At 39.4% G+C, this 72,089-nt stretch overlaps 1 protein-coding gene and 1 non-coding gene across 2 annotated transcripts; one reads left to right on the top strand and one right to left on the bottom strand.

Moving 5' to 3' along the window:
* Positions 1-11,600: 11,600 nt before the first annotated feature.
* Gcc2 (GRIP and coiled-coil domain containing 2) lies at positions 11,601-52,937 on the bottom strand. Its single transcript, XM_042695369.1, has 23 exons — positions 52,863-52,937; positions 52,353-52,409; positions 50,855-50,939; positions 49,459-49,526; positions 44,895-44,999; positions 40,714-43,179; positions 38,964-39,033; positions 36,622-36,722; positions 36,421-36,519; positions 34,094-34,213; positions 32,667-32,831; positions 32,291-32,395; positions 30,665-30,827; positions 28,942-29,042; positions 28,774-28,851; positions 27,910-28,047; positions 25,291-25,409; positions 23,663-23,839; positions 20,873-21,090; positions 18,446-18,640; positions 16,679-16,818; positions 14,918-15,119; positions 11,601-13,283 (listed from the first exon to the last, which is right to left on the bottom strand). Exons 1-23 carry the CDS (start codon positions 52,866-52,868, stop codon positions 13,213-13,215), a joined length of 5,049 nt encoding a protein of 1,682 aa, XP_042551303.1. The 5' UTR covers positions 52,869-52,937; the 3' UTR covers positions 11,601-13,212.
* Positions 52,938-56,896: 3,959 nt separating this feature from the next.
* Positions 56,897-57,003, top strand: LOC122121389. The gene has a single exon (XR_006149933.1). It is a non-coding gene; the product is annotated as a U6 spliceosomal RNA (small nuclear RNA).
* Positions 57,004-72,089: the final 15,086 nt, after the last annotated feature.

The following is a 72,089-nucleotide window of genomic DNA, read 5'->3' as shown; positions in this document are numbered from 1 at the left end:
TAGACTGGACTTCATCTTCAACAGCTAGGACTGTTATTGCCAGCAAGGGGCAAAGACTTTCCCACAGGTATGGAGGTTGTGCGAGGAATTGGCTTTGGGGTCAGGTTTATATAGGTCTTAACAAGAAAGCAGAAAATTAAAAAAAAATAGGCGATGATCTTTTGGGGGCCGAGGGCTGTGTCCTTGGCTAGGCCCAGAATGGAATGCTCCACCTAGGTTAGGGGCTTTCAACTAAGTCAAGGATGGAGTGATCTGCTTGTGGACAAGCATGTGAGTGCACACCTGGTGTTTTGCTTGATCTGGGGGAACAAGGCAGGAATCATAACTTCTCCAGAACCCCTCCAAGGATGCAAAGGCTGAGCTAATGGTCAACCAGAACATACCTATGACTTGAGATTAAGTATATGTATCATTTTCCTCCCTTGCCCTCAATTCTCCCTATTTAACCTGAAGCCAATATCTGTACTCTTGATGATGGGCTGAAGATGTACTAAAATGCTGTCTTCTTGTGATTGTCATGTAGTAAGTCTTTCTCTGCCCTTCACTATGTGGCTAGACCTACCCTGGGACTCCTGGATTTTGGGCCTAGGGCCTAAAGACACACGTTCAATAATAATGCTAATTTCCTCAGGTTCAGTTACTGCCAGAGAATGGCCCCCCCTACTGATAGGAATTGATGGGAAAAGCAGCCACTCTGGCTGACAAACCAAAACCTACCAAATGATGGGACAGGAGACTAAGAAAGAATGAGGAAGGACAAAAGAATGAAGAAATAGGGGTTGGGAAGGTGAGGCCCTGGGTTCGATTCCTCAGCACCACATAAGCAAAAAGAAAAAATCCGAAAGTGGTGCTGTGGCTCAAGTGGTAGAGCACTAGCCTTGAGCTGAAGAGCTGAGGGACAGTGCCCAGGCTCAGACCCACCCCCCCCAAAAAAAAGAATGAAGAAATAGGAGGGGTACCATAAATCCTTGACATCACAACCTTACAGGAAACATAAGGGAGACTCACCAATCAAAACTACATTCAAGGACTCTGATGGGTCCTTGGGCTAAAGTCTTGTCTTTCCTACGGCATGTCTATGCCACATGCTCTTTTTCTGCCACATTTCTGTCATAATAAACGTTCCTATCACATTTATTTATGTTCAAGTCTTGTATATGAATTCTTCTCTTGCCAGACTCAAGGTCTGATATTGCTTAGCTACTCTAAACTCTGTGGTAACATATTTGGTGCCATTGGCTGGGAAGTTAAGGATGAATGATGTCATTTCTGACTTGAACTCATCAAATGATTACAACTAGAGTAACATCATTTAGGCAGCTACACTTTCACTGGGTAATTGTTTGAAAGCAGAGGCTATTTTATAATTATCTTGAAATTCTGTGTGTGTGTGTGTGTGTGTGTGTGTGTGTGTGTGTGTGAATGCCCGTGCATACATGCCAATACTAGGACTTGAACACAGGGCTTGAGTGTTATCTCTTAGGTTTTTTGCTCAAAGCTGGCACTCCATCACTTGAGCCACTGCTGTATATCTGGCTTTTTGATGGTTAATTGGAGGTAAGTGTCTCATGGACTTTACTGCCCAGGCTGGCTTTGAACTGCAATCTGAAGATCTCAGCCTTTAAAAAAGCTAGAATTACAGGTGTAAACCAAATGCACTCAGGTTCTCTCAATTCTTAGGCAGTGCAATAGCACTCTCTGAATAGGGAGTCCTTATGCTAATGTCCTGCATTAGCATAAGATATGCCTTTGTTTTGTACTACAATAATGAGAGGCAAAGAGGCTAGACTCCTAGGTGGGGTGGGGAGAGTCTCTACCCTCTGCCACTTCAACCTCAGTTTCTTTCTTATTCTCCTCCCCTCTTAGAGATTCCAATTCTGTGCATCCCATTCTGATGCAAAGAACTGTATGGGGATAATAGCAACTAGCCACACAAGATACTTATTGGCTGATTTTCTCTTCCTTATAGTTAAGATGATTATGAAGTAAGTGCAAGACAGGAGCTGGTGGCTCTTACCACAGTTCGAAGCCAGCTGAGGCATAAAAGTCTCAGTAAGACTCTTATCTCCAATTAACCCTTCAAAAACCAGAACTGGAGCTATGGCTCAAAGTGGTAGAGTACTTGCCTTGAGCAAAAAGAGCTCAGGAACAGCATCCAGACCCTAAGTTCAAACACTATGACCAGAAAAAAAGTGAGTGTAGCAGACAATAATGCACAGGTACAAAGTTGAGGGACTTTTAGTTAATTCACAGAAATCAGTGAAAGCATCTTTTAGGTTGCTTCTTACAAAAGAGAGTCCAACTACTAATTTATAATATGAAGTCAGGGCCAACAATAGGCTGGAATTCATTGTTCTATACAGTAGGGAGACACCTAGAGCAGGGTCCAGCCTAATTTCCAGAGGGGAAAGGATTTATTTTGGCTCATGGTTTCACAGGTGTCAATACACCACAGCAAGAAGGTAAGGTAGAGCAGAGTAGTTTATGGTATCCAAGGAGCAGAGAAAGAGTGACAGGAAATGACCAGTGCTAATATACAACCAAGAACCCACCACAAGTGACCCACTTCCTGTAGCTAGGCCCCACCTCTCAATTTTTCCACAATCTCCCAGAACATGGCCATCAGCTGGTGACCAAGTGTTCAAAACATGAGCCTGTAGGGAACATTTCACACTCAAACCATAACAGCAATCTTGAAAAGGAAAAGCCAACTTAGAGGACTTATATTTCCAACTTAAAGTCTTACTGCATAGATGTATTCATTAAGAGAGTATTGAACTGGCAGACAGAAGATCAATAGAATAAAATCAGAGCACAGTGCAAACCCTTACACTTATGCCTAATTGATTTTCAACAAAGTTGCCATAATAATTCATCAGGGAAAGAACAGTGTTCTCAAGAAATGGTGCAGATGCAAATGAATGTTAGTGTGCCAGGAGTGAAGCGGACTCCTTCCAAAACCTCACCAAAAATAGATTAGAGACCTAAATGTAAGAGTTTAAAGGGATAAGACTTTCAGAAGAGAATATAGAATACATCTTGAGCTTGGATAAAGTAATGGAATCTTGAATGTGACACAAGCATAAAAGAGAAAGGAGAAAGCAAAAAGGACTCACTGAAGATAAAAATTTTTGCTGGGATCATACCTATAATTCTAGCTACTCAGGAGCCTGAGATCAGAGGATTAATATTATCTCCAATTAACCAACCAAAGGAAGAAGTGGGGTATGCCTAAAGTAGTAGAGTAACAGCCTTTTAAAAAGCTAAACAAGCCAGTGGCTGGTGGCTCAAGCCTGTAATCCTAGCTACTCAGGAGGCTGAGATCTGAGGATAGAGGTCCAAAGCCAGCCCAGACAGGAAAGCTTGTGAGACACTTATCTCCAATAAACCACCAGAAAAACCAGAAGTGGCACTGTGGCTCAAGTGGTAGAGTGTTAGCCTTGAGCTGAAGAACTGAGGGACAGTGCCCAGGCTCAGAGTTCATGCCCCATGACCAACCAAAAACAAAAAAGTGCTAAACAAGACTTCAAGGCCCAAAGTTCAAGGCCCAGTATCAGTGAGTGCCTGCATACACACAAATAGGATGGAAAGGGAGCATTTGATCAAGGTACATTGTACCTCTCTACGGAAATGTTGGAATGAAACAACTATTTTAATTTAATAAAAATGTGAAAAAATTAAAACTGGGCAAATATATGAAAATAAACATTTCTCTAAGAAGATATACAAAAGACATCAACAATGGTTAACATCATCAATCTTCAGTGAAAAGTAACTCAAATCCACAGATGGATGAGAGCTTCCCAGATCTATATGATCCACATTTGAAAAGCATCTCAGAGTACCTCATGAATAAAGGCTATTTTGTTGTTGCTTATGGCAGGCAGAACCCACACAACCTTTCCGGCTCAGCAGCTAGCAGAGACCACTAGGGTTGCATCCCTGTAGCAGGCAACGCCTGTTCAGCACTGCAGCTCAGTATCAGACAATGCCTGCCACAGTTGCAGCATCACTGCCAGGGCTGCTGAGCTTCCAGGGCTGAGTCTTCTCAGGTTCTTGCCTGAGGAATTTTGACAAATGAAGTTTGTGACAATGAAGGATAAGTGTGAAGAACTTTATTCAGCAGAACAGTATTTAGCCCGAAGTCTGCTCTGCTCTGCCTGCCCGACACCAAGTTTCATCCTCTTTCTTTATTCAGGTGTTCTCTCTGTACCTGTGTCTTTGTTTGTCAGTCTCTGACCAAGTAGCTCTGAGTTTAAGGGGTCTTAAACTCTAGGCTGTGCTCTGATTGGTTATTCCTGTTATAATTAGGAGTTTTGGATGGTAACACTTTATTGGTCAGGTCCTCAAACATCCTTCTGATAGGCTGTTAATTCCTAATCAGGTCCCATCTGCAATTCTTCTCTAGGATCATGGGAAGGCTATGGAGATAAGGAGATGCTAGAGAGGGGCAGAATCCAGATGTTCTGAAATATCTCTTTTGCATTTATTTCACTTTCTAGGCCAAAATGCTGTCAAGGGACCTGGATCCTAACTAATGTACTCTTTCATCACAAAAAGGTATACTTCATGAGATACAGGTTTTAGCAAGGATTTTAGCATAGCAGGGCAGAAATAGAGAGAAATAGAAACATTTCCTGTTCCTCATGCAGGAATATGGGAATTAAAGAATTACAGACTTTGGGCTGGGAAGTTGGCTCAGTGGTAGAGCGCTTGCCTTGCATGCCTGAGGCCCTGGGTTCGATTCCTCAGGACCACATAAGCAAAAAGAAAAAAGCCAGAAGTGGCGCTGTGGCTCAAGTGGTAGAGCACTAGCCTTGAGATGAAGAGCTGAGGGACAGCGCTCAGGCCCAGAGTTCAGGCCCCATGACTGGACCCCCCCCCCCCCTGCCCCTTAAAAAAAAAAAGAATTACAGACTTTTCAAAAGCTATGTACATATGAACATATAAGATGATGTTAAGTGAAATGAACCCCAAGATAGGGACACAAGTGTTTCTTTCTTGCTATTGTTTTTATTTATTTATTTATTTAGGGTCTGGTTGTGGGGCCTGAACTCTGGGCCTGGGCACTGTCCTTCAGCTCTTCAGCTCAAGGCTAGTGCTCTACCACTTGAGCCACAGCGCTACTTCCGGCTTTTTTCTTTTTGCTTATGTGGTGCTGAGGAATTGAACCCAGGGCCTCAGCTTGCAAGGCAAGCGCTCTACCACTGAGCCACCTTCCCAGCCCCTTGCTATTGTTTTTAACATATTTAAAACGTACTATGTGATTTTTTTGTTTCTCTTGTATGTTCTTCCCCCACAGTATAACCCTTGTTTTCATTGTATTTGATGTCAGTGCATACATTTTTCTGATTTGGGGAGGGGAAGGGAAATAACAAAATGCTGAAACAAGGGTACCGGTTGACCCACTGTAATAATGAAATATACAAGACACTATGTTGAAAATAAACCTTACAACTTGGGAGAGGGGAGGGAGGAGTTGAGGAAGTGGGAAGGGAAGGGATGGTAGAGGAAAAACAAAAGAGGAGGTAACAATGCTCGATAGGAAATGTACGGTATTTTTACAATTAAAAAAAATTAAAAAATAAAGAATTACAGACTCCTGCCTGTAGTCTATACTTTCTGATCTGGGTGTGATAATGAATAGGAAATCCCAAAACCCAGCTAACCTTCAAGACTATTTTTGTTGTTGTTGTTGGTTGTGGGTCTTGAACTCTGGGCTTGAGCGCTGTCCTTGGGCTCTTCAGCTCAAGGCAAGCGCTCTACTGCTTGAGCCACAGTGGTACTTCCTGTTTTCTAGTGGTCTATTGGAGATTAGAGTCTCAAGGAGTTTCCTGCATGGGCTGGCTTTGAACCTCAATCCTCAGATCTTAGCCTCCTTGAGTAGCTAGGATTATAGGCGTGAGCCACTGGTGCCCAGCTAGGCCTTTTTTTTGTTTTTTCTTTTGTTTTTTGTTTTTTCCAGTTACAGGGCTTGAACTCACAGCCTAAAGGCTGTCCCTGAGCTCTTTTTGCTGAAGACTAGCACTCTACTCCTTTGAGCCATAGCTAGCTCTACTTCTGGTTTTCTGACAGTTCATTTGAGATGACTCTCCTGGACTTTCCTGACCCAGCTAGTTTTGGACTTTGAGGCTCAGATTTCATCCTCCTGAGTAGCTAGGATTATAAGGATGAGCCACCAGAACCTGGACACTTTTTTTTTTAAGACATGCCTTTTATTCTTTCTGGCTTTACCAGATTTTTCCAGATTTTTTTTTTTTTTTTGGATCATTTCAAGGGAGAAGACAGATTAAGCCCTTCCTAAATCTCCTAATCTTGTAATTTAACATTGTAAAGGAAGAATGGGGGGAGACTAGTTTTAAACTGCTCTTTTGTTTTCTGTTTCTTCCTGGTTTTAACTTCTGAGTCTGGATCTGTTAATATTTGTTAAAAATAATTTAATTTCCCAGTCTCTGTTTTCCTGCCTTATCATCCATCACATTACATTTTTGCTAGGACCGCTATAAAAAAAGAAAAGTTTTGGTGAGGATATGACCATGACATCTCATTCCTTGATGATGGGATTAGTAGGCATAGCTGTCACCTTTGTGTGTATGCCTATTCAGGGACTTAAACCCTGCTCCCTTGCTGGGATGTTCTTGTACTACTTCCATCCCTCCCTCTTTCCCTCCCTCCCTCCCTCCCTCCCTCCCTCCCTTCTTTCCTCTACCCCTTTTCCTTCCTTCCTTCCTTCCTTCCTTCCTTCCTTCCTTCCTTCCTTCCTTCCTTCCTTCCTTCCTTCCTTCCTTCCTTCCTTCTTTCCTTCCTGTTACTTTCCTTTCTTCCTTCATTCCTTCCTTTCTTTCCTTTTCTTTCTTCTTGTGAGGTCTTGGGGCTTGAATTCAGGATCTGGGTGCTATCTTTTTCTCAAGGCTAGCACTCCATCCCTTGAGGTACAGCTCCACTTCTGGCTTTTTGGTGGTAAACTGGAGACAGGAGTCTCATGGATTTTTCTGCTTGAGGCTGGCTTTGAATCTAGATCTCAGCCTCCCAAGTAGCTAGGATTATAGGCATGAGCCATCAGTGTTGATTTTTTTCTTGCTTTAAAATTTTCTTTTAAATTTATTTTATTCTACCTTTTGAGAAAAATCTCTCAATAGGTTCCTAACATGTAGTGTAGGGAGTTTCCCCCCATTCTTAAGGAACTTATTGACTGTTTATAGAGCTACAGGTTATAAATCACTCTTGTTCAGAATTTTGAAGAATTTCTCCAATGTTTTCTGATAGTGTTGCTATTGAGAAATCACCTGCGATATTTTTTTGTTTGAGATTGCGTCTCACTATGCTGCCTAGTTTGGCCTTGAGCTTCTGGATTCAAGGAATTCTGCTGCTTCAGCCTCCTGAGGCACTGGAACTACAGATGCTCACCACTACACCAGCTTGATGTAACTTTTCTTTTATATGTGACTGGCTTTTGTTCTCTTGGAAAATATTTTGGGACCTTTATTTGTTCTGTAAATTTGTGATGTTACATTTCAAGTATGTTCTTTTTTTGTTCATTATACTAGTTTTCCTGACACTCTTTACTTTTCTTATTTCTTTAAAGATGTCTTTCTATTTTATTTTCAGAAACCCTTGTTAAGCAACCTAGATTGGAATCCCTATTTTCGTTATTTTGTACTTTCATTTTGTTTTTGTACCAGAACTGGGGCTTGAACGCAGGGACTCATGCTCTGGCTAAGTTTTTTCACTTGAGCCATGCCACCAATTCGACCTTTTTACTGATTAATTGGATATAAGAATTTGTCTGTCTTGGATTTGTCTGTCTTGTCTGGCTTGGAATTGAGATCCTCAGATATCAGCCTCCTGAGTAACTAGGATTATAGTCATGAGCCAATGGTGCCTGGTTTTGTTAGTCTATTTAATTTAATTTAATCTTTTTTAATTTTTTTTTTTTTTTGGGTCCGGTTGTGGGCCTGAACTCTGGGCCTGGGCACTGTCCCTCAGCTCTTTAGCTCAAGGCTAGCACTCTACCACTTGAGCCACAGCGCCACTTCCAGCTTTTTTTCATTTTTTCTTATGTGGTGCTGAGGAATCGAACCCAGGGCCTCATGCATGCAAGGCAAGCGCTCTACCACTGAGCCACCTTCCCAGCCCTGGAAACTTTTTGAATGTCCACATTTTCTAAGAGTCTCATGGGCTTTCCTGCCTTGACTAGCTTTGAACTGTCATCCTCAGATCTCAGTCTCCTGAGGAGCTAGGATTATAGTTGTGAGCCCACTGGCACCTGGCTCTATTTATTTTTTAATTAAGACTAGGGTTTGAACTCAGGACCTTGCTTCACTTAGTAAGCACGTGTTCCACCATTTGAATAACGCTAGGTATCTTTTTCATTCTAATTTTTCAGGTAGGTTTGGATGCTAATATTGCCCAGGCTAGCCTCAAATTGCGATCAGCACCACATTAGCAGAAAAAGCCAGAAATGGCACTGTGGCTCAAGTGGTAGAGCGCTAGCCTACAGCTGAAGAGCTGAGGGACAGCGTCCAGGCCCAGAGTTCAGGCCCCACGACAAAAAAAAAAAAAAAAAAAAAAAAAAGTTCTGATTTCTTCTGTACCATAGAATGACTAGATTGTGATCCTCTTATCTCCACCTCCCAAGTAACTGGAATTAGTGTGTTTTTGGTTTGTTTTGGTGGTAGTCACCACAACCACTGAGGTATTGAGGTACTGAGGTTAGAGATGGTAATAACCGTGTCTGTTCACAAGAGAATATTTTAATGTTGGAGATTTCCTGGTCAGAGCTACAGTTGGAGAGGATTCTGGAAAGAACAGAAACAAGCGAGGGCTTTAGGAAAAGAAAGCTGAGGTTGGTATTCAAGATGTACACCTTCCCTTAAGCCCTTTCTTCTAAATCCCCTTCATCTTTCTTATCTGGTATTCTTGTTGAGTTCAATATTTTAAAACAATGAATCTCTTCTAGTAATGCTGCTCTTATGAAACTAGATGTACCAAAATTTGGTGTTTATATTTTACAATGATCACATCCTCTAACTGGACTTTTCTTTTTATTAATATGCATTGTGTCTTATGACTAATTTTGGTTTGAATTCTTCTTATATGAGTATAGTGACTCCTGCTTGCTTTTGGACTCATATCCTTTAGAAAAACATTTTGCATTTTCTTTTTTGGGTCCGGTCGTGGGCCTGAACACTGTCCCTCAGCTCTTCAGCTCAAGGCTGACGCTCTACCACTTGAGCCACAGCGCCACTTCTGGCTTTTTTTCTTTTTGCTAATGTGGTGCTGAGGAATCGAACCCAGGGCCTCATGCATGCAAGGCAAGCATTCTACCACTGAGCCACCTTCCCACCCCCATTTTTTGAAATTTCTGAGCTCTCATTCACTTCACTATACTAATGTTCGCTTTACTAATGGTTACTGTTTTTCGTTACATTGCCTTTTCCTATTTTTTTTTTTGTGTGTGTGTTTGTGTGCGTGCATTGGGCTTTGTGCATCTGAGGCCGAGTCATTGGAGGTCTTAATTACTTGTAATCTTTCAGCTGAAATGTTCAGGAAAGTTAATACTGTGGCTGGGTTACAGTGCTTTTCCTTAACAGTGGACCAGAGGGATGATGCAGGAGTTAAGATTCCCCCAGCTAGGTGCCAGTGGCTCATACCTGTAATCCTACTCAGGTGGTTGAGATCTGAGGATTGAGGTCCAAAGCCAACCCGGCAGGAAAGTCTGTGACTTTTAGCTCCAATTAACCACCAGAAAATGGGAAGTGGTGCTGTGGCTCAAAGTTGTGGAGCACTAGCCTTGAGTGAAAAACCTTGAGTTCAAGTCCTATGACTGACAAACCAACGACTCTCCTTTGTGCTCAGGGTGGCAGCACAGCTTAGGTCAATGTAAACTAACTGGAGTCTCTTGAAGGGTTTATTGTCTGTATTTCACTACTAAAGCTTCCATTTTTTGTGTGTACTAGGACCTGTGGATGGCTATAGGAGGTTTTATAGCTTGTAGTCTGGACAGATTTCCACTTGCTCTACCAACCCCTAGGGGTAGCAAGCATCCAAGCACAGAGATAAAGCTCTGAACTCATCAGTGAACATGGGGAGCACACACAACACTGATTTCTGCACACTGTGCCTGCTAGTGTTAATGTTTATAGGGTCTAGCTGTTCACCCCTGTGGGCAGTAGGCAGCTGTGGAAGTCTCATGATTCAGAGGCTCTGATCTCAGGGCCTCAGACCCTCTAGATCCTCTTGGCAGCGCACGCACACGCACGCACGCACACACACACACACACACACACACACACACACACACACACACACACACACACTCTCCTCTCTCTCCTGGAGGTGGGCTCAGTGCTTTCAGATCATGTCTAGCAGCTTTTCAATCTAAGGGAGGAAGCTGTCAGTCTGTTTGGTGCCTTCTCCATTTGCCTGACTTACCTTGTGGTTGCAGCTTTTGTTCCAGACTTGCTATATCAGGAGAAGACTATGTTGGAGCTGAGGACTGTTTCCTTCCTGTCACCTAATTCTCTGTGCTTTTCAGCTGTCCAATCATTTTTTATTATGATTCTTGCTGCTCTTCCTTTCTTTAGAATATAGTTTCTTTCATTACTCTTACTCTTCTCATTGATAGGGTTACAAGGAGAAAGTATGTAATCTTGACATTTCAGTCCTTTTCTATTCCTTATCTTCCTTCCCATGTTCCTTTTTTTGTATAGTCAGGCCCCCAGATTCTCAGCCTACCTTTTTGTTCTAGATACTACTGGCACACAAACTGAATGGCAACTGTCTGAGCTATACTATGTATTTCTTGTTTCTTGTTACCAGGGCTTTTAAAAATGTTTATAATTTCAGTGTGACCCGTGGAGAGGATACAGCATTGAGTGATCCCATTGGACAGAGTCTAGAAATATGGATTCTTGCCCCAGCTCTGGATAGGTAGAAAGGTCTTAAAAACAAATAAACAGGATAACATAGGTAATGGTATTGCATTAGTAACTTAATCCCTTAGTCATGAACTGCTTCTTCTGGGTATGTCCACTCTTTTCTGTGTTGGCCTGTTTTCTTTTTCTTGTTCTTCATTTCCTACTTGAAATTCCCAGAAGTGGGTTGGGAAGGTGGCTCAGTGGTAGAGTGCTTGCCTAGCATGCATGAGGCCCTGGGTTCGATTCCTCAGCACCACATAAGCAGAAAAAGCAGGAAGTGGCGCTGTGGCTCAAGTGGTAAGAGCGCTAGCCTTGAGCTGAAGAGCTGAGGGACAGTGTCCAAGGCTCAGAGTTCAGGGCCACAATTGGAAAAAAAAAAAAAATTCCCAGGGGTTAATGACTTCTGCTCATACCTAAGCAAAGCACTCCATCTGAAGCCTCTAATAGGCTGAAACTTTTACCAGCATCTGCCTCTACTGGAATTGATGTATTATTTCACCCAAAGAAAGGTCAAGTGTTGCTTTTGGTTCCAATGAGAAGAGGGTATCAGATATTACAGGAAGCAAGGTCAAGTTGGCATATGCCAGAGTTGGGCTACATTGTTGTTGTTGTTGTTGTTTTTGAGATAGATGGATGTGAGTGAAGGAGATGCAGTTTCAATTCATAAGCCAATTTAAAACCTGAAGCTATACAACATTTAATAGAAAAAGAGTAGTCAAAATTGTACTATACAGTTAAACATATTTAATAGTAATACTAAAATAATCACTCCATTTCCTCATTGCTGAAGCCATGAAAGAATGTCTTTCGTAACTGGTTATCTTTTATCATGCAGAAATCTATTTTTGTTATTACCTTTGTTATAACATTTCTGTAGTACAGACAAAGTCTATTTAAATATTATTACAGTTACAGTGTATGCTGCAGGCATACTCATATTCACAGTTTACAAAGTAAAAACTCAACTGTTAAGGTTGGCTCTGAAATAGAAGCATTTTCATTAATACATTCACCAGTTAAGTCTGTTCTTCTAAGTCAGGAAAAAAGAAATATAGATTTTTTTTTTAAAAGAACAAACTCAACTTGTCAGCAGCAAATTTCAGTTAAGTTGGAAATTAATGTCTCTAGGAACTGACGCACAAAGTCGGATCTCCAGCTGAGATGAAAGTTACAGTATAAATTGCAGGCTTAAGAACTTCAGAGAGCATACTGTATAGTCATTTATTAACAAATAAATATTAAAAATAGAATTCTCAAATTTAAGAATACAATTTTTATCTAAATAAAATATATTAAGAGGCATCAATGGCAACATCACCATCTAGCTAGCATTACTCACCAGAACTATGAAAACATAGCCCTCATCTCTAGGTGTCTCTTTCAATCCCTCTGGAGGGCAAGCTGAAGAGATGGCACTACCTACCCAACACTGGAAGCACTGGTTTCATTTCAATGCCAACTAAGACCACCACTGTTCTGAGAAATACTTGAGGGGATGAGAGAATTCTCAAAACAGATTCATGGCTTGTAAGTAGGGCACCAAAATAATAGCCCTGAGAGACACACCAAAACTAGCTAGGGTAGAGAACCCATCAATTCAGCCAGTGTTGTATCAGCCAGTACCAGGGCTTATGACAAGTGAGTTTTGAGAATATAATATATTTTAGAGAAAAAAAGGACAGTTTATTTTCAAGCAAGTAACTAAATGCACTATAATTTAACTTAGCCTCATAATTAACTGCAGCATATTTACTTCATCAACTCCATAATAAAACTAAGTCAACTTTACCAATAAGCATTTTCCTTCAGATAATAATATCCAAGTTTTCTCAACAATTTATTAATAATATATCTGAAAATCTGACCTTGCAGTAAATAGTCGAGACATTATTTGAAAAGCTTAAATTCCAGTTGGGATGGTACCAAAATTTAGCTTCAAAATTCACAGTACTGCCAGGAAGTGGGTGGCTTCTGAGGTTGGAGAGAAGGGGAGTGGAGTTTTTCCTTGTTTTCTCTTCCAGGGATGAGCCCAGGACATCACAGACTGTGGCGCCTGTGCTGCTAAGTTAGAGAGCTATAGGGGCACTGGTACCAACACTTCAAACTGCTGTACTTTTTTACTTAAGCTGAGACTTTAAATATATCTGTTATACATATTTACAAATATAAGAGGATGTGAACAGATACACACTTTCTAACAGAACATGACCGCAATACATGTGAACAAACCATTTTCCCAGATGGATTCTATTTGGTTAACAAGAATTTTCTTTCCATTGAAAAATTTTTCTTTCTATCGAAGTCCAGACCAACTATGCAGATACGATGCCCACCCAGAGGAACGAGAAGCATTTTCTTCCTCACCTTTGGAAGGTTAGAAAAAAAAGTATTACATTTTCTCAATTTGAACTCTATATTGTAGAATCATGCTATAAACAAATAATGTCCTTTTCACTGATTACATGTCATTCAAAAGACATCTTAAAGGTTCTCCTTGGCAGGAGCCAGAAACTCATGCCAGTGATCTCAGTACTTAGAAGATTGGGATCCAGAGGATTGAGGTTTGGAACCAGCCCTGGCAGAAAAGTCTATGAGACTCAGTTTCCAAAATAACCAGCAAAAAGCACGAGTGGTACTGGATGCAAGTAGCTCACACCTGTAATCCTAGCTACTCAAGAGGCTGAGATCTGAGGATCACGGTTCAAAGCCAGCCAGGGTAGGAAAGTCTGTGAGACTCATATCTCCAATTAACCATCAGGAAGCTGGAAGTAGAGTGTGTCTCAAGTGGTAGTGCACCAGCTTTTAGCACAAAATCTCAGGGACAGTGCCCAGGCCTTGAGTTCAAGCCCCAGACTAGCATAAAAAGAAAAAAAGCAGAGGTAGAGGCATGGCCGAAGTGGTAGAGCAATAGTGAAACAAGCAAGCCAGATGATTTTTTTCCCCTTAAGAATACAGCATTAGAGGGCTGGGAAGGTGGCTCAGTGGTAGAGCGCTTGCTTTGCATACATGAGGCCCTGGGTTCGATTCCTCAGCATCACATAAGCAAAAAGAAAAAAGCTGGAATTGGCGCTGTGGCTCAAGTGGTAGAGCGCTACCCCTTGCGCTGAAGAGTTGAGGGACAGTGCCCAGGCCCAGAGTTCAGGCCCCACAACCAGACCCAAGAAAAAAAAAAAAGAAAAAAAAGAATACAGCATTAGATTCCCTCAGTTGGGACAATTTAATGCTTTTTGTTTTATATTGTAACTTTAAAAATGGTAAGACGCAAAATGAAGCAAATAAAATTAGGCAGAAATCATCTGCTACAAATAAGCAATACAATCATACCATTAGAGGTGACTTCATTATCTTCTCACTTCACACTCTGTTTTCTTTTTTTGGACTCAGGACCTTGCACTTGCTAGGATGTTACTATTTAAGCCACTCTGCTAGCCCTTTCACAAAGGTTATTTTCGAGATAGGGCCTTGCTTTTAACTGTGCCAGCTTTGACCACAGTCTTCCTACTTATGCTTCCCTGAATTGCTGGGGATGACAGACTTGTATCACTGCATCCAGTCATTGGTTGAGATGGAGTCTCTTGAACTTTTTGCTCAGGCCTCAAATTGTAATCCCTTGACATCTGCCTCCCAAGTAGGTAGTTATACCAGACTTATTTGACTGGTGCTTTGCCAGTTGAGCCCTGAGTTTTGCATGTTATTTTGAGGATGAAATCTCACAGACTTTTCTGCCTTGGCCAGCTTTGAACAGTTATCATTAGATCTTAGCCTCCTGAGAGTTAGCATTACAGGTGTGATTATAGTACTTAGCCTTTTTATTTTTATTTTTCTTGAGTCAGGGTTCTTTTGGAACTTGTGATTCTTTTGTATTACCTACCCCTCCTAGGTACTGGGATTACAGGTATATACTACCATGCCTGGTTTTCACCTATACAATTCTTAAGCACCATGGCAATAGTAAGAATTAGTTATAAAACAGAAATAGTGGTACTCCTATCACATACCTTGAGCAACTGTAGCAAGTTTTCCCTTTTCTTCAGGGCTGAGCTGCAACATCGTGTCTATAACAGGGAGAAGCCTTTCTCTCTCACTACCTGGTTTGAGGAAAATGAACTGCAGCAAGACATTCTTCAAGTATTCTAGGTTAGCTACAGACTTCTCTCGTTCTTGATTCCTTTCCAATCTTCTTATTTCACTTTTGAGGAGCTAGTGTTAAGAGAAATGAGTAAAGAAATGGATTTTAGGAGCTTCTGGTTAAACATAGCAGATTGAACATATGTCTTTTCCTTTAGTGTCCTCCCCACTCCTCCCCACGACAATAAAATGAGGGTTCAGGGGGAAGACTGAGAGACAGTAAGAGATTCCCAAAAGATAAGAAGCAGATGAAGAAGCAGAGGTAACTCAGTCCGGCTGCTTTCCAAGTACTACCGACAAGGAGTGAATGTATACCATGTCAATACTGAAAAGGTCCTAACTCAGAAGCACAAGATGTCATACCAAAAGTTGGCTGAAAGCTGATGGCAGAGGAAAATACTACTAAGCAAGCAACAGGATATCTCCTCCATCTTTACTGTCAACAGAAAATGAACAGAGGGAGCCAGTGAGTCTCAAAAGTAGGCCCTGAAGTAAAGGGCCACAGTGTCTCCTAAACCCCTGATCTAGTCCTGCTCCCAGAGAGCAGACAGCTGCCATATCCATGGTGAACAGCACTTTCCCAAAAGATGAATTCACTATTCACTGACTAATGAGAAGCACAAGGTATTATAAAACACTATCAGAAAAATGGAACAAAAGATGAAAAAAGCAGCTTGAAGTTAAAACTCTTTGAGGACATTTTCCAGGTTTAAACAAGGCTTTTGCTATTATTTTAGTTTATTATTTTAATAATAATTAACCAACTCTAATATCCAAATCTGTTCTAAAATCCAAGTTTGTATAAAAAGTAACAAAAGTTTACTAGGCTATTGATAGAAATAATGGTGTTTGACTAGTGGAAACAAAATTATTTTTTATCTTTAAAGAAAACTGATTATAAAGGTGATGTAGAGAGGGGTTACTATTGCATAAGTGAGGTAATAAGTCTATTTCTTTTTGGACAATGTCATCCCTTTCTTCATTCTCTCCCTGTAACAATGTTATGTTATAGACATGAATACTTAAATATTAAAATAGATATCTCCAATAAACCACTAGAAAACCAGAAGTGGTGCTGTGGTTCAAGTGGTAGAGCGCTCATCTTGAGCTGAAGAGCGCAGGGACAGCACCCAAGCCCAGAGTTCAAGCCCCACGGCCGACAAAACAAACCAAACGAAACAAACAAAAAAAAAAAAAACCACCCCAAATATTTCTTGTAATCAAGAATCTAATATAAAGAATTATGCCAGACATTGTTGGTTTACACCTGTAATCCTAGCTATAAATGAGGCTGAAATCTGAAGATTGTGATTTGAAGCCAGTCCAAGCAGACAAATCTGAGAAACTCTTACTTCTAATTAACCAGCAAAAAGCCAAGAGGAGCTGTGGCTCAAGTGGTAGAGTACCATCTTTGAGTAAAAAAGCCAAACAACAGTATGAGGCCCTAAGTTCAAGCCCTAGTGCGAGCATGCACATGAAAACAAACACACACACACACACACACACACACACACACACACACACACACTGAGATGTTTGGATGACAGATGAAAGGTTAAATTTTCAACTTGGGTATGTGTATACAAAGGATCAGAAAATCAAATCTAGTGACTAGATTTTTTTGAGCTCACCTTAATTTGCTCCATAAGGATGGCATTGGTTGCTTCTGTTTCCCGAAGCAGGCCATTTAAGTGATCTGCACTTTTGGTGGTGGTACTGAGCTTCTGAGCCAATTCTTCTTTGGTAAATTCAGCATGCCACAAAGGAGGCTCTGCAAGATGTTATTTTAAGAATTAATTTTCAAAATCAGATTATAGATTCCAAATAAAGAAAACCATTTAAGCATCTTATTTTGCAATAGTGTATGTCTGCTTTCTTTGCAACATACCTCAATAAAAAGTCTCAAGTTGACTTCAATACAAGACAGAATCTCTGGGGCTGGGAAGGTGGCTCAGTGGTAGAGCACTTGCCTTGCATGCTCGAGGCCTGGGTTCGATTCCTCAGCATCACATAAGCAAAAAGAAAAAAGCCGGAAGTGGCACTGTGGCTCAAGTGGTAGAGCACTAGCCTTGAGCTGAAGAGCTGAGGGACAGCGCCCAGGCCCAGAGTTCAGGCCCCACGACCGGACCACCCCCCCCCCCAAAAAAAAAGACAGAATCTCTGCTGTAATGCCTATTGTTTAATTGAATACAATCCTCTCGAAGTCCCAATGCTGAAAGTTGTTAAGCTTGTATTTTCACACTTTTTCCCCCTTCTTGTGGTGCTAGGGATTGAACTCAAAAACTCAAGCATGCTAGACAAGTTCTCTACCTCTGAGCTATATCTCCAACCCTAGAGCATTTTACTAGTTTCATTATATATCCTCTATTTATCTGTTTCATGAATAAGGTTATTTCTCTTATAAAGGAAACATTAACATTTACATAATACATTCACTTTTATAGACCCTCTTAAATCTTCCATAAATTGGGATAGCTATCATTATTTAGATTTAAGGTTAAAGCCAAGTAATTTTGGTAAAAAAAAAAAAAAATCAGAAACAAGTATGATTCTGGAATTTTCTGTCACTTTATCTCCATGCTGCTAAGTTATCACTATTCACTCTGCTTGTGGTGTCTGTCTCACACTGTCAGTGACTAATGTTATGGTCTGCATCTTAAATGTCTTCAGAAGGCACATATGTGAAGCCTATTGGTGCTGTTGGGAGGTATGGAATCTTTAGGAAGTTGGGTTACTGGGTGTGGTACTCTTGAGGAAGATATTAGGTCCTCTGTCCTTCCTGTCCTGTCTTTGCTTCTGAAAGCCATGAGGCAAGCAGTTTCTCCCACTATCAGCTCCCACTATGTGCTGCCTCCACACAGGCCAAAAGCAACAGGGTCAAGTGACAATGGATTGAAACCTCAGAAACTAAGTCCAAATAAATCTTTCTTCTTTAAGTTGATTTTTCCAGGTATCTTGTCATAGTAATGGAGAAGTAAGTAACAGAATCTTGGCTACGTATGGCGCTTAGTCCAGGTGGTTCTAAAAGTTCAGAAAAATGAGATCTCCCAAATTATGAGTAACATTATAACATTCATTACAGGTAAGAACAAAATATAACAAAACTGTACTACATTTATTACAGCAAGCTTGGCACCATTTCATCACAAGGAATAAAATAAAATGGTAAGTTTCTTGGAAGGCTGAAAAAATACTACTTTCTAATACCACTATAGGTCTTCAAACCATCCATTTCTGGCTCAAGCCTAGGGTAGGGTAGTACTCTTATTTTAAGAAGGATTTGCTTCATTTTTCATTTGAAAAGGTGGTATAATATTGAAATAAACTTTATGGAGCAGCTAAAAAATCCCCACAAAAATGCAGAGAAAGGAAGCTATTTATACAATGTTTATACATACCAAGTTTGGTCTCAGGAGAATTAAGCAGCTGCTCTAAAGACAGTGTGTGTGTGTTAGTGGAAGATACAGATTCGGTGTCAGTGGTCTCCATTCCTTCTCCTTCTTCTCGGGTAGCAGTGTGCACATCTAAAAGTGGGAGGTCTGTGTTTCTCCTTTCTCGAAGGTTCTTCCCAGGCTGATGGGAAGAAGCTGGGCCTGTTAAGTAAAGAATAAATGTAAGATTGTTTAAAAGTGAGGATTCAGTTTTAACAGATACTCAGTAAGTTTTAACAGATACTCAGTAAAATGAAAATGAAACTGGGAATGTCAAATGATAAGAAAATTAAATAGTCAGAAGACTATACAAGAAAACAATGAAAGAAAGAATTGCTAAACCGCTCAAAGCATTTAGTCATACAAATTTGTACCACTCCAGCCACCTCAGCAGAGGCTATCCTTACTAAGTTAACTAAGCTCAACAGCTGGATGACACAAAGCTCTAAACTGTACTACCTAGTTTTTAGTACTTCATAGTAGAGGCCTATATTGTTGTTAAATATTGGAAGAAATTCAAAAGCTGGATCTCAGCTGCTTTTTTTTGGTTAGGTTATTTCCTACCACTACATAACTTCTGATGTAATATACAGGCTGTAGTCTGCTCAGAATACTGTCTCTATCATTGCCTTAAATCTTCACCTTTGCTGCTTCCTGGTACTGCCCATTCACATCTACAGAGTTCAGACATCAAACAGAGAGTGCAATGCAGAAAACCAAATAATACAATTCCTAGGCAAGACTTTCCTTCTTTTTTTTGGTGCTGGTCCTGGGGATTGAACTCAGGGTGCTGTCCCTGAGCTTTGTTGCTTAAGGCTAGCACTACAACTACAGCCACAGTTCTACCTCCAGCATTTTGGTGGTTAACTGGAGATAAGAGACTCACAAACTTCCCTGCACAAGCTGGCTTCAAACCGCGATCCTCAGATCTTATCCTCCTGAATAGCTAAAATTACTGGTGTTAGCCACTGGTGCCCAGGAATGCTTTCCTCTTTGTTGATAACACACATGCACACACAATGATGAAGTTTATAAAATACTTTCCAAATATTTACTAACTTGATAAAAATCTAAAATTCAGAGAAATTTAATGATTTTGTCTAAGGTTTCTTCGTTAAGTTAGGGACCAGAATTCTAACTCAAATTTTTTTTTTTTCGGTTATTGTTGTTTGGTTTTTGGTGGTACTGGGTTTCGAACATCTCACTTGGCTTGCTTGCTTAGCTGGTACTTTTGAGCTATACCTTCTGTTCTTGGTTTTGCTCATTATTTTGGAGACAGTCTCATGGAATTTTCTGCCTGGGCTGGAAAATGATCCATGATCCACTGGATCTCAGCCTCCTGAGTAGCTAGGATTATAGGCATGAGCCACAGGTGTTAGGTTTAATCCAGATTTTTTTTTTTTTTGGTTGGTCTAGGGGCTTGAACTCTGGGCCTGAGCGCTGTCCCTCAGCTCTTCAGCTCAAGGCTAGCATTCTACCACTTAAGCTACAGTGCCACTTCCACTTTTCTGGTGGTTAAGTGGAGATAAGAGTCTCATGGACTTTTCTACCCAGACTAGCTTTGAACCTCAATACTTAGATCTCAGCCTCCTGAAAACTAGGATTACAGGTATGAGCCACTGGCACCCAGCTTAATCCAGATTTTAAACATTTAGAATTTAATTTATTTTCTCTTCCATAAGGTTTTTTCTCTTGTACTTTCAACTCTCAGCTCTTCAGCCCTTTCTGAAGCATTTTCCCAATTTCTTATATTTTGCCAACTACTATTCCAATACTGACTCCTAGATTACATTTTGTAAAATCCATTTATTTTGGCTGGTTGTTCTCTCTTCTGACCTCTTATATATGTTAAGTTTTCTTGAAGTTGTCTTCTGACCTCAACAACATTTTCCAGTGTCACTATGGCTGACACTTTCATATCTCTTCCTAGAATCACAATGGTATATAATAGTAGGTGTTGAAATAAAGCCTCAACTGAATTTGAAGCGAAGAAGCTGTATTGACCAAGCAATTATACAAGTTCAGTGCCACCACAGTGCCCCTTGCTCTATATCTAATTTGTCCAACTAAACGGTAGGTATATCCGGTGGCCAATAGTGAAGAACACCAAGTATAAAGTGGTGAATGCTAGTTAGAATTCATGTCACAAAACTGATGAGTATTAGAGAAAGAAATGATCCTTTACAAGGAGAGTAATAAATTCATGAAAATCAGTATCCTAATTAAATTATATTCAAGTAGTTCAAATATCTTCTTAGTAAATCCAAAATTCATTAATCACAGAACTGGCACTGGTAGCCACTTACATAAGTTGCTGACTCTCTTACAAGAATGTATTCAAGTGACAAAAGGTGAAAACACGAACAAGCAACACTTCCATGAGTACATACATACTTCTTGTGGTTGGTTCACTCTTGAGCTGGAAGAGCTGAGCTTCCACCTTGGAGAGCTGCTGCTGTAGTGTCTCGATTGTCTTTCTATGCTCTTCCTGCAGATGTCGCATTTGATCTCGGAAACTGTTCCGGAGGATCTCATTTTGGGATGTTAGCTGACTCACCGTATGGGCATGCTCAGACTTCATCATCATGTTCTCTGATTGTACTGAACACAACCTGGAGGAGACAAAAACTTAGTTCATATTTAGTTTCCATGTATTTTTCTGACTCAGCCTGTCTCAACTGGGTTCTGTAAGAGAAGCCCTATATCATCCACATGTCTAGACCAACCTCTCTCATCTGCATCTGCAATATATTGGTGGTGTCACAAGACTGATGACTGGTTGCCATCTAGTTTGAATTGTTTTCATGTGCTATACAGTTCAGATGAGGAACCTTGGGACCTTTCTTCATGGTGCAGCAGAGCATATTTAGAGCATAAAATAATTATACTTTTATTCTTTTCATTAGTCAATTTCTTCAGATCATCTTATATGGACAATTATTTTCTGTTACCTTAAAAACATGAAAAAGCCAGGTGCTATAGTCTCACACCTATAATCCTAGCATGAGGCTGAAATCTGAGGATCATGGTTCAAAGCTAGGCAGGGCAGTAAAGTCCATGAAACTCATCTCCAATTAAGCCGAAAGTAGAGTTGTAGCTCAAGGGGTAGAGCACTAGCCCTGAGCAAAAGGCTCCAGGACAGGGTCTAGGCCCTGAGTTCAAACCCTAGGACCAGCACAAAACAAAACAAAACAAAAAAAAAACCCACGAAAATAATACTTTTTCTATAGAAAGCCTTAAAAGTATTTATCTTTGAGTGACAACAGGAATACCTTAAACATAAAGGTTTAGTTTTCTATAGTGCTTTCAAATCTTATTGTACATCAGAACAGTGGGACACCTTGATAAAAAGATAGCCATCTAGTTTCCATACTACAACCTCTTTATCAGATTCTCCAACCTACTTTTTCTAGTTTCCTTTGGGAAACTGACACTAGGCAATATACCTGTAATTTGGGAATCAGTAGTTTTAATGGTGTAGTTTTCAGGTTTTATGTTTGGTTTTGGTTAAAAATGTATTTCCTTTTCACATGAGGAATTTACAGGTATTTTCTCAGACAAAGGCAAAGAATATATAGCCAAAAAGAGAACATACTAAAAGATGTCCTTCACTCACTCTCATGCCTAACAATATAAAACATACTTCCAAGGGGACATAAATACTGTTAATCATAGCCAGTGTAACTTCTGTTCATTGTATATGCACATACCACATGAAGTTTAAAATTAATTTCAGTGGCAGAAGAGAGATAAGCAATAAAAATTCTGACTTTTAGAAAAGGATGAACTTTTTTTTTCCTTTTTCTTTTTTTTTGGTGCCAGTCTTGGGGGCTTGAACTCAGGGCCTGGGTGCTGTTCTTGAGCTTCTTTCTGCACAAGGCTAGTACTCTACCACTTGAGCCACAGCTCCACTTCTGGTTTTGATAGTTTAGATAAGCGTCCCACAAACTTTTCTAGGTGGGCTGGCTTTGAACCTGATCCTTACATCGTAACCTCTTGAGTAGCTAGGATTACAGGGGTGAGCCCCTGGCACTGTGCTAGAAAGGATATCTTAATTGACAAGTTTATATCATCAGCCAGGAGAATGTCAGCATATAGTTTTCCACAACTAATTTTGTTCAAGCATTATCTATGGAGAAGGTGAAAGAAGAATCACAACCACAGGCAGTCACAGTGAGTTCATAAGGAAGACTGGGGATGCAGCTCACTGGCAAAGTACTTAAATAGTATGTGCAAGGCTCTGGGTTCCACCACTGGCATTGAGGAAAAACTTCCAGGATAAGGTGAGGCTAGGGTGAGGGTTTTGTAAGTCTGCTGTATAGTCCAGTTCTTTCGGGTGTATGCTTGTGTGTATGTGTGTGTAGAGGGGAGAAAGGGGATTAGCCAAGTCTCTTGGTAGTATAGATATGAACTCATGGGCCTAATAAACATATTCCTTTTTTTTTTTTGCCAGTCCTGGGGCTTGAACTCAGGGCATGGGCACTGACCCTAAGCCTTTTTGTGCTTAAGGCTAGCACTCTAGCACTTGAGCCACAGCACCACTTCTGGCCTTCTCTGAGTAGGTTATTGGAGATGAGAGTCTCATGGACTTTTCTGCCCAGGCTGGCTATGAATCATGACCCTCAGATCTCAGCCTCCTGAGTAGCTACGATTACAAGTGTTAGCCACTGATGACTGGCTAAGTACATTCCTTTGGAGTTATTTTCATAGTATTACACAGAAAATGTGTGAATATTTGAATATTATAGAAGATAGTAACTATAAAGAAAAGGCTACTTCTTAGAGGGGCACAGACAGTGGTATTTCTACTAGGTTTTACTTCTTATGAAGAAGTAAAAAAGGGCCCTAAAAGCTCAAAGTGCTGCAGTCTTGAACTCTTTTGAGTATCTACCTTTAACTGGGTACTGGGGGCTCACATTTGCAATCCTAGCTATCAAAGAGTCTGAGACCTGGAGGATCATGGTTCAAAGTCAGCCCAGGCAGGCCATATCCAATTAACTAGCAAAAAGTTGGGCTGGATGTGTGTCAAGCAGTAGAGCATCAGCTGTGAACAAGCAAGTTGAGAGTCTCCAAGCTCTGAGTTCAAACCCTGTTACTGACAAAACAAACAGAAATGGCTACTTATTTGTGAATCTGCATTTATCCCAAGAAGCATCTCAGTGTGAGTGCTGCTGGCAGCCTTACTTTTCCCGCAGCTCCGCCTCTTTGCTCACAGTTTCCTGCAGCATCCTGTTGTGCCTCTCCAGTAGAGTATCATGCTCAGACTGCAATGTCTGAAGTTCACAAACATTCATCTGTAAGCTATTCTGACTATCTTGTAGTTTGATTTTCAATTGGTCAATCAGCAAGTCCAGCTGTTCCCTAAAACAGAAATAAACAGTTGTAAAATAATCTTTGAAAATAAGTGATCCTCATTTGGGGGTTTATAATGTATTTTAATTGTTTACTTGTCATGCTCTTGCGATCTGGAATTATTCTAAAAGCAATATAAAAGTCGTAAGAATTCACAGTCAGATTTTAAATCTCAAGCTGATTTTTTTTTTGAAGAATGAATTTTAATATATCCTATTATAATGGAACAGAGCATTACATAGCATCAGAATAGCCTATTTGAGATTGGGCATTAGGTAAGAAAAACAAACAAAAGAACAAAAACAAACTTCATATAGGTCTAACTTAACTGTTAAAAGATTGAGGAATTAGACCAATGTGTAGTCAAAGACTGCAAAAAGAAAAGCAATAGGTATTAACTCAGAATACCATATGGATAGAAAATAGAGGCTGCAATTTGTACTTATTCAGTGTATTAATATTCAACCTCAGCTTTATGATGCTTCTCATCATGCTTCTTCAGTCTGTATTTTCACTAGATTCTTAAACAGGAAGGAATATAAACATAAATATACAAACACCCACAAGATCATCAGTCCTACCCAAAACTATATGACCAGGTATCAAGCAGATTAAAGAGCTCTGAATACCAAACTTCTGGTATAAAACAAAGCCAGTGAATGCCCTACCTATACCAGTATATTTCTGAGTAATTTAAAAACTTTTCTGTAAATCTGCTAGTTTCAAAGAAGCATTAAGCACTATTCAAATATAATTGATATGGCTATAAGTTTAAGAAAAATTAATTTACACCTTTTTTTTTTTTTTTGGTTGGTCATGGGGCTTGAACTCTGGGCTTGGGTGCTGTTCTTGCACTCTTCAGCTCAAGGCAAGTGCGCTATTGCTTGAGCCACAGTGCCACTTCCGGTTTTCTAGTGGCTTATTGGAGATAAGAGTCTCACGGACTTTCCTGCCTGGGCTGGCTTTGAACCGCGATCCTCAGATCTCAGCCTCTTGAGTAGCAAGGATTACAGGTGTGAGCCACTGGTGCCCGGCTTAATTTACAGCTTCTTAAAGTAAGTAAAATATTGGTAATCAACTTCTAGTTAACCTAATGGGTGATAAAATATATTGAGATAACAATCATTTTTTGCTTCTAAATTTTCAAAAACCATAATGTAATATTAATGTCCAAATTTTTACTATGAACAGAACCTATTAAGGCAAGATTGAACTTTTAGTGTATATCTCAGCAACCACATTCTGGCTTCACTGATTTCTTTAACAACTTCTGGAGTCTGCAACAGTGACTTCACAGTTTAGTTTCCCTGAGTGAAGCCAAGAACCTCTTTGCACACTCCTATAATGAAGCCTAAAATCTCACAGTCAAAAAGTCGAGAGGATTTTCAATCTACTTGATTAATTACCTGTATAAATAGTGAAAACCCTGAATATTTGGTATTTCTTTTACTTAACTTTACCTTTCTTGTTTAGCTTCCTCAGTTTCAGCCTGAGACACAGATTTATTTTTCTGTTTGAGAACGTTATGAACTCGGACTTTGTAGCTCTCAAATTCAGAAGTTATAGCAGCTTGTTCTGCCTATAACATTTAAGAAAAGAGAAAAAAATATTATTCTTATTTTCTTTTTAAATGTTTTTTTATTGTACAAATACTGTACAGAGGGGTTACAATTACATGAGTAAGGTAATGAATACATTTTTTTTTTTTTTTGCCAGTCATGGGGCCTGAACTCTGGGCCTGGGAGCTGTCCCTCAGCTCTTCAGCTCAAGGCTAGCGCTCTACCACTGAAGCCACAGAACCACTTCAAGCTTTTTCTGATTATGTGGTGCTGAGGAATTGAACCCAGGGCCTCATGCATGCGAGGCAAGCACTCTACCACTGAGCCACCTTCCCAGCCCAATGAATACATTTTTTATGGAGCATTGTTGCCTCCTTCTTTGTTTTTCCCCTACCATTCCTTCCTTCCCCACAACCCCACTCTCCCTAGCTGTAAAGTTCGTTTTGTGTCTTGTACATCTCATTGTTACAATGGGTCAACCTGTATCCCTATTTAAGCATTTTGTTTTTTCTTTCCCCTCTCCAGATTAAAAAATGTATATACAAGATGCAGGGTACCGGAATCAAATTTTTTTTTTTTTGGGTCCAGTCGTGGGGCCTGAACTCTGGGCCTGGGCGCTATCCCTCAGCTCTTCAGCTCAAGGCTAGCACTCTACCACTTGAGCCACAGTACCACTTCTGGCTTTTTTCTTTTTGCTTATGTGGTGCTGAGGAATTGAACCCAGGGCCTCAGGCGTGCAAGGCAAGCGCTTTACCACTGAGCCACCTTACCAGCCCCTGGAATCAAATACAGTGAAAACAGAGATTATACTGTGGGGGAGGAACATACCAAAGAAACAAAAAAAATCACATTCACATTATAAATACTTTAAAAACAATAGTAAGCAAGAAAAAAAAATATTTGTGACCCGATAGGGCTCATTTCCCTTAATATCATCTTATATGGTCATATGTATATAGCTTTTGACCTTTTCTGCTTGTCCTAAACTTATACTAGTTATTGCAAATAAAGGAAATGGTGGGACTTATGTTTCTTTGGACCTGGCTTACTTCACTTAATATAATTTTTTCCAAGTCTTTCCATTTCCTAACAAATGGGACAATGTCATTCTTTCTGATGGAGGCATAGAATTCCATTGTATAATATTCTTATTTTCTTTCAGAAGTTAAAGTGAAATATGATTTTGAAAATCAAGAAAATAGCTGATGTTCATTTGAGTGCTGGTTTAACTTCACTATGAAATACAGTTCTATTGGCTTACTTTTGTACAGCCTAAGTTTGTCTAATAAAATGTTCTGCTATCTTAGCAGAATAATTTGCTACTCATTAATTTTACAATGGTACCTTTTGCTTCTGAAACTGAACAAATATTTTTCACTTATGATCTACTATTAAAATTCAATGAAAATTTCAAAGACATTACCTTACTTGACTTTAGTTTCAAAACAGAGTAGTAATAGTTTAATTCTAGGCCTCCTACTTGCCTGAAGATATCTATAAACTCCATATCAATTTTGCCAAGATAGTACCTACCAAACCACTGTCCTATCCATTTTGCTTATTGGAGACAAGGAAGTAGGCGCCAATGGTCATTCTGTTAGAATGTTATTTTAAAATTTAGTCCTCAGAAAAAGCTATGTTGCCTTTCTATTTTTTTATTTGAATAACAACTGTTTAATTCACTCATTACATGGAAAAACTTGGTAGGATATTTGGGTAATGACCTTCAATTATATTATATAACTTTGTGCATATAAATGAATTTGGACCCAATACAATTTAAAACAGAAATTAAAAAACAATTAAGTCCGCTTCAGGAGTCTCCACAACATAAAAGCATTTCAAGACTATACCAATAAACATACAGACCTGTGCAGCAATTATTTATTTCTAAGATGCATACTGCTCAGAAAAGGAGTGGAGAACTTCAAAGCATCTTATTTTGTTTACTACAACAGTTCAGATAAATCATACTTTCAATTGGATGTGCAGTAGATAGCAATGCTTTAACAAGTCCCAAACTATACAGATTGTAAAAAACCTACATGTAGTTATTGTTGCAGTAAGCTGCCAACATGAGTAACATGGGCAAACTGATGATCACTTCTTTTAATTCTAAAGCTTTTAACAACTTTTAATCACCCTAATATAAAATTTTTCATACATGTATTACATATTTATGTATGAAATTTCACCTTTGCTGGATGACACAGGGTCATCAAAATAGACAATTACCAGAAGATGATATAATATACTACAGTTCTGTAGGTTAGGCTGCGTCCTTACACTACATGGTCTTGGAAACTGTGTGTCTTTGTAGTCTTTCAGTCTCCTTTTTTTAAATTAAGCTACACTTCTCCACTACTAGCAGGTTACAGAACAGGAAATCAAACCATCAAAAATTAAAACTTCAAAAAATAAAAACAATGCATAAGCTCTAACATATACTTTATGAGTATGAATGCCTACTATCTTGTAATAGAATGCCATGGTCAGAGCCTGCAGTGCTGAAGGACTCACCTTGGCAGCTCGACTTTCCTCTTGTAGTGCTGTCACCTTCTGCTGGTACACATTCAGTGTGCGCTGATGCTGCTCTGCTGAGGTCTTCAGATGCTCGTGGATTTTGTGTTTCTCAGATGTTATTTCAGCAAGTTGAATCTGGGGGCAAAAATCTTTAAGTTTAGTTCTAGAAATTAAATTTTTCACTAACTAAAACCATTTTAAAACAAAACAAAACATGAACTTGAGATTGTGAGGTATTATATTTAAATAAGTAGAGACAAACTGGGTGCCAGTGGCTCATGCCTCTAATCCTAGGTACTCAGGAGGCTGAGATCTGAGGATCTCGGTTCAAAGCCAGCCCAGGCAGGAACATCCGTGAGACTCTTTTCTCCAATAAACCACCAGAAAACAGGAAGTGGCACTGTGGCTCAAGTGGTAGAGTGCTAGCCTCGAGCTAAAGAGCTGAGGGACAGTGCTCGGGCCCAGAGTTTAAGCCCCATGACAAAAAAAAAAAAAAAGTTGAGACAATATAAGTAGACTATAAGAACTTGCTTATTCACTACAGGAAGTAGATTTGTGCTTTTTTTTCTTTTGTTTCCTTTTTTTGGGGCCAGTAAGGGGGCTTGAACTCAAGGCCTTACAATCTCACTTGGCTTATGTGGTGCTGGGGAATCGAACCCAGGGCCTCATGCATGCAAGGCAAGTGCTCTACCACTGAGCCACCTTCCCATCCCAGCTGAAGGAATCTTAAAAAAAAAAATTATCCACATTTTTATTGGCATCAATTACACAAAAATTTTGACATATCCAACTATTCATATAATGTATCACTCTCCCTCTTGTTCCCCCTTAAATCTTAGTAAATACAAATAAATATCTTACTTTATAGACTTCTACTTGCTGTTGGCTTGCCTCCAGCTCACCCTTTAATGATGCTTGAAGTATTAAATGATCAGTTTCCTACAGAAGGAAAATCTTGGTTAAATTAAAAAATAAAGTTGTTTATAAACTATGAATAAGCACTAAAATATGAAACAGAAATTAACATACTGCTTGCTTTGAATCCGCCAGTTCCTTTTTGGTTTTCACAAGCAGCTGTTTGATTTTGGTGTTTTTTTCTTCATATTGCTGCAGTGAGGAATGTAGGGAAGCTAGTACAAGAAGTAAGTTCAGCAGAAAGAGATGAAATAGTTTTTATGGGTGAAAATAATGCATGAATGACAAGGCTTCTCTTTGTATTAACTCAAGCTTTAAAAGAAACCTATTTTAGATTTCTATTATGAAATTATATTACCAACATATTTGCCAGTAGTGGTAACTATACAATGAATTCCACTATGTCCAGTCCCCAGGTTGGCAATTACTCATACACAGTCAATCTTACTATACTTAGACTAGGAGTCAGCAAAGTGGAGCACACAGGTTGTTTTTGTGAATAGTTTTAACAAACATGCTAGTTCATTAAATCATATGCATTCAATTGTGCCACAATAGTGACATGAGCAATCACAATACAGGCTGTATGGTCTATAAAACCTAAGATGTTTACTATTACATCTGTATGGAAAATCTTCATCAATCTCTTCCTTCTATCTCATCTACTCTGAGTTCCCACTGGATTATCTGGAAGCAAATCCATTCATCAATAAAGATACTAGCATATATACTTGAAATAAATACATGGCTGTTTAAAAGATAAGGACATTACTTTTAAAAGTCCCCCAAGTTAGGCAGCTGTGGCTCATGACTGTAATTCTGACTACTCAGAAAAGTCTTTTTTCTAAGTAACAAGTAAAAAGCTAGAAGGGTGAGATGTGGCTCAAGTGGTAGAGTGCCAGTATCAGAAAAAAAAAGATTTGTATTTATAACCACAGCATATCTGAGGCATATACCTGGTTATCTGTTTTTGCAACAGTAACTCATATATAAACTTTTTGTGGGAGTGATTTTCAGTGAAACAGAACTCAACAAGGAAAAAATGAAAATGTACTAAACAAAAACTCTTACCAACAAATATCAATATGGGTAAGTGGAACCATTGTTTAGGCTACACAGACACCTGCAACCAGCAGGCCAAATCTGCCAAAACTTGATATAAGAGTAGATGGCAAGACTAAAAACACCATCCCCAGCCTCTTCTGTTGAGATGGAGTCTCTCAGCCTTTTTTGTCGAACTTTTTTTTGGCAGACTTTTGTCTCAGCCTCCAATGTGGCTATTATGTCAAGTATACATCACCATGACCAGAAATTGGTTGAAAAGGGGTCTCTTGAACTTTTCTGCCTGGCTAAAAGGAATGGAAATCCTCTTGATCTCAGCCTGCTACATAACTGGAATGATAGGCATGTGCCAGCATGGTATGTGATTAGGTGAAAAGGCATCTCTCCAGTATGTCTGGGCTCACCTACCATTAGATCCTTTGGCTCTCAATCTCTCAAACAGCTACAGGTGTGTTGAGCGACTGGCACCTGGTTTAGAAACATCTTTAAATGCTTCACTTACATTTATATTTGCTAATCAGCAAACTGTGGAGAAAGACCTTGTCAAATTTGTTTTTGTCTTTGTATTAAACGTATAGCAAGTATTTAAGAAATGTTTAAGTGAGGAATCCCATCAGGCTAGCACCCACATGGCAAATGATTTTATATTCCTTCTGGTCCTTATGTTTAGCATTGTGTTAGAAACATATGGTAAGGGACTTGTGAGATAAATACTGCCCTCTCAACCTATTATGATGAAATAATTAGAAAGTAAAGTAGATTTGTTTTTACTTACTCATTTCTTCTTGTAAAGTTTCTTGTTTTTGTTTTTGAATTTTTATTTCTTGTTCCAAATCCTCTATTTGGCTGGTTTTGTTCGTTAACTTTTGATTTAGTTCTTTCATCAAACGTTCATAATCTGCTATTTCCATATTCATGAGTGTAGTTTGTTGAGCATCCTGCACATTTTATAGAAGATTACACATTACTAGGTTAGTGTCATTTGTAAAGTTGCTAAAATGGTGCTACAGAAAACAAGTAATTTCAGGTTCTCTATAACATACTAATATTGTAAACAGTAATGAAGAAAGGAGAAATACTTTCTAGTTTTTAATTTCATAAAGTTGTTTTCTAATAGTTCAACTCAACTTTCTTAGTGTCATTCTATTTGATTGTAACTTTCTTTAACTATAAGAGTTCTAGTTTTATGGGGATCTTAAAAAGACAGGTACTTGGACCCACCGGACCCGCTCCAGGGACGGTGCCGCCAAGGCCTCGGCCCAGAGTTGTGCCTGCTGCTCAGCACTTCTGATTCTCTTCTGCAAGTTTAGAACGGGATATCCGTGCCCAGACTTGAGTCAGCCATGTTCACGACCCCGCTACCCAGACCTTGGAGGCCACCCTTCCCCGCGAGCACCAGGGCGGGCTCCGCGCCCCGGTGCCGCCGGTGTGCAAGCAAGAGCACGTTGGCGTGGGGCTTTATTGACTACAGGTCCATGCAGCCTGCGGGAGCAGAGGCTTTTCAGCGAAATGGCTTCTCCTTGGGTCGGTAGATGCGGCTTGGTCGCACAGATCGGCTCACCGGGAATGCAGACCCAGAAGTGAGGAAATGCAGGGCCCAATCACCATGGAGACCAGAACCCGCAGGCGTTACCATTGAACGGAATCCCTGGGCTTCAGGAACTGGTGTTGGAGGAGATGCACAAAAGCCCCACCGGGGCCTCAGTCTCGGCGCTGGCCAGAGTTATTATGTATAGCCAGCTTGTTATTCATGCAGCATTTATACCACCGATTGAAGTTTGGAAACATTGTAAGGTAATTTTTAATGTGATTCTGTGTTTCAGAGCAAATCTAAGCTTTTGTGGTGGTGGTGGTGGTGCAATATAACTTCCTGGTAGATTTAAGTTTGGGATATATAGGAAATAAAAATTCAGGTTGCCTAGTGCCGGGTCAGATAGTACATTTTGTCATTCTTCATGCTCACAAATGGATTTGTTTGTGGACAGGCACATTAAAGGGTACAGGTTAAAATATGTATTTTTAATAAGTCTGCATGGATTATGTAGAACATCAAAGCTGTTTTTAAAAGAGATTCATGGATGTAAAAAAATAAAAAAAAAGATAGGTACTTAAGAGGAATAAGTTAAAATTTCAATTAATAAACTGAAAAGTGTATATTAGTATCACAAGAATATATCAAACTATTCCTTTTTTGTGTATTTAATAACATGAATAATGACTAAGTTTTGGCTCTTCAGCTCAAGGCTAGTGCTCTACCACTTGAGCCACAGTGCCACTTCCAGCTTTTTTCCTTTTGCTTATGTGGTGCTGAGGAATCGAACCCAGGGCATCAGGCATGCAAGGCAAGCACTCTACCAGCGAGCCACCTTCCCAGCCCCGTGGCTCTGGAGTCTTATATTACCTTTTTGACCAGCTCTAATTCTTGCATGGTTTTCTGAAGTTGTCTCTTTTCCTTTTGAAATTGTAGCTGAAGTTCTTCAAGTTCCTTTACAGTATTGGTATGTTCCTAAAATTAAAAATAAAACCAATTCAACCAACATTTTAAAAAAATGGCATTTGTTAAGGGCTTTAAATTTGACACAAAAAAACAAAAAGTCTGGTAATCTTTTAACATTTAAAAAAATATACACATTCAAAATCAGTCTGTATATATTAAGGAATGAATGAACTCTATTATACTCAGTGTTCATTCCTTTACTAGTATTTTCTTCATTCAGTAATATTTTGATAAAAATCTCCATATAATATATACGTAAATCAGTAAGTTTTTTTTTTACCTTAATCCTCTGCTCTTTGTGAAGTTTTTCAGTTTCCAATTCTTTATCTACCATTGCTTTAGTTCTCTGGAGTTCTAAAATCTGTACTTCTAATAACTTGGCATTAGACTGTAGTGTCTCAATACGGGCCTGGAGATCTTCATTATCTGAACTCAATTTTTCACACTGAAATGATAAATATGTGGAAAATATGCAAAGAAAGACTAAATGTTTACTGAGAATACTAGCATAGTATAAAAATTTTAAGATTTTAGCTGGGCACCAGTGGCTATACCTGTAAATCGTAGCTACTCAGAGGCTGGGATCTGAGGATTGTGGTTCAAAGACAACCTGGGCAGCAAAGTCCATGTGACTCTTATCTCCAATAAACTACTCAAAAAAAGCCAGAAGTGGTGCTATGGGGCTCAAAAGGTAGAATGCTAGTCTTGAGCAAAAGGAACTCAGTGACAATGCCCAGGCCCAGAATTCAAACCCCAGGACTGGTCAAAAATTTTTTTTAAGATTTCAAAATTAAAAAAAAAAAATGGGCAAAGAATCTGAACAGATACCTCACTGAAGATATACAGATGGCAAATAAGCATATGAAAATATGTTCAACATTATATATCAATATGAAACTGCAAATTAAAACAACAATAAGATGCCACTACACATATTTTTAAATGTACAAGGATTTGTTTTAATCAGATATGTTAGGATATGCAGACATCAAAATGACTATCATAAAAAAGTCATTTTTATTCTCACAGATCTCTAGAAACCACAGACACAAGGCTTGTTCCACAGAACAAAACTGGGGGGGGGCGGAGAGGGGGTGGCTGGCAGGGTCAATCAAGAGAAAGAGGAAGCAAAGTGACTATGTGCAAAACCTTTTTTGTAGCTTTCATACAACAAAGGGACAAGATGAGCAACATTAAAATTGGCTTGTTTGGATAGTAGGGGAAAAACAAAGGAAGGGGTAACAACGCTCAATAGGAAACATATTCATTTCCTTACTCAGGTAACTGTATCTCTTCTGTATGGTAACTTTACAATAAATATATATATTAAAATATATAAAAAAAAAGATTTCAAAATCAAGTCCATGTAATGACAATGTTAATGGGGGGGGGAAGTGGGGTGGGAGATGGGAAGGAATGGGAAGGGGAAACAAAGGAGGAGGCAACAATGCTTGATAAGAAATGTACTCATTATCTTGCCCATGTAATTGTAACCCCTCTATATGGCATTTTCACAATTAAAAAAAAAAAAGAATAAGTTTTACAAGCTACCACTGTTAACAAGATAGTTATTTAGCTATTTTGTCAATAGCCTTCTAATACAGGAGAAAAAAAGAAATTATCTGACTGCATTTAAATTATTTACACAAATATATACTGAGATTAAAATTTATCGCAATTTTCATGTCTGAATTGACTTAAAATTACCTGGAAAGTTGAATTTCTTAATTGTTTGGTAAGGTCTTCGATGTGATGCTCAAAATTGTTAGCACGTTCTTTTTCCATATCCAACTGCTCTGATTGCTTATCATATTCTAGTAAAAGATTCTTCAAAGAAAGACAAAAAATTTAACACTAGGTTATTATGCATTCAGTAGGTCAGACTGTATAATCAAGCTATCCTGATATAAGACTTACTGAATCCATTTGGGATGCTTAAAATATTTAACATGAAAATATAGCAATAAAAATATAAATGTAAATTTAAATATAAAAATATGAGAAAGGATTAATATTACTTTATTAAAAGTTTATAAATCTATTTTTAAAAACATTTGAATCAGATTACATCTGTAACATGAGCTTCTTTGCAGGCAGAGATCAGGAGGATTACAGTGTGAAGCTATCTTAGGCAAAAAAGTTCTTGAGACTGCATCTCAAAACCAAAAAAGCGAAGCACAGTGGCATGTGCTTGTTATTGGAAGTGTAAATAGGAAGGTCACAGTATAGGTTAATCTGGGTAAAAAGTGTAACTTCTCTCTCTCTCTTTTTTTTTAAGGAAAAAAACCCCAAAAAGCTGGGGGTATGACTCATATGATAGAGTGCCTACCTGGCAAGCACAAGGCCCTGAATTCAAATTCCAATACTGACAAAACACCACCAACAAAAATAGTTATTTAACATTTATATAGATGCTTATTCATGAATCAGTTTGCATGAGAAGCTGTATCTCCATGTCTTTTTTTTTTTTTTGTTGCCAGTATAAGCCACCAGTGCATGGCTAGTCTATATTACTGAAAAGATCCTATAATCTAACATAGTAGTTTCTTTTTTCTTGCCAATCTTGGGGCTTGAACTCAAGGGCCTGAGGACTGTCCCTGAACTTCTTTTACAAGTTAATCTACCACTCTACACTACCACTACCTCAGTACCAGTACCACTGGTACTGAGGAATTGAACCCAAGGCTTCATGCATGCTAGGCATGTAATCTACCACTAAGCTACATTCCCAGCCCTTAACGTGGTAGTTTCTTTCAAATATAGATCAGGTATACTAACTTTATATAGTTTAATCTTTCTCTTTGTAATTTCTTAAATTGCTTTGAAATTTCAGAAACGCCTTTTTGTAAAGAACTCAATAAGTGACCAATTATTATGAGACTTTTTAAAAATTTACAGAATATATGATTCCTTTTTATACCCAAACCCATGTAGATAAGCTCTTACTTATTCTACATTAACAATTTTTGTTGTTATTGTTGTTTGTCATGAGGCTTCAACTCTGGGCCTAGGTGCTGTCCCTGACCTCTTCAGCTCAAGGTGAGCGCTCTACCACTTGAACCAGTGTCACTTCCAGTTTTCTGGTGGTTAATTGGAGAGAAGACTCTCATGGACTTTCCTGCACTGGCTGGCTTTGAACTGTGATCCTCAGATCTCAGCCTCCTGAATAGCTAGGATTATAGGTGTGAGCCACTGGTGCCAGGCTTATATTAACATTTTTTTTTTTTCCCTGACGAAATCCCATCCAGATTTTAGTCTGTTCAGTGTCAAGATTTTTCTCATATAGTTTTTAATTCCTTTTCCAGTGACTTTTGTTTTTGATCCTCCTTGGGTAAGTATAGATTGTTGGCTAACTATCAATGTGCAACACTGGAAAAGTCCTAGCTCTGTTATATTACTGATCTTGAAGTCAATTAAGAATTTTTAAATAACCTTGAGTCAGATATCTCACTTGTAAACTGGTGATGCCAATTACTGTGATCCTCAGATCTTAGCCTCCAAAGAGGCCAGGATTACAGGTGTGAGCCACCAGCAGCCAGCCCCCTTTTTATTTCTGACTTTTATTAGTAAAGTTCTTAAATAGAATTTTACTTTTAAAAAATACTTTAAAGGTTACCTACTTTAAAATCTTGGAATCAGGATTCTAGAGCTACACTGTATAAAAACTAGGAAAAAAATGCCAGGTGTGAGAAGCCTCATTCCTGTAATCATAGCTACTTAGGAGGCTGAGATCTGAGGATCTTGGTTTGAAGCCAGCCTGAGGAGGAAAGTCCATGAGACTCTTATCTCCAATATTATCCATAGAAAACCCAGAAGTGGAGCTATGGCTCAAGTAGTAGCTTTGTGCAAAAAAGTTTAGGGACAGAGCCTAGGCCTTCTGGTTCAAGTCCCAGGACTGTGGTTAAAAACAAGGAAACAAATGAAAAACCTAGGGCAAAAAGATTCATGAACAAAACCAAAGTATTTGTTTTCTGAACAAGAATATACAATTCTCATTAGTTATGAATACAATTTGTAATACACCTAACATTTACCTTATAGCTTTCTGCCCCTTGAATGAGATCTCTCATGGAAGCAGACAACTGATCCTTCTCTGAACGTACAGATTCAATTTCTTCCTTTAGAGTCTGGGCCTGTTTTCAAAACACAGTAAAGTTAAGAGTTTTTCATGGACAGAAAATCTGGAATGTCTAAAATCTAAGATCCCTAACTCTTGTATTTTTAGGTCAGCTTACCTCTTTTCTGCTAGAATCAAGCTCTTTCTTTGCTTTCATAGCAACTAGTTTTAGCTTACTTATTTTCTCCTCTTTCTCTTTGGATTCTTTTTCCAGATTTCCTAAAAACAGAAATGAAAGGACTATATCTATGACATCAAAAAGAAAAATATTCAAGTTACGTATTTTTTTATGCTAGACCTTTTTATCCAAGGAACACAAAACTTACAGTATGAAATTAAGCTAAGTAGCAAAAACTATCTTTTTAAGTGAAGGCTTAATTACTTAGGATCTTATTGAGGTGTTTAATGTCAAACTTTGCCATTTTCTTAAGTCATTTAAACATGTCTAGAAATTGGAATTGTTCAGGCTTTTTAATGTGTTTTCCCAAAAATTCAGCTCTGCTAGGAACTTAGGTGGTGGTTTCTAAATCAGGATCAAGTACAGAAGATAGATACTGGATGCAGGTGAACAGTTATGTATTCTCTAGGTTGATGGACCTGATATTTACAACTGTAATATGTTTGAATGATCCAACCTTTATTTCTCCCATTAATCTCTTTGGTTATCTCTACTTAAACTCCAGGGTTGATGACTTAATTTTGTGTTATTTTCTGGAGTTATGATCTGAATTTCTGTTCCTATCTATAATGTGTATTTTCCGGGTGCCACAGTAAACTGTATAGCGAAGGCCACCTGCCTCACTTCTCCATTTTCCTGAATGCCTCCTCATCTACTCAAGCATCAGAGTAGCTACTTCCCCATTCTAATGGACTTTTCTCCAACTGTTTATCAACAAGAATAAATAACACCAAGAAATGAAGGCTAACTACAAACGGTGGAAGCAGCTGAAGGCCCAAAATGGAGAGATCACCATAGGATTGATCAGATACCCCAAACATGATCTTACTTTTCCATAAAAATAAGCCACACCATTCTTAAGTCCAAAACCCTTCAAAAAGGTATGTTACATGCGCTCAAGGTTCTTTTCCCTATATTTTTCTTTCCTAAAACCCATAATATTAGGGAATTGTCACCTATGTTTCCAAACCTGATAGAAAGGTCTCAGCACTTATCTTACTTATTGGAAACAATCAGTGGCACTTGCCTTGGCTAAATATTGTTCTACTTCTTTCACTTCAAATGTACTTGTGGAAACTTTCAAGGCATTTACTGTTCCAGGTTTCAGTATCTTGATGTCTGTTCCTTCTCAATCTCCCTTGTTTCTATCATTCAAAGACAAGGAACAACCTGTCTATGGTCCTCATTTTTTTCTGTACTGCCTTGATTTTCAATCATGTCATTTTTATTTTATTTTTTTATTGTTTAATCATGTCATTTTTAATGCAAGTTACACATTTTAATCTCTAGCCTAGGTATTTCATTAACTCCAGATTTATATAGCATTCTATATAACATCTCCATTTGAACTAGTATTTATACTTTTATAACACAGAGCATCCCTTTCTACCCTAATCACTCATTTTAAAAAACTGAGAATTATTCTAAACTCTTTCAACTGACCATTAGATTTAGGTACTACAGAACATTATACAAAATTTTTAAGTCTCTATTTCTTTAACTCCCTTCCCCACCCCCCATCTGTCATGGGGCTTGAACTTAGGGCCTAGGCACTGGTCCCTGAGCTCTTCTGCTTAAGACTAGTACTCTACCACTTGAAACACAGCTCCACTTCCAGTTTTCTGGTGTGTAACTGGAAATGAGTTGCATGGGCTTTCCTGTCCAGGCTAACTGTGATTATCAGATTTTAAGTCTTCTGAGTAGCTAGGATTATTGGCATGAGCCACCAGTGCCTAGACATTTCTTCAACTTTAACTGGGATAAATGCCTACTGCAAAGAATAAAGTGTGAAGTCTCAACTCTTCCTCATATCCTGAGAACTTCCTATTCTTGAGATTATAGATGTGAGACACCCACTGTTCCTTTCTTCTGTAACACATTCCTTATTTGAAACCCAACTGAAGAACTTGCTCTGTGATGGTCTTCTTCAAAGCAGGCAACTTCCTATGCTATCAGCACTATATGGAATCTACACTCCAGCTACTGCACTTTCAGCCTCTTAGCAGTGAGCTTCTCTATCTTGTTTACTTTTTTATTACCAGTGTGTAGAACAGTTGAACACTCAAATAATGTCTGTTAAATGGATGAAAGATCCAAAACGATCATGGAAGCATTTAAAAATGGAGTCATACACACTAGTGCTTAAGGGGAATAGGGATGAGAGGAGAATAAAACAGCAGTATTTTCTCTATCTTTAAAAATTAATTGGCTACTGTATTCCCAATTTATTCTACTATTAGCAAGCTTATTTAAGCTGATAATACCTGTAAAGCCATAATTACCTATTTTTTCTTCCAGCTCTTTTAATGAAGACAGTTGATCATTTTTTACGTGTGATTTCTCTAAGGAATCCTAGATTTTGAAGGGGAAAATAAACACAAAAACCAGAATTCATTATCAGTCCTTGCAATCAACTGGCCATCACTATAGGATGAGAAAATTATTGCCAATGAGAAATCATGTAAAAACTAGTTTCCTTGTCTTCCTTCGGTTGATAGAGGAGGTAGCAGTAACATCATCATGTGTATGGCATTTATTATTTAAAAAAACAGTACCAATGGGGCTGGGAAGGTGGCTCAGTGGTAGAGCGCTTGCCTTGCATGCCTGAGGCCCTGGGTTCGATTCCTCAGCACCATATAAGCAAAAAGAAAAAAGCCAGAAGTGGCGCTGTGGCTAAAGTGGTAGACCACTAGCCTTGAGCTGAAGAGCTGAGGGACAGTGCCCAGGCCCAGAGTTCAGGCCCCATAGCCGGACCCAAAAACAAAAACAAAAACAGTACCAAAGGGCAAGATGAGCAACATGATACACCTCAACGACATGTAGAATAAAGTGATAATAAAATGTCATACTTCTACATCACTTTAAAAAATACCTTAAAACTGTACCAAAATTGAAATAGCACTATAGTTTCTTATTCAACTGTTCCCTAAGATACAACAAAGCCAAACATGATGGCTTCCTACCAATAATCCCAGCTACTTGTTAAGTAGAGATAAGAAAAATCCATGGTTCACTGTCTCAATAATAAATTAACTTGCCATGGTAGTGTACACCATATGCACTATTATACCTGTAACTGCCAGCTATGCAGAAGACATAAGTTAGGAAGATGGCAGTCTGAGGCCAATATAATAAATACCCTATCAGAAAAATAATTATGCTAGGTACCATCCATTCATTCTTGCAGTCCTAGCTACTTCCAAAGCTGAGATATTGAGAATGACAGTTTGAAATCGTACCAGTAGAGTCCTTGAGACTGTCTCCAAAATAACAAGCAAAAGCCAGACTTAAGAGTCATGGCTCAAGAAGTAGAGTACGAGTCAAGCAAGCAAAAAGAGTGAGAGACCTTGAATTCAAGGCCTGGTACTGACAAAAAAATAACTGGAGGCATGGCTCAAATTATAGATCACTGCTTAGCAAGTGTGAAGCCCTGAGTTCAAATTCAGGCACTATATATCACAGAAAAATTAAACTCAGTTTTTCATTAGTTCAGTTTTTGGTAGATTAATTATAAAAGTTTGACCAAACCATTTAATTTCCCAATCATTTAATCTTATTTAAGTGCAAGATTTTAAAATAAATTATGTATGCTACAAAAAAGGCCAATGTGATTAATATAGTATACACAGCAAAAATTTTAACATATTTGTTAGAAATCTGCCACTAAGCAGAGCTCACGCCTGTAATCCTAGCTACTCAGAAAGCTGAGATCTGAGGATTGAGGTTTTAAGTCAGGCCATGCAGGAACCTCCATGAGACTCTTATCCCCAATTAACTACCAGAAAACCAGAAGTGGCACTGTGGCTCAGTGGTAGAGTGCTTGCCTTGAGCTGAAGAGCTCAGGGACAGCACCCAGACCCAGAGTTCAAGACCCATGACTAACAAGAAAAATAAAATTTTGCCACTAGAGCTTCACTGTTTAAAAAAAGCCAGTTATTTTGAAGTGCAAAATGTTAAGGAATATATTTCTAGAGTGTATAGCCAAAATATTTGAATCAAATTAAATCCAACTGAATTCCAAAATGATAGTACCTTTAATAATGCCAACTCTGCTCTCACATCTTGTAATTCAGATTCTTTTTGTTCTAGTAATGGCCTTAGGTCTTCATGTTCTGTTGTAAAAGATTTTTCATTACTGGTTTCATTTCTGCTATGTAACATTTGAGATACTTCTTCAACCTGAATTAAAAGATTCTGATTTTCAAGTCTTGTTTTTTCATTAGTGTTCTTCATTTCTAGAAGCTCAAGTTGTAGAGCTTCTTTCTCTGACACTGTTTCTTCTAACTTTTTACTCAAGAGAACTTTGTCCTGTTCATAGTCTCTTAGCAAAGACCTAAGTTCTTTACACTGAATTGCATTCTCTTCTTGAAGGCACTTAATTTTTTCTTCAAATTCTAATATCCTTTCATCACATTGAAAAATCAAGTGGTGTTTTTCTTCATTTATTTTTGTTAAGGATTTACCCAGAGCTTGTAGGACGTTTCCAACATCTTCATTTTCTTCTGAAACTGTTGACCCCAACTGTTTAAGAAACCCATATAATTGAGATTTGACAAATGACTTCTGAGCTTCTTCCTTTTCAAATAGGTTATTTAAATGATCTCGCTCTTCAATCATTAAGTGAAGTTTCTTTTCTAATTCAGAAATATGTTCTTTAAGTTTAAGATCTCCTTCTTTTTGAGACAGAAGAATTTCCAAATCTCTACTCAATTGGTTCTTTTCAGAATTTAGTCTATTATTTTCCTCATAGAGAGATTTTATTTCAGATGACAATGCTTCCCGGTCTTCAGAGTCAGTTTTCATGTGAACTGTAAGTTGTTCTAGTTTCTGGTCACTTTGACTCTTTTCTTTTAAAGTCTCATGTAGTCTTCCTGTTAATTCATTTACTCTCTGCTCTAGTTCACTCTGCTGCGTGGCAGATTGTTCCACTTTCTCCTGAAGTTCTATAGCCAAGCTATGTTCCCTTTCGCATTTTTTATGGAGATTATCTATCTCTTCGTGGGAATTTTTAATTTTACTTATGAAATCATCTTTTTCTGCACTAAGAGAGCTTACCTTTACTTCTAATTCTTTTAATGCAGCATCTCTTTGACTGAGAGTAATGATGTTCTCTTCATTCTTTTTCTGAAGGCTCTTTATGGTATTTTCAAGTTCTGGCACTAACTCTTGTTGAGATATTAACTTTTCATTTTCCCTCTGAAGATGATTCACAGTTTCAAGAAGAGCATCTTTTTCATTAAAAGCAGTTCTCAGCTTCTGCTGAAGTTCATGAACATCCGATGCTTGCTGCTGCTTCATTGATTCAAATTCTTGACTTATTTTTCCAGCTGATTCTCCCAGTTCTGTTTGTAAAATTTCCATAATCTCTCGCAAACTCTCATAATTTAAGATTGCTTCTTGCTTTTCTTGTTGTAGGTTTTCACACTGTTCCTTAAGACCCTGTATTTCAAACATTAATGTTAACTTTTCTTTTTCTGAGCCTGACAAAAGAGTCTCATTTAGTTCTGATATTTCTTTTTGATGATGTTCCTTAAGATCTTCTACTTCTCTATTATGTTGATCTGTGGCATGGCTGAACTGTTTATTTAAATCTTCTAGTTCATATTTTAATTTTTCTATTACACAGCCCTGTTCTTCTTTAGCTAGTAACAGTTCATTAATTTTAAACTCCAAGTCTTCTCGCTCATGAAAAAACTCATCCTTTATATGTTGGGCATCCATTTCAAGTTTTAATTTAAGATTATTCATGTAAGTAACTTCATCTTTTAAAATACTATGTTGAGATTCCAGTTCTTTTAAGGAATCTTCTAAATGTTTAACTTTCTCATTTGCTACTTGTTCTATCAAAGTATCTTCTTGTAAGAGCACAGAACAAATCTGACTTTCTTGGTTTACATTTGAGGTGCCTTTCCTTAAATTTTCTAATTCATACTCATACTTCTCCTGGATGTTCTTCTTACTTACCTCACACTGCTGTACTAAGTTCTCTGTTTGCTGGTTTAGCTTGTTTATTTCTGACTCATGTTCTTTAGCTGATGCTTCAATCTGGCACAGCAACTCTTTCACTTCTTCCTGATGTATAGCTTTCAACTGCAAAAGTTCTTCTTGTAAGCTAGTAATATCTTTTTGGTAATGCTGAGAGTTTGTCTTAATAATATTTTGAAGATGAGTAATCTCTTGTTTCTTTTCATCAGTGCTAGCTTCCAACTGCTTTTGTAGATACAAAATTTGCTCCTCAAAAGCTGGCCTAATTTTCTGAATCTCTTCTTGTAGTCTTTTAACATTATCTTCAGAGTCTCTGTGAAACTTAAGTTGTTCTAAAAGTTCTGATTGTTTATTCATTGCTTCTTCCAGTTCTTTTTGTAAGGTAGCTTCATCTTCACTATGCTTGGAGTGTATTGCTAACAATTCATTTTTCAAATTTTCAATTTCTTTCACATACTTTCTCTGTGATTGTTCAAACTCCTTGTGCATATCTTTCATCTTACTGATAGACTCCTGTAACAAAAATAAACAGGAAAATTATTTAAGTAAGACACAGAAACCTCTGTCCTCAAATGCACCTAGAGAAATACAATAGTGATATATTCTAAGAATTTTTGTTAGGATTATCCTATCTTAAGGTACTACATGCCAGAAATACTAAACCTGTTACTTAGTAGTAATTGACTAGAAAAATTTCTGCATTTAATTTTCATTGAAAGGGAATAAATTAGCCAGGCACCAGTTGCTCACACCTGTAACCCTAGCCACTTAGGTCAATATGAGGAGGATAGTGGTTCTAGGCCAGCCTGGGCAAAAAAGTTCAGGAGACAATTTCAGAGAAAGAACTGTGTATAGTGGTATGTGGCTGTCATCCTATGATGGGAAGCATAGAAACAGAAGGATAGTGGTCCATTGGATGCACATGGACAGGAAGTGAAACTGGATCACAAAAATAATCAGTATTAAAAAAGGGCTAGAGCTGTGGCTCAATAACAGAGCAATATTGAACAGTTCACAGAATAGCATGTCAGCTGAGCAAGCATATGGCTCTGAGTTTAATTCCCAGTGTCTTTCCAAAGAAAGTAATAAAGGGGGCCCAGGAATGTGGCAGAGTGCTTGCCTACCATGCACAAAGTCCTGGGTTTGGTTCCTCAGTACCACATAAACGCAAAAAACCAGAAGTGGTGCTGTGGCCCAAAGTGGCAGAGTACTAGCCTTGAGTGAAAGAACTCAGGGACAATACCCAGGCCCCAAATCCAAGCCCCATGACTGGCAGAAAAAAAAATAAACAACTAATAAAATTATTTAAGTTGTAAGTCATAAATCTTCAACTTACAGCTCTGGAATAAATTAATTGAAAACTTTTTAGAGAAAATTAGCTTAGACCTAACAGGCAAGAAAGCAGAAATATGCTACTAGAATTGAACTGAACAGGTAATAGTAGTTTGCATTATATTAAAATCAATTTACTTTTTAAAAAGAATGACATTACAGAGAAAAAATTAAACAATGTAATAAGTAAATATTAACTCTTGTTACTCTTGTTTCTGTGTAATTGGATGATGGTACTTAAAACAATCTTAATCTTTGCTTTTGTATTTCATAAAATGGTATAAAACTAGATTCGATGCTTTTCTTTTTTTCACAGTCCTGGGCTTTGAATGCAGGGCCTTGTGCTTGCTCAGGTGGCATTCTTAGCCTCCGGAGTTTCTAAAATTGCTAGATACTCAGGTATGGGCCATTGGCAGCTGGCATTTTATTTCTTCTCTTTCTTTTTCTTTCTTTCTTCCTTCTCTCTCTCTTTCTTTCTTCCTTTCTTTTTATTTTTATTTATTTATTTATTTTTTGGGTCCGGATGTGGGGCCTGAACTCTGGGCCTGGGCGCTGTCCCTCAGCTCTTCAGCTCAAGGCTAGTGCTCTACCACTTGAGCCACAGCGCCACTCCGGCTTTTTTCTTTTTTTGCTTATGGTGCTGAGGAATCGAACCCAGGGCCTCAGGCATGCAAGGCGAGCGCTCTACCACTGAGCCATCTTCCCAGCCCTCTTCCTTTCTTTCTTGACAAGTATATTGCTCTATAGCCCAGGTTGGTCTCAAACTCTTGATTGTCCTGCTTAAGTCTTCCAAGTATTGGTATTACATACATATGCCACCGTGTCAGCCCTGGGTTAGTTTGTTTGGAAGGTTTTACACTGTGTAAGCTAACAAAAAAAATTAAATGTTGTCTTACCTCGACTTCTTGCTTCATTTTAGTATTTTCCTTCTTTAGAGAAAGACATTGTTGCTCAGTCTCTGCTTTTTCCAGAAGTACAGCATCCAGACGTTCAGTCAATGCCTGTTTTAGAACAGGATGATGCGTTTGTGTGTGGTTAAAAAAAAATGGTTGACTAAATGCATAATTATCTCCTGTTTTCAAACCATGCTAAAGAGAATAAAATTGAAAAGGTATAAACCTAAGAACAAAGAGAAAAAGAGAAAAGACATGAGGACAGGAGAAATTTCAATGCATACTTCTGGAAAGCTGAAAGAGAAGAAGGATGAACTATATTAGAAAAAGAAAGGTATGGTACCAGGGATGCAGACATGAGAAGCTATCACTGTTCAGAAATGAGATGCCCAGAAACTGGTAAGAGCAGGGGCTAGAGGTATGGCTCAGTAGTAGAGAGCTTGCCTAGCATTTGTAATAAGGCCCTTGGTTTTATTCCCAGGATCAAAACTGAAACACAGAAACAAAACAAAAAAGCTAAACAAGTAAGTGATAAAACTCAACATATTAGTGATAACACGTACTGTAAAGGGAGATGTGTTAGGTTCAAAGCTGGGGATTGATCTCTGAACAGAGAATAGTCAAAAGAACAGGCAAGAAATAACCTATATTTCTCTTCTCCCACAAAAGGTCTGTTTTGTGTGGAAGAGATTTCCTCTTTGAATGGGAGCAGCTAGTAAAACAGAAAACACATCAATAACACAAGTCAGTTGTTTTAAAAGAAAAAGCTAAGATAACAGACTCTTCTAGTAAAGCTGATCAAGAGCATGGAAAGTTTAAGAGATTATGAGCACTTATCTCTCAATAATTCTGGGATTTCAAGTAAAATGACAAAAAAAATTAGAAGCATAATTCTAGCTACTTATAAGCTAGTAAGATCCCATATCAACAAATGGCATAGTTGTATACATCTATAATCCTAATGACCTGAGAAGTGCACACATGAAGATCACAGTTCCAGGGTGGCTCAGGCAAAAAGTAAGACTCTATCTGAAAAATAACTAAAGCAAAAAAGCGTTGAGGGTATGATTCAAGTAGCAAAACACCTGGTTAGCAAATGGTAGGTCTTGAGCTGAAACCCTAGAAGTGAAAAGAAAACAAGCAAAATGAAGAAAAAAAGAAAAATAAATAAAATGAATAGTTAAAAATTATCTTCTGCGGGCTGGGAAGGTGGCTCAGTAGTAGAGCGCTTGCCTTGCATGCATTAGACCCTGGGTTCGATTCCCTAGCACCACATAAGCAAAAAGAAAAAAAGCCGGAAGTGGCGCTGTGGCTCAAGTGGTAGAGCGCTACCCTTGAGCTGAAGAGCTGAGGGGCAGAGCCCAGGCCCAGAGTTCAGGCCCCACGACGGGACTACAAAAAAATAAAAAAATAAATAAATTATCTTCTGTGGGCTGGGAAGGTGGCTCAGTGGTAGAAAGCTTGCCTAGCAAGCATGAGGCCCTGGGTTCAATTCCTCAGCACCACATAAGCAGAAAAGGCCAGAAGTGGTGCTGTGGCTCAAGTGGTAGAGCACTAGTCTTGAGCTGAAGAGCTGAGGGACAGTGCCTAGGCCTACAGTTCAGGCCCCACATCCCACATACACACAAAAAAATTATCTGCTGTGGGGCATGGGTACCTCATGCCTGTAATCCTAGCTACTTAGGAGGCTGAGATATGAGGATTGCAGTTCAGAGCCAGCCTAGACAACAAAGTCCATGACTCCTCTCCAATTAAATACAAAAAAAAAAAAAGCTGAAAGTGGAGCTGTGGCTGAAATTGTAGAGCACTAGCCTTGAGCAAAAAAACTTAGGACAGCAAGCTCCAGGACTGGGACTAAAAGTATTTTTTTAAAAAAAAAAGCACAATGAGATTTGTAGAAATTATTTTAAGGAGTATAAAGGGGGAGGTCATAGAGGGTTGAGACTGCTCAGGATCTACTATATTCATGTGTGGAAATGTCACAATTAAATCTCTCCTGTATAACTAACATATGCTAATTAGAAAAAGGTTAAAGAGGGCAACAGGTATCACATCATATTAAGAAGAAATCAACTTCAGGTGGACTAAGACTTGTTACAAACATAGCTTTAAAGCTCTTAGAAAATATCTTCTAAACAGTAGACTAGAGAAAGAACCAACTGAGAATATTTCCATATAAAATAATCTGTAGAAAAAGTTCTACAAATCATTAAGAGACCAGACTCTCTGGCCCATAAGAAAATGGGTGTTGGTCACAGAGAAGACCATTGAATAGTATTATTATTTTAAAGCTGAACCTTCAGTAACTTTTGATGTGGCAATTCCACTCATTTAGCTACACAAATTTTTTGTACATGTATATAGGAATGCATACAATAAAGCTCCCAGCACTGTATTATACAAAACAAGGCAAAATCGTTGCCTAGCACAGCATAGTCCAGAAGTGAATTGACTTATAACAACACAATGGGATATTCTCTAGCATCCATGGTGATAAGCAGTGGGAAGCTTTAGGAGACCGCTAAGGGCAAAAGCCCTAAAACAATACAAACAACATGAAGTCAATAACTAAAATTGATTTTTAAATGCTACGTATTTTTGGTGCGTTACAACTTTATACAGGAAAGGGAAAGGGACAATAAATATGGGCCTTGTGAAATAGGGGGTTGAATAAGAATGGGCACAAATTTCACAGAAAGATGCACATTATTTTTAAGATCCTAGATTTCTCTTTGGCACGTAGGTCATTACACTAAGAATAATTAAATTAGAAGGAAACAGTGCAAAAGAAATGGAAGTAAACTTCAAGATAGCATAAATCTATTTTCTCAGAAAGAAAGTTGGATCTTTAAGACAAATGAAAAAGAATATTCAGATATCAAGGACTTCTTCAATATTAAACATTTCAAGCCTTAAAGAGAAATTTTAACACAATCATGGAAAATTTTTAAAAAATAGACATTTCTTAGATAAAATGGAAAATTGGACCCAAAACATAACATTCTACAAGGTTCTGTGGCATACTCTATATATAGACTGTCTCCTTTAATGGATAATCAACTATTTCCACTTCACTTGCCTCTTTTTCTTTTCCATTTCCTGGAATTAATTTCAATAAACACTATTTTATCTATTCAGAGGTACAGAGGCATGTTCCCTTTGTGTTCTTCCCCTAAGAGTAGTATCCTCCTTAGGTCTGTGTCACTTGCCTTTTCTATACATACTACAAAAACTAAAATTCCAGACCCCAGATCTCCCAAGGCAACAGGATAAAGACACAAGAACACAAAAATCAAGTGTGTCTCTGTGGTATCTACTGGGAAACCATGCCAGACCTAAGATCATCTATTTCTGAATTTCTCTGTTAAATAACTCCAATAGAAAAAAACTATTAAAAAAAAAAACGTGAAACAGATATAAAAAAAATTGTAGAATAAAGGCATTTTAAAATAAAGAACAAAAAATAAAAAAAAATAAAGAACAGCTAGGCGCTGGTGCTCACACCTATAATCCTAGCTACTCAAGAGGCTGAGATCTGAAAATTGTGGTTCAAAGCCAGGCCAGGCAGGAAAGGCCTTGAAACTCTTATCTCCAATAAACCACCAGAATACTGGAAGTGGCGCTGTGGCTCAAGTGATAGAGTGCTACTAGCACAGTGCTCAGACCCACAGTTCAAGCCCCATGACCGAAAAAATAAATAATAGCCTCAAAATTTATCTTCAATGTATTTATTCTCAAGAAGCTAATAAAGAATGTGCTCTATTAGAAAGTAGGCATGTGACCTAGACAAGTGACCTAGAGCAAACGGGTCTAACATAAGAAAGCAAAGCACAAGTTTAGTGTTTTGCAAAGGTGAGTTTCAGGAGAACTGCAATAGACCTTAGAATTGCACAGACCAAATGCACATAGGAACACAGGGAAAGGGTCATGCAAATGCAGACCAAAAGGCCCATTGGAGAGATATCCTGAAGCAATACTTGGGCTGTGCTGACTGATAAAGATGGAGGATAAAGGAAAGAGGGAGAGAAAACACCTCTAAAGTTAAAAGGCAAGAAAACCAGTGGTGCTGCTGACTCAACTTGAAAAGGGGGTTTGGTGAGGTTGAGTTTGAGATGACAAAATGTGTAAAAATTTTCCCTCAGGCAGCTCAAACTGTAACTATCAGATGGGGACCAGTGGTCATATCCAGGAATATAGATCTAGCTAAAATCATTGAAGTCCTGAACACAGCATTTTTTTGAAGGGGATAGGAAGGAAAAAGTAAGACAGAGACTGAGGCAATGACTATGATCACTAGGGACAATAATCCTTAGTCCTTAGGGACTATGAGGGAACAGAAAGAGAATATTCATTGCAGATAAAAAAAACCTTTGGAGTTATTAGCACCCCTTTGTTATTTTGTTTTCACTGTGAACCAGAGAGGTTGGGGTAGAACAAGGACAGAAAGCCTGCACTGTTATGACTTACGTGCCTCTGCCAGACTAATAACACCCCCCAAAATGCTATTTATCATAAGATATTTTCTCTAAGAAAATAGAAAAGCAGTATTCACAATGGTTTTTATTACCTTAGTAATATCATCAGTTCCTTTACCAACAGATTGTGACTTGAGTTCTTCAATTTCTTTGTCTAATTCTAAATAATCAAAAAAATTTCATTTCAAAATGAAGAAATTACCACTGAATTGTTAGGACCATTTAAAAAAAACCCACCAAACATCCAAATTAGAATATTTTTAAGCAAACACTGAAAAATATTAATTTCACCCATTTACTATTATTACATTTTTCCTTTTTATTAATGGAAAACTTAAAAAAAAAACCAGAAAAGTAGACAAAATAGTATAATCAATGTTCCCATTCCCATTTTAGCAATTACTATATGACCAATTTCATTTCATCTCAAATATACTCCCTTTCTCCTCTCTTCTGATCCTGTGTCTGACCATTGTAGTAATTTTCAAGCAAATCCTAGAAATCCTTTTATTTCAGATATAATACTTCTTACGGTATAATCTTAAAGCAGCACCTAATCTCATAGTAAACCTGTTAATCTAGATATTTCAACAACACGTGTCTAGTTCTGGAGCCTCCCTCCCCCACACGCCCCCTCAATTCAGCACTCTACCCCTTGAGCCATGCCTTTAGCAACATTTTTAAATACTTATACTAATAAAGAACATAAACATATATTTTTCTTCTAGAATAAAAAGAAAAGGAAACTGAATAGAGAATCAAACAATTTCAACATATATACAATTCAAATTTTTAAGAATGGAAATCTTTTATTATATTACATAAGAAATCATGTCTTTGAGCACATAAATTTGTGTTTACAACTTTTCAACTGATTCCTCTAGAACAAACTTAATCCACAAGAATTTACAATTTAGGGTCTGGGAAGGCAGCCCAGTGGTAGAGCGCTTGCCTCGCATGCATGAGGCCCTGGGTTCGATTCCTCAGCACCACATAAGCAGAAAAAGGCAGAAGTGGCGCTGTGGCTCAAGTGGTAGAGCGCTGCCTTGAGCTGAAGAGCTGAGGGACAGAGCCCAGGCCCAGAGTTCAAGCCCCATTACCAACAAAAAAAAAAAGAATTTACAATTTATGTGAGGTTAAAAAAATGCTAAACTTTGTAAGTTTTTTCAATAGTACTCATGAATTTATTTTTATTACTCAAAGGTAACTACAAGGGCTGAATGTAGTGGTGAACACCTGTACCCCAGCATTTAGGATGAGGAGACAGGAAGAAGTGAGTTTGTAGCCAGCATGGGTTGTGAGATTTTGTCTTAGGAAAAAGAAGAAAAACAAAAAACCTGGACTGTGAAACATGAGTTAAATTGTTAAATAATAAAATTTCATTGTACTAAGATGCATGGGACATCATGGGGCAAATAAAGACAGGTTTTAAAACAGTGCTACTTTAAAAAATAATTTTTAGCCAAGATAATGTTTTCAATCCAGTACCTGTACACTTTGACTTAGCTTTCTGTAACAGCATCATTTGCTTCTTGGCAAACTTGATGAGATCTTCTTTGGGTAATGTTTCCAGCTGAAAGATGTAGTCATATTACCAATGTTATTAACTCATGTTTCTAAGCACTCCACAATAAAACCCCATAATGTCTACCTAGAAATAAAAATACTAAATATTTGATCTAATCAAACATGTTTGTTACAAAATTTTTAAAAATTAGCACATGTAATTTTAACTCAATAATGATTAGCTATCAGGCAAAACAAAACAAAAACAGTACATAACCTCTCACAGATCAGGGCCTGGGCCCTGTCCCTGGATTCCTTTCACTCAAGGCTAGTGCACTACTACTTGAGCCACAGCACTACTTCCGACTTTTTCTGTGATTAATTGGAGATAAGAGTCTCACAGACTCTGTCTGGCTTTGAATTGTGGCCTTCAGATCTCAGTCACCTGAGTACCTAGGATTGGAGGAGCCATCATTGTCCAGCATCATGTTGATTTTTTTAAACTGTACAATTAGGGATTGCAAATAATCAATCAAGTTCCATGAAATTGTAAAATTTATTCTAAGTTGAAAGTCATACCTGGCCACATGAACATATGAGCATAATTATATAGCAAGAAGATCCATCAGGGAACACTTAGGCTTTAAATGAAAGTATTAGGTTTTACTAGTCCCTTTGGGCTCAGTTTTCTCATCTATAAAATGAGAATGACAACAGAACGTATTCTCATGGTTACTATAAAGCTTTTTGGTGCTGGTATTGGGGCTTAAAACTCTGGGTGCAGGGATGACCCTTATTATTTGATCAAGACTGGCACTACTGTTCCACTTCTGACTTTTCGGCGATTAACTGGACCTAAGAGTCTCACTGACTTTTCTTCCTGGATGGCTTAGAATGATGATCCTTAGATCTCAGTCTCTTCGAGTAGCTAGGATTACAAGCCTGATTACAGTCCTGTTAAGGATTGGCTTTCATGGTTATCATGAAGTTTAAAGGAAGAAAAGGAGTGCTTAGGCAAGTGCCTGCAACTTGGTGTCTAAACAATAAACCTCAGCATTAAACCAGCATCTTTCAGAAGTCAGTGGATGTTGAATACAGTACAGTGCACACACAAAAGAAAAACAAACCCAAAAACCAAAAAACAAAACAAAAGCCCGTTTATCACAGGCAGGAACTAGAGCCCACAGAACAGTTCCTCGATTCCTAAGTTACTGCTTTTTTTTCAGAGTTGCTACACAAAGCTCCATAAATCACACTGCTTTCCTTCATGTCTGAAAAAAGTGCAAGATCTCTTAGCCAGAAATTAACAAAGAGCAGGAAGACAATTTAAAAAAAAAAAGTGTTTCCCTATCAAGAAATAACAATGAAAAAAAAAAAAAAACTGAAAATGGGACGGGTGACTGTACATTTAACCCCCAATCCTTCCAGGGCAGGTTAGCTCTTTTACACAGGCCTTTCATGCGTCGGAGGCTCTCCTCACCTTAGATTTTCCGGTCCCAGGGGTGGCGGGAGAGGCCACCCCATCTTGAGCTGGGTCCTGCAAAACAAATAGCCAGGGCTCAAAGGCAGTGCTCCGAAGCCCGGCCGCCACGCGCGCCAACTCTTACAGGTAAACACGGCTACCGTCGTGGCAAACGGCGCTCGAGCACGGGGTGAAGGGGGCGGGGGCGGGCAGGTGACCCCCGGGCTGGGGCGGGCTGGTGACCCCCAGGCTGGGGCGGGCTGGTGACCCCCAGGCTGGGGCGGGCTGGGCGGGCAGGTGACTCCCGGGCTGGGGCGGGCTGGGCGGGCAGGTGACCCCCCCCCCCCCCGGCGGCGGCGCCTCAGGAAGCGGGACGCGCGGCGCAGGGCTTCGGGCGCGAGGTAGGGGTGACCATGCCAACCTCCCTCCTCCCCTTCCCACGAGTTCCACCCCAAGTCCCCACCCTGGGCGCGAAAAGGCTAGTCGCCGAGATGGCCCGCCTGAGCCTGACCGCGGAGAACGCGTTACCTCCATCGTCCCGCAGTCCCGCGGTTCGGCCGGAGCTGCCACCGCAGGTCTTCCGTCAGCGGCGGTCTCTGACGTAGCCTCGAGCACGGGTCAAAGGTCACGTTCTCCGGGGCGGCACCAGCTCCCGCGTCTCCATGGCTACGAGCCGGCAGCGCTTCCGGTTCCGTCTCCGCGGTCCGAGTGGAGTGGTACATTGTGCGTGACTGGCCAGGCTCACTGCTAGTTCCGCCCACTAGCAGACGTGAGGTGGGGGTGTGGGGCAGAGGAGGTGGGACCAGGGGCGTGACGCGGCGTGGCAGTGTCAGTGCCGGCCGTGCTCGTCCCAGACACGGAAGCCTTTGGAGGGTTTGCCTAGGCGCGGGTGTCTCCGAGTACCTAGCCGAGGTACCGCTGCTTCCGCGGGCCTTCCTAGGCAGATGCTGTGGCCAGATGCTGTGCCCCGTTTGTGAATGGATTGATTGATTTGTCGTGGGATTGGACTCAGGGCCCCGGCGCTGTCGTTAGGGCTGGCGTTTTGCCATCGGAGCCACACCTCCACTTCCAGGTTTTTTGTAGTTAGGTTGGAGATAGGAGCCTCACGGACTTGACCGCCTGGGCTGGCTTCGAACCGCAATCTGTAGATCGCAGCTTCCTGAGGAGCTGGGATTCCAGGCTTGAAGGCCCTACCTCCAAACCCGTGCCCAGACATCGAGGCTGGGACTTTCCCTGAAGCAGGCACTCCCTCGATGGAGAACTTGCTAGTAGGGGCCTGTACCTAGGGTGGTAGAGACAAAATGAAGAGAAGACCAGGGAAGAGAGGCAAGGACCCCGCTCATTTTTGAGGCACATCATTGGGAGCTGTTGCTGTGCTCCAAGGGGCCGTACTGTTCCTGTGTAACTGCCATTTACCTCTCCACCCCCATTTTCCATGCACTTATATGAACTAAGGTAACCTGAATATACCACTCACTTCCTTGTAGTTTGGAGTCACACAGGATGTGGACAGAATATAGTTTGTATCAAGTTACTTATTGCTAGGGTAAGGAAGTGTCCTGTAAGAACTGCTAACGAACATCTGCTCTTTTCTTCCTTGTGTGGAACTCTCTTAGAACTGTGTTCTGGGGACTGGGAAGGTGGCTCAGTGGTAGAGCGCTTGCCTTGCATGCATGAGGCCCTGGGTTCAATTCCTCAGCACCACATAAGCAAAAAGAAGCCGGAAGTGGCGCTGTGGCTCTAGTGGTAGAGCGCTAGCCTTGAGCTGAAGAGCTGAGGGACAGTGCCCAGGCCCAGAGTTCAGGCCCCACGACTGGACCCCCCCCCAAAAAAAAAGATAACTGTGTTTTGCTGATTGTATCTCCATAATCTCATCATTCTTTTCCTACTGTGTTTCCTGTATCTTGCCAGTTAAATTTAAAGACTTGATCGGATTCTGGTTTGTGCTTGTATGCATATGTGTATGCACTCGGATGACGAATAGTTTGTAAGTAGTCTGATTCTGTCAGGAGATGTGCAAAGTCTGTTGTGACAGTAATTGGGGCTCTAACAGTAAATGCTTAGATCCATTAATTCATTAGGAGTTGCAAAATCCAACATTCTGATTCTGTATATGTATTTTTAATTTTGAGAGAACTACTACTTCATGAACAATTTTGCTATTTTATGATCAATGTTTAACTCACACTATAGTAAATAATTTTCAAAGCAATCCTCTAAAAATGACTAGTTTTTTTTGTTGTTGTTCCATAAACATTCAGCATTCATGAGTTTAAAAATATATAATGATAGGGCTGGGAAGGTGGCTCAGTGGTATAGCGCTTGCCTTGCATGCATGAGGCCCTGGGTTCGATTCCTCAGCACCACATAAGTAAAAAGAAAAAAGCCAGAAGTGGCGCTGTGGCTCAAGTGGTAGAGCGCTAGCCTTGAGCTGAAGAGCTGAGGGACAGCGCCCAGGCCCAGAGTTCAGGCACCATGACCAGACCCCCCCCCCAAAAAATATATATATTTATATATATATTATATATATATATATATATATATATATATATATAAAATGAAGCTGGGCATCGGTGGCTCATGCCTGTAATGCTAGCTAATTAGGAGGCTGAGATCTGAGGATCATGGTTTGAAGCCAACCCAGGCAGAAAAGTCCATGAAACTCTTATCTCCAATAAACTACTCAGAAAAAAACGGAAGTGGCACTGTGGCTTAAGTGGTAGAGCACTAGCCTTGAGTCCAAAGAGGCTCAGGAGCAGTGCCCGGGTCCTGAGTTTCAATCTACTTTGGCTCTTATGTTTCCCACTAAATAACAACTTGTTCCATTCTTGGCTTTTGGAAAGGAGTTGACCATGTCCTTTTACAAACGCGTTTAACTCTCTGTGTTGGATTAAACCTTCCAGATTGGATGCTTTAATCTTCTTTATCATTGAAACTTATATTTGTATATGTATGTAGACCTATGTATGTGAGCACATATCTGTGAATATGTATTTTTTAGGTCTAACTTCTACAATATGAGCAAAAACGTATAATATTTAGCTTTTGGAACTTAGTTTATCCCATGCGACACAGTGTTCTTCAGTTCTGTCTACTTTTTTTTGCCAAGGACATGATTTCATTTTTTGTTTTTTGTCGGTTGTGTGGCTTCAACTCAGTGCCTAAGCACTGTCCTTGAGCTCTTTTGCTCAAGGCTAGCTCTGTACCACTTTAAGCCGCAATGCCACTTCCAGTTTTTGAGTGGTTAATTGGAGATGAATCTCATGGAGACTTTTCTGGCTGGGCTGGCTTCAGTGATCCTCAGATCTCAGCCTCCTGAGTAGCTAGGATTACAGGCTTCAGCTTCATTTTCTTTATAGCTATAGTCTATCATGTATATATGTGTATATATATAATATATGTGTATAATTATAAATACATACTCCTTTGGATATATGCCTAATAGTGGTATGGTGGGGTCATAAGGTGGGTCTATTTTTAACTTTTTTGAGGAAACTGCATACTAATTTCCATAGTGATTTCACTAGTTTACCTTCCCACCAGCAGTGTATGAGGGTTCCTCTTTCTCCACATTCTTGCCAGCATTTGTTGTTTGTTTTCTTGCTAATTGCCATTATTACTGAGGTATTGAGGTGAGATTAATTTTTTTTGTCAGTGCTGAGGCTTGAACTCAGGGTCTGGGTGCTGTCCCTGAGCTCTTTGTACTCAAGCCTAGCACTCTATTATTTCCAGTTTTTGAGTGATTAATTGGAAATAAGAGCCTCATGGGGACTTTCTGCCTGGGTCTAGCTTCAAATTGCGATCCTCAGATCTCAGCCTCCTGAGCAGTTAGGATTATAGGCATGAGCCACTGGCACAAGTTTAACTTGCATTTCTTTGTGGCTAAGGATGTTGAACATCTATTAGCCATTTGTTATTTCTTCTAAGAACTGTTTAATTTACTTTCCTATTTATTAATTGTATTATTTGCCCTTTCACTGTTCATTTTTTTACCTGTGTATTAATTCTTTAGCTGTTGAATAGTTGCTGAAGATTTTCTCCACTTCCCTAGGTTATTACTTAATTCTGGTGATGGTTACTGCAGAAGTTCTTCAATTTGAAGTAGTCCTATTTGTCCATTCTCGTTCTTATTTTCTGGGCAATTAGAATCTTATGTAGACAATAATTAGCTATGCCTATAACTTCGGGTATTTACCCTATGTTTTCCAGTAGTAGATTTAAAGTTTTAGGTTTTGGATGGCTGTTGGTAGCTCATGCCTCAGATCCTAGCTACTCAGAAAGCTGAGATCTGAGGATCATGATTCAAAGTCAGCCTGAACAGAAAAATTCTTAACATTCTTAACATTCTTTTGTCCAACTAAACAGCAAAAAGCTGAAGTAGAATATGGCTCAAGTGGTAGAGAAATAGCCTGGAGTAAGAAACAAACAAACAAAAAGCAAGTGAGAGTTTGAAGCCCAGAGTTCAATCCCCAGTACTGGCCTATACACAAAAACAGTGTCTTATTTGGAATGTTTTGATGTATTTGAGGTTTATTTTTTGTGCAGGATGAAATATAGGTGTAGAGCTCACTTTGGCAGCACATATACTAAAATTGGAACGATACGGAGAAGATTAGCATGGCCCCTGGGCAAGGATGACACACAAATTCGTGAAGCGTTCCATATTTTTTTTTGATGCTAGTGTTCTGCACCTTGTATATACATTTTGGTAATTTGGGGAGGGGAAGGGATATTGCAGAACACTTAAATGAGGATGCAGGCTGACCCATTTTGATGACGAGATGTACAGGACACTATATTGAAAATGAATTTTACAATGTTACAATGGTTACTGCAGAAGCTCTTTAATTTGAAGTAGTCCTATTTGTCCATTCTCATTCTTATTTTCTGGGCAATTAGAATCTTATTTAGACAATAATTAGCTATGCCTAATTAGCTATGCCTATGGAGGGGGCAGGACAAGTTGGGGAGATGGGGAGGGGGGATGATAGGGGAAAATAAAGGAGGAGGTAACAATGCTTGCTATGAAATGTACTCATTATCCTACTCATGTAACTGTAACCTCTTTGTACAACATTTTTACAATAAAAAAAAAAAGAAATATAGGTGTAAAGTTTCAGACTCCTGCAAGTGGATACCCAGTTTTCCCAGAACCATTTGTTGAAGAATCTTGTCTTTTTTCCAGTATATACTTTTGGTTTCTTTGTCAAAAATTAGATGGCTATACTACTGGTTTTATTCCTGAATTTTTTATTCTGTTCCATGGGTCTTCTGTTCCTTTTAATGAAAAAAAGTCTTGTACTTCCTACCTTGGTGATTATAATGAGCACTAAAATCTAAATATGGTAATAACCTGCCATAGTTTTAAAGTGATTTGTAAACATTGTTTGGTCTCCTAATATTCTTAAATTCTATGCAAAAAACTATTTAGAAATGCTTTAGCTGGCACTGGTGGCTCACACCTGTAATCCTAGCTACCCCATAAGACCCTTATTTACAATTAACTACCAAAAACTTGGAAGTAGAGATGTGGCTCAAGTAGAGGTATGACTCAAGAGTTCCAACTTCAAGTGAAAAAGTGGTGCTCAGGTCCTGAGTTCAAAACCCCAGGACTAGTGCGCACACACAAACACACAATTCAGAATGCTGAAGTTTGTATTTAAATTTTGGGTACTACCCCTCAAATTTGGCTCACATTAGGTATGTAACAAGTCAAAGGTTAAAGCAAAATTGTTTTCAGCAGCACTTGTAGCTAGTGCAATAAAGTTTAGGTTTGAGTTTTTGAAGCTCTGATGTTAGTTTTTTAAATTACATAATATTCATGCTTATAGGCAAGGGTAAATAAAAATTTTGTACACAGGAGTTGTTTTTGAGATCCTTTTGCATAATCTGTAATCATTAAGCACTTTCCAAATTATTTGGAATTCACTAGTATTTGTTTCCTTTATAGTATCGTACAAAACAAATAATTCAAGCATAGTAGAGTGTTGGTACTAGTTGGATATATACTAAGCTCTGTATTTAAAAATAAAATGTAGTAGGGCACCTATGGCTAATTCCTGTACTCAGGAGCTGAAATGTGATGATCACGATTTGAAGCCAGCCTAAAGATAGTCCATAACATTCTCATCTTCAATTAACCACCAAAAAGTTGAAAGAGGAGCCTTGGCTCAAGTGGTAGAATGATAGCTGAGGGACAGTGTCCAGGCCCTTGGTTCAAGCCACAGTATTCGCACACATAGAAAAAAGGTTCTTTTTGAAAAAAGAAAATTAGAATATTTTGTTATTATTTTTGACACCATTGTCTGTTTTATATATCTACAAACCTCTGTGATATCATAAACATCAACATCAGACTACTTGTCAGATCGTAGGTTGCAGCAGACATTAAGGAAGCTATTGTAATCAATTTGGGGATCATTGGCTGTGTTGGTATGACTTCTGACAAACTATTGGCCAAATTTACTTTCTGGTGTCTTTAAACCAGGTCAACAAGTGGTCTTATTACCTGAGAGTTGTCAAGATCTCATTTATAGTTTGAACTTCATAAAAGAAATGCCTGATAATACAAATATATTTGAAGAGGATATACTGGCTTTATGTCTTTAACCCTAAAAATTATTGATACAATGTTAACTATAACCTGTTTAAAGAATGTGTTTATTTTTTCCCTTCCCCTCCCCAAATTATATCAACAGATGTTATGTTGAAAAACGAAAACGAGCCTTACAACTGGGAGGGGGATGGGAGGGCAGGGATGGGAAGGGGAAACAAAGGAGGAGGCAATAATGCTTGATAAGAAATGTACTCATTACCTTGCTCATGTAATTGTAACCCCTCTCTATGGTATTTTCACAATAAAAAGACTTATTAATAAAAAAGAAAATGTTTCTTTCCAATTGTAAAAGTAATACATATTCATTGAAGAATATTTTAAAAACAAGAAAATAAAAATAATTTTTAAAAAAGAATATGAAAATCACCTGAGCCTCACAGAAGCAGAGAATAGAGACAATGACTATGTCAATGACAGGTGCTATGCTACTGGTCCCTTGGAACAGCAGATGGTGACTGCTTTCCCTAGGCAGTCTCCCTCCCATAATATGACTTGAGGATGTTGTAATACCCCTGCATAAGTAAATTATCTACTAGCTTGGCATGGTGCCCCCATTGTATCATTGTCCAAAAGCCTATGCACCTGTTACCTAGGAAGAGCTAGAGAGATCTGATCTTTTCTTATTGTACTAACACAGTAAATTTTATACAGCAAACTCATTCTTTGGCTCTTTAAAACTTTAGTTGTAACTTTTAATATGTGCACAGGAAAAGTGAATTATGCATATGAAGCCAGTCTGGGAAAGAAGGGCTATGAAATTATTTCCCATTAACCAGCAAAAAGCTGGAAGTTGCACTGTGGCTCAAGTTGTAGAGTGTCAGCCTTGAGTGAAAAAGGATAAAGAACAACATTCAGGCCCAGAGTTCAAGTCCCTCTTTGCTCTCTGATCCTCAGATATCAGCCTCCTGAGTAGCTAGGATTACAAGGATCGCGGTTCAAAGCCAGCCCAGGCAAGAAAGTCCTTGAGACTCCTATCTCCAATAAACCAGCAGTAAACCAGAAGTGGTGCTGTGGCTCAAATGGTAGAGCACTCGCCTTCAGCTGAAGAGCACAGGGATAGTGCCCAAGCCCAGAGGTCAAGCCCCACAACCGACAAAAAAAAAAAAAAAAAAAAAAGAGCAACCCTTGGAATGTGGCTTTGTAGTATTTGTAGTAGAGTGCTTGCCTAGCATGCATTGAGCCCTGGGATAGATTCCTCAGTACTACATAAACAGAAAAGGCCAGAAATGGTGCTGTGGCTCAAGTGGTAGAGTGCTAGCCTTGAGCAAAGCCCAGGGACAGTGCTCAGGCCCTGAGTTCAAGCTTCAGGACTGGAAAGAGAGAGAGAAAGAGAGAGAGAGAGAGAGAGAGAGAGAGAGAGAGAGAGAGAGAGAGAGAGAGAGAGAGAGCAGAAACAGTATCAGAACTAAGACTTTTGGACTCTTGGTATACAATGCTTGCTTTCTCCTCAATGATAAAAATGTTAAACACATGAACATGCTCTAGACAGCCAACATGATATATTAATTTGGCAAGTAATGCTTATAATAATTTTGAACACAAAACAATCAATGATCCGGAGGTCTTCATACAGGTGAATTGTTTTCTATCTTAAGAAACAATAGCTAGTATGTATTTATCAGATTACAGAATGATATGAATTTTCTAGGACTTCGGTTACAAGTACCACACAGAAATGTGTGGTTTCTTAGTTCTGGAGGCTGGAAGGTCAAAGATATTACAAGCTTGCTTGCTTCAGAGGCTGAGGGAAGGATCTACTCTTGGCTTCTTCCTTGGCGTAGCAAATGGATATCTTCCCCTGTGTGTGGTTCTGTGGCAAGCTTTCCTTTTATAAGGGCTTCAATTATATTGAAGGGTCTTCCCCTACTAACCTCCAATGAGCTTGATTGCCCCTGAAAAGATTATCTTCAGATAAAGACACATTCTGAGGTACTGTGAGTTAAGACTTTGTCATGAGTTTGGAGGGCACACAATTCAGCTCACTGATGTCATCTTAAAAGGGCACATATGGGGCTTGGAAGGTGGCTCAGTGGTAGAGTGCTTACCTTGCATGCATGAGGCCCTGGGTTCAATTCCTCAGCACCACATAAGCAGAAAAAAATGGCAGTGGTGCTATGGTTCAAGTGATAGAGTGCTAGCCTTGAGCTGAAGAGCTGAGGGACAGTGCCCAGGCCCAGAGTTCAAGCCTCATGACTGGCAAAAAAAAAAAAGGCACATATAGTCCTTGTGCCAGTGGCTCACACCCGTAATCCTTGCTACGTAGAAAGCTGAGATCTGAGGATCACAGTTCAAAGTCAGCCTGGGCAGAAAAGTATGTGAGACTCTTATCTCCAATAAACTACTCAGAAAATTCAGAAAAAAGCTGGAAGTGGCACCATGATTCAAGTAGTAGAGCGTTGGCTTTGAGCAAAATGAAGCTCAGGGACTGCACCTAGGCCCAGAGTTCAAGCCCCAGGAATGAAAAAAAAAAAAAGAAGAAAGAAAAGAAGAAAGAAAAAGAAAGAAAGAAAGAAAGAAAGAAATACAGAAAGAAAGAAAGAAAAAAGGCACATATAAGTCAAGTGCCAGTGGCTCACACTTGTAATCCTTGTTACTCAGGAGGTTAAGATATGAGGATTGAGCTTTGATGTCATTTAGAGAAAGAAAGACTATGAGACTCTTATCTCAATTAACCATCAAACAAGATGGAAGCAGAGCTATGGCTAACGTGGTAGAGCATAAAGACTGAGCAAAACGCTAAGGGAAAGCACCCAAGTTCTCTGTCTCTGTGTCTCTGTGTCTCTGTCTCTGTCTCTCTCTCTCTCTCTCTCTCACACACACACACACCCCCACACACACACACGTGCATATAGCCAACTCAAAACCTGTGCAGCTCAGGAAAGGGATGGTGGTGAAACCACAGAGGTGCAGTGATGATGCCTGAGCCATCTGGCTGGCAGAGGCAAGCAGGTGCGCTAGGTTCTGCTTGTTGATACTCATAAATGGAATGTCTTCCTTTCCACTCCACAGTCTGTCATTTTACTTAGTCTTCAAGATACAAAAGTTGTACAAGAGTAAATAATTTCTATATCCCACACTACTATCACATTAGCACTTTCCTCCATTTGCTTTATCATTTCCTCTCAATACATATACATATACATAATAACTTTCTAAACTATGATCAGTAACATGCAGATATTATATTCATTTATCTCTAAAGAGAGAAGTACATTTACCAAAAGAAGCCATTGCATAACCAACAATATAATAATCCAAATAAGCTGATTAACATTGATAGTTATTCTCCATAGACTTTATTAAAATTCCACCCACCATCCTGCCATCCTGCCAATGTCGGGACATATCAAGTCTTTGTGTGTGTGTGTGTGTGTGTGTGTGTGTGTGTGTGTGTGTGTGTGTGTGTGTGTGTGTGTATTCTGGGGTTTGAATTTAGGACTTTATGCTCTCACTTAGCTTTTTTTGTTCAAGATGGCATTGTTGCTGGGCGCCAGTGGCTCACGCCTGTAATCCTAGTTACTCAGGAGGCTGAGATCTGAGGATCGCGGTTCAAAGCCAGCCAGGGCAGGAAAGTCCGTGAAACTCTTATCTTCAATAAACCACCAGAAAACCAGAAGTGGCGCTGTAGCTCAAGTGGTAGAGTGCTCGCCTTGAGCTGAAGAGCTGAGGGACAGCACTCAGGCCCCACGACCGACAACAAAAAAAGATGGCACTGTTACTTCAACCACCTTCACTTTGGCTTTTGGTTGATTAATGGGAGATAACAGTTTCACAGATTTGTCTGCCCTGACTGGTTTTGAACTTGAAACCTCAGATCTTAGTCTCCTGAGAAGTTAGGATTACAGGGTGAGCCACTAGCACCCACATTCAGTCTTCTTTTTTTTCTTTTTTCTTTTTTTCTGGCCATGGGCTTGAACTCAGGGCCTGGGCACTATCTCTGAGCTTTTTTTGCTCAAGGTGAGCACTCTACCACTTGAGCCATAGCACAACTTCTGGCTTTTTTCTGAGTAGTTTATTGGAGATAAGATTCGCAAGGACTTTCCTGCCTGGGCTGGCTTTGAACTGTGATTCTCAGATCTCAGCCTCCTGAGTAGCTAGGATTACAAGTGTGAGCCACCGGTGCCCAGCTTAGCTTCAAGTCATTATCATTATTATTGTTGTTGTTATTATTATTATTATTTTCTTTGGAAAAACTAAATTATTTTATTTTTTAATTAGCATACATTTGTAATATATATATTGCATCATGTAATTTCTACACATGCACACAGTGCACACTGCACAAGTTTATCCTTTTTATCATATTCCAATTTCTTCTCTTCCTCCTTCCCTAATTTTCAAACAGCATTTGGTGGTTTCCATTGTTATCTTCATGTACACATAACGTCTTTTGATCCTTTTCACTGTTCAGTATCTTCTTATTTCTCTCCTCCCTCTGTTCCTTCGACCCCTCCTAGGTCCCCTTTTATACTTACATCCCATGCACATTGCTGTTATCATCACCACTACCATCACCATCATCATTATCACTATCGTCACCATTGTCACTATCATCATCGTTGTCATTATCATCATCATCATCAACAACACTATCATCATTATTTTAGATCTATACAAATGCATGAGAACATTTGATTTTTTTTTTTTTTGAGCTCCACCAGTAACTTTTATTACATTCTCAAGTCCTGGCTACATGATTTTTGCTGGCTAACTGGAGATAAGCCTAGGCTGGCTTTGAACTTTGATCCTCTGGTTTCAGCCTCCTGATTAGCTATGATTAAGGTGTGAATCACTAGCATCTGCCTTATTAATTTCTTCTTGATTTTTGTAGATCGTTATTGTAGGACTAAAACCTGTGAAGTCACGTTCACTTATACCTGAACTATTTCTTATCTGAAATATTTTCCTGGGGTTTCACCTGGGGTTCATTGTATTTTGAGCCAGGTACTGTCAAATATGATGAGATACAGAGTTTATCCTCTAGCTTATTTGTTTTTAAGTACTTTGACATTAAATAAGTTATTTTTTTGTGATAGATGTGTGACTGAGAATTGCATGGGTATATGTCTGGGTGTAGTGTCACAAGTTACAATTTATTAATTCAATTTATATTTAGAGAGATTAGAGATGAATAAAATACAATCTCTGCCCCGGGAAACAAGAAGTACTAAAAAGTTAGCAGTTTTAATGGTTATATCCTTTGTGCCTTTAGGACACAGTGCTTTGTGGCCTCTCATGGTTCACTTGTCTTGAAAGAAGTCTGCTTTGTTCTGGACTATTTTAAAAGGAATATATAGTGAACAGTTACCTAAGAAACATAATGTCTCTTTTTGAGTAAAATGGCAGCTATATTTAAAATGACAGGCACTAGCTGGGTACTGATGACTCAAGTCTAGTTCTATAGCTACTCAGGAGGCTGAGATCTGAAGATTTCAGTTCAGAGCTAGCTAAGTCAGGAAAGTCTGTGAGACTCGTATCTCCAATTACCCAGCCTGGGCTGGCCTTGAATAACAATCTTCCAATTCTCAGCCTTCCAAGTAGCTAGAATTACAGGTATGAGCCTCTGGCAGCAGGCTACTTCCGTTTTAGTTGTTGTTTTTTGAGATTAGGACTTCCTTGCTCAGGTCACAATCCCCCTGCCTCAGCCTTTGATCTGCTATGATTTCCATGCTCATCTCTCAGAGTCCTATCTTAAAATTCAGCCCACTGCTATGAATTTATCTTCATATTTCCTGTGAGGACCAGGGAAATGCTGTTACTCAGGCTTCTCTTACTATTTTGAGTGAAAAGATCCTTTGTTTCTGACCCCAAAGTCTATTGTCTTCTGTCAGCTCCTATGAAACTTTGGCAGGCATTTGAACTTAGAGGTAGGGTGAAAATTTAAATCATCAGTTTGTGACATATGCCATTCAAATCCTATCTTCCTTACCCTTACCTGCCCCATGATGGGCCACCAGAGTCCGGAAGGCTTAACTCTGTATGCAGGACCAACCTGACAACATTTCAGCTCTGTGTTTCCATACTTTTTACTTCGTACCCTTGGACTTCTCCAAAGCCCACTTGCAGGCTTGCAGCCCTGCTGGGAAGTGTTGGAAAGTTAACTTTCAACGTGGAGGCCAGCACTTCTTGTTCCTGTAGTGCCTCCGACTCCTACTCAATTGCTTCTTTCTCCCATAATAGCTTGCATGCCTGCTCAAACAATAAAAAGAGCTGGGCAGCACTTGCACAAGCTATCAATCAGTGCAAAGTCCAGTGCAAAGTCCTGTACTATGAAAGATGCCCTTCAGGAGGACTCCATTGGACTCCTCTTTGCACCCTCTCCAGATGGAGACTCTTGGTAGTTTGTTTCATGGCTCTCTCTTCACTTTCAAATAAACTTACTCTGTTTAAGAGAGAGGGGGAGAAGAGAGGAAGAGAGAGAGGGGGAGGGAGAGAGAAATAGGGAGAGGGAGAGTAAGAGGGAGAGGGAAAGGAAGAAGGAAAGGGAGGGGGAGAGGGAGAGACAGAGAGAGAGAGAGAAAGAGAGAAAGACAGGAGGAAGGAAGGAAGGAAAGAAAGAAAGAAGATAACACCCAGTAAACACATGGTGTTTCCATGTACAGAAATAGCAAACTTGGGGAAGAATAGAAATTTTGTTGGATAGCTAAGTACTGTTAGGAGATACAAAGATAAAACAAAATACAAAAAAAAAAGGAATAGAAAGAGAAATAGGACCCATTCAAAAATATTATTAATTGAACGGGATATTTCATTTGTGCTATTTAAATTCAAATTCAAGTGGAGAGGCCAAGAAGTTAGTTATGTATATGCTTCAAGTTTTGGGAACATCTGAACCCCTCTTGGAAATAGGTTAGGTATTTGTAGTGCTTTAATTTCAATAGAGTGGGAACCAGTTCATCTGCTTTGGGTGAATTTGAGCCTTGAAATGAGTGGAAGATGTTGGAAACATTTGTTTCAAAACATGTTGAAGAAATTCCTGGTTAAAAAGTCCAGTTGATAAGTGAGGAATGAAGGAGTTACAAAAAAGCAGCAAGTTTCTTTCTAGCTGAAGACAGAAGACAGTCATGGGATGGACAACATAATTTTTAACAAGTCTGAGTAGCTCCACTTTATAAAGGGACGCTAAAACAGTAAAGGAATGAGATTCTGGCATGGTGATTAAGGCACCTTTGAAGGACAGAGCATAGATACTAAATGGAGATTAGGGCAGAGAAAATGGACCCAAGGAAGGCAAAGAGAAGAAATATGGAGGGCTGGGAAGGTGGCTCAGTGGTAGAGTGCTTGCCTTGCATGCCTGAGGCCCTGGGTTCGATTCCTCAGCACCACATAAGCAAAAAGAAAAAAGCCGGAAGTGGCGCTGTGGCTCCAGTGGTAGAGTGCTAGCCTTGAGCTGAAGAGCTGAGGGACAGCGCCCAGGCCCAGAATTCAGGCCCCACTACCGGACCGACCCCCCCCCCCCCAAATAAAAAAGAAATATGGAAATGAGAACATTGTGATTCCGGAAGAGAAAGTTTAGAATTCAGGATCCTAGGGGTGGTGCTTCTCATTGATTAGGAGCTTAGGGATGCTGAATTTCAGGGCTGATGAAGATGACTGCAGGTAAGGAGATTGCAGTTTCAAGAGGTAATCTATCAGCTGGGCCTTTATGTGCAGCATCCAGTAGTGTCCTCCCCTCCCTCCCTCCCTCCCTCCTTTCCTTCCTTCCTTCCTTCCTTCCTTCCTCCCTCCCTCCCTCCCTCCCTCCCTCCTTTCCTTCCTTCCTTCCTTTTCTCCCCTCCCTCAATCTCCTCCTTCCCCTTCCTTCCTTCTTTCTTGGAATAGAACCCAGAACCTTTTGCATGCCAAACAAATACTCTACCATTGAACTACTGCTCTCATCCTAGAACCTCTCTTCTCAGTCATCTTTCTTGTTCTTGTACAGATTCAAAAAAACACAATAGGTTCAGAGGTAAAGAAAAGTGCCCATGATCCAGAGCTCTAAAGTAGTTCAAGATAGTATTAGGTTACTCTCTATTGCTCCTTGATGTCCTTGAGCTCCTTGGTGTTTCTTCCCCTGGCTGAGGTGGCCAAGGAGTATTTCAAGGATCTCACAGCTAAGGTGGGTCCCCTCCGTGTGTGCTGGTACACATTCGCAGAGGTGAAAACTTGAACTTTCAATAATTTTTGGAACTTCTAATGTTAAGAGCATGGGATTTAAAATTTTGAAACACTATTAGCTTGGTTATCCCAGCTTGTCTTTATCAGGATAGGAAGACTTGCTTTCTGATTCCAAGCATACATTTTTAGTACAAAAATTACATCCAATATAAATATCCATATAGGTATATATGTATTATTATACACAACATACATAGGATATATACATATATGTGTACATACACACACATATCTCCTTGAGTTATACCCTTAGTCCCTTTTTTGCTTTAGTTATTTGTTGTGTTTTTTTAACATGCTTAAGACTGTGATCTTCCTACACATATGTGGCTGAGATTACAAATGTGACTTCCACGCCCAGTTTATTGATTGAGATGGAGTATTGCTACGTTTTGCTTGGGCTGGTATCAAACTGAAATTCTCCAGATCTTTGTCTCCTGAGTAGTTAGGTTTACAGGCATGAGTGAACCATCTAGTGTTTCTTACCTAGTTTCTAAATTTTGGTTTCACATCCCAATTGTAATGGTTAATAAGATCAAAAAGGTTCCTAAATAGATTATTCCTAAATAGATTATACCTGGGGCCAAGTAGTCACAGAGTGTGTTTGTATCTGTTTTTCTACACTCTGTGCTTTATGTGTAACAAATTCTCCATAAATATTTGTCTATTAAAGGTGCTTCTTTGTTCCTAACAAGAAATTTTGGTACCTATTTTGATATCATTCTATTTTGAAATCGCACATGCTTTTCAAGCATTATGTGAAAGGAACCGTCACATCCATCCCAGGGGACCACGTGGAGGCCCGCAGACACAGGATTATTACAAGGTTTATTAGAGGAGCCATATTCTCCCCCCCCCCCCCCCCCCCCCAGAAAGAGAGAGTACAAGGCAGCCTCCACTAGGTAGCAGCAGGGTTTGGGGGCAGCAAGTGAGGTAGGTGGGAACTGAGGTGGGTCTGGGTGGAGAGAGGGAGGGGCCGGCTGTATGGTGGGAACTCCCAGGGCTGGGGGGAGCTCAGGTCAGGGTGGAGCTGAGGACCAAAGGTGGGCATAATGCTCACATTGTGCAGGATTTGAGAATTCAACAAGCTGAGCCTATCTTCAAGATATTTGTATTTGTATTTTTATTTTTATTGCAAGTCCTGGGGCTTGAACTCAGGGGCCTGGACACTGTCCCTAAGCTTCTTTTGCTCAAGGCTCGCACTTTACCACTTGAGCCACAACTCCACTTTGGGCTTTTTTTGTTTATGTGGTACTGAGGAATCGAACCCAGCGCTTCATGTGTGGTAGGTAGGCAAGCACTCTACCACTAAGCGACATTCCCAGGCAAAGATATTTCTAAAGAAATTGATTAATAGTTAAAATGTGTGTGTGTTGGGGGTGGTGGTGGTGGTAGGAATTTAAAGAGAGCTGGTGTTTTTGAGCATGGACTATCTATAGTTGTCAGGGAGTTCATACTCTTCCTCCCCTCCAGATCCAGGGAGGATTTGGGGCTCTCTTGTTTGCATGGTTTTCTGTATATATTTAAACCCAGGTTATCACAAATGCAAACACTGTAGCATTGTTGTGGAAGTCAGTAGAGCCCAGCCTCACCCCGGTTCTGTAGGTCCCGTTCTGGTTTTAGGTATATCAACATAGGCTGAATTGTCTTCTAGAATTCACAGTTTTAGAGGTAGTAATGATTCTCATCTACTGTGAATGTGCTGTACTAGTTAGGCAGACAGAGATGTTGAGAAATGACACACAGACCAGCTTTAGAATCAGGGCTTCTGACTTGGTTTGATTTTTTTTTTTCCTGCTAATACTGGGGCTTGAACTCGGGTCTTTGTGCTCTTGCTTGGTTATTTTGCTCCAGGTTAGCATTCTATCATTTGAGATATACTCCACTTCTCCCTTTTAGCTGTTTAATTGGTGATCAGAGTCTCATAGACTTTTCTGCCCAGGTAGGCTTTTAACCTTAATCCTCAGATCTCAACTTCCTGAGTATCTAGGATAGCAAGTGTGAACTACCAGTGAAAGGCTACTTTGGATTTTTAAATAACACTTTTCCTAATTTAAGATATTCTGGTTTTAGGAACTAAAACTTGTCCAAGAATCCAAACTGCCTTTGTAATTTTTGGTCTAGAATTTTGTACTAATCTATACTCCATTTGATTGTAAATGAGTCTGCTTTTTTCCACCTCTACACACCTGGGTATCACAAGAACCTGTTATTCTGGTTTCTGTACTCCTACATAAGCCCCCACATTCTTGCGCAAAGATAAAGGTGAACTTTCTTTTTACTAGTATTACATAAGCCACAGCCAGGCTCATATTGTTGTCATTGACCCACTTAGACACGGAAAAGTTTTGTTTGACCACAAGACTAAAAATAGAGAGGGAGAGAGAAAGCCATTCTTGTTTTCGTTTGAAGATAAATCATATCATGGAATGTTATTGTATATATTTTGATGAGATACATGTTGGAAGATGGTTTGATTATTCTAGTAAGTTCAGAGTAATTCAATGCAATTTTTTCCCCTAAGTTTGAGTGCTAGCAGACTTTCTCTTGTGGCATGGTTTTTTTAAATTTTTATTGGATTGTTTAGATTGGCATTGTACTTTAAATCTTGCTAATTGTATGCTCTTCTAGAGGAATATTTAGGTTGTTATTTAAGCTAGAGTTCTGTATGTCTATTGCATGGGTCTGGTCTTGGGGGAGACTTATGGTCATGAGAGGCAAGAACTGAATTTCTCTTGGCCTAGGTTTTGTAGATATTATCTTATTCTTAGAATTTAACAGTAAAATTACTGCACACATTCAAATCTCATACATTATACATGAAATGTTCAGAGGAAGTGAGGTCCACTCTTTTTTATTTTTTTGCTAGTACTGAGAGACCAGAAATAAGTTCAGCAGTAACGAAACTATAAGGAAAACGTCTGTCATCTGCTTACTGGAGATGTGTTAGCTCCTGCTCCAAGACAATGTAACAGTATCAGCACAGTCCAAGAGGTCAGATTGCCCTGATTGGTCACCCCCCAAACCTGTTGGGAAGCAATTTAGGTCAGGGAAATGCATCAGCAGGTAAGCAGGTTAGCCCTGCTTACCTGTAGGTTAGCCCTGCTTACCTGCTTACCTCTACCAATGACATGTTTGCTATATGTGATTTGCTACATGTGTAGCCGCTAAATTGGAAAGCCCCTGTCCTTACTAGAAATGATCATTCCCCAACCAATGAGTTTAAGACAAGATTCACCAGAGAATTGTCAACCACATAACCCCACACAACCAATGCTGTAATGACCCCTCCCTCTGCTTCACACTTCACATTCCTATTAAAAACCCTGCTGGACAAGGGATCGGGGCTCACAATTTCCAACCTGCTGCGCCAGGAAGGATTGTGAGTCCGGCTCGAGCTGTAATAAATGACTCTCGTGCGTTTGCATCCCTGGTGGTCTTTGAGGGTGTCTACGGCCTGGTACTACAGCAGACTACAGTACTGGGGCTTGAACTCAGGGCTGGGCTTGGGTATTGACCTTAGTTTTTTCAATCCAGTTGAGCTACACCTCCCCTTCTAGCTTTTTGTTTATTAATTGGAGGTTAAGAATCTCATGGACTTTTCCTGCTTTGTGCTGGTTTTCAGATCCTAGACTTCTGAGTAGCTAGGATTACAGGTATAAGCTACTAGCTCCTGGCTCAGAAGGTCAACTCTGGAAGCATCTCCAGGACAGTGAGAAAGTCCTGTATGTCAGAATTTTCTTCAAGCCTCTCTCTGGCTCCTGTTGGCCAAAGCACTTTCTGTAATGGTTCCCACATTGCCCACTGACCAGGAAAATGGGTTTGTCACTAATCCTTAGCCAGTCAAGCTAAGGATTAATCAAGCTAAATGGAGCCGGGGCTGAGATTGATTGCTTCTGAAGTACTTGGCTGCAAAAGGAAAAGGTAAATACCAGCACTGGGCTCCATTTAGGGAGAACAAAGAGGAAACAGATGATGGGTATAGAATCAACAATGTTCCATTCAGCTGGAATAAAAAGAAGTGGAAGCCTTAAAAATATCAAGGAAGTTTGTAATCCTGTAATCATAGGTATGAGAGCCAGGAGGCTTTAATCTAAGATTCATGGTTCAAAGCCAGCTTATGCAGGAAAGTCCATGAGACCGTATTTCTAATTAACCGGCAGAAGCCAGAAGTGGATCTATGGCTCAAGTGGTAGGCCACCAACCTAGAACAAAAAATCTAGGGGACAGTACCCATGTCCTGAGTTCAAGACCTAGTACCAGCACATACATACAAAAAGAAATATCAAGAAGGTATATGTATTATGGGATATAAGAGCAGATATCTGATTTTTACAACTGGTGGTCTATTTTATGGACTAAGACACCAAACAATATAGATCTAATGGCGGAAGGTGATTTAGTTTTAGATGAGCTTAATTTGACATAGTAATGGTATCCAGATGGGATAGGAGACACAAGGTTGGCATGCTTACAACTAAGATTTAGCTTGAAGATCCATAGCTGAGTCATCAACATATAAAGTGAATTGAAGTCACTTAATCCAGAAGTGGACACAACAACAAAACTCAAAGGAAAAAGAGGAGAATTAAAAATGCCAGAGGTAATTGGTGCTAGTGGCTAGTTCCTCCTGTAATCTTAGCTACTCTGAAGGCTAAAATTGGAAGATCATGGTTTGAAGCCAGCCCTGGCGGAAAAGTCTGTGAGACTCTTATCTCTAATTAACCAGAAAAAAAGCTGGAAGTGGAGCTGTGGCACTAGTTTTGAGCAAAAACTCTAGGGGACAGTGCCCAGGCCCTGAATTCAGACCCTAGTGCGCGCGCATGTGTGCGCGCGCGCACACACACACACACACACACACACACACACACACACGAGAAAGATGGCAAAGCATTACTAGGGCGGATGGAGAAAGAATAGGAGGAAAAACTGGAAATGCTTACTTGTCTTAGAGAAGCTGAGGCATGAGAGCATTTCAAGAAGCA

Source organism: Dipodomys spectabilis, unplaced genomic scaffold (genome assembly GCF_019054845.1).
Source record: "Dipodomys spectabilis isolate Male_0828 unplaced genomic scaffold, ASM1905484v1 ptg000187l, whole genome shotgun sequence".
NCBI classification, from domain to species: Eukaryota; Metazoa; Chordata; class Mammalia; order Rodentia; family Heteromyidae; genus Dipodomys; species Dipodomys spectabilis.
This window is presented reverse-complemented; position numbering and strand designations above follow the sequence as displayed.

Excerpts from the sequence above, each read along its gene's own strand:
- Gcc2 (XM_042695369.1), bottom strand. Across the intron at positions 25,410-27,909 it reads AGGAAAGTCGAGCTGCCAAG|GCAGAACAAGCTGCTATAAC; the intron begins GTGAGTCCTTCA and ends TAAATGTTATAG. Across the intron at positions 23,840-25,290 it reads GAGGAAGCTAAACAAGAAAG|GGAACAGCTGGACTTGCTGA; the intron begins GTAAAGTTAAGT and ends TTTCTGTTTTAG.